The sequence below is a fragment of the Pleurodeles waltl genome, chromosome 11 (assembly GCF_031143425.1).
Source record: "Pleurodeles waltl isolate 20211129_DDA chromosome 11, aPleWal1.hap1.20221129, whole genome shotgun sequence".
NCBI lineage: Eukaryota > Metazoa > Chordata > Amphibia > Caudata > Salamandridae > Pleurodeles > Pleurodeles waltl.
In genome coordinates, this window is record NC_090450.1 from 679,438,815 (window position 1) to 679,510,903 (window position 72,089).

At 43.3% G+C, this 72,089-nt stretch overlaps 1 protein-coding gene across 1 annotated transcript; it reads left to right on the forward strand.

The window, feature by feature from the left end:
• The first annotated feature begins 14,096 nt into the window (after positions 1-14,096).
• Positions 14,097-40,636, forward strand: LOC138265961 (gastrokine-1-like). The gene is made up of 6 exons (XM_069214184.1): positions 14,097-14,218; positions 16,354-16,407; positions 21,870-21,959; positions 24,760-24,861; positions 27,383-27,509; positions 40,451-40,636. The coding sequence occupies exons 1-6, from the start codon at positions 14,207-14,209 to the stop codon at positions 40,525-40,527; spliced, it is 462 nt and encodes a 153-aa protein (XP_069070285.1). The 5' UTR covers positions 14,097-14,206; the 3' UTR covers positions 40,528-40,636.
• Positions 40,637-72,089: the final 31,453 nt, after the last annotated feature.

The window sequence follows — 72,089 nt, forward strand, 5'->3', positions numbered from 1 at the left end:
ATTTACGATAGTTATTTTGGATATTGCTATGCAGTTATTTAAACTATAAGAATAAACCCAATTTATTATATTTTTGTGTGTGTGTGTTATGATATATCACCTCACTGTCATGTACATACAATCTCAATTGAAGCCATTACCCCATAAATGGGCATTTAGTGAATATATTTACATGCAGAATCCATGCAGTGCAACCTTCTATTTATGTTAATAGATTCCTTGATTACCTCTCCATTAATGCTCCTGATCTATTATTTTGTCATCTAGTCTGTCTTAATTGTGATGGGTGACAAGTTCCAACTTATCCTAAACCGGAATAGTCATTAAAAATAAAGTTAAGGTTGTGCTAATATGTGGTTCATTAAAGTCATAACGTTATCGATAATACTCTGACTAGCTCACTCACCTCTTTGTTATTTTGTATTTCATATAAGAAACAAAAAGTGCCACTCCAATTATGTTTAGACCCGAATAAGAGAGATATGACTAGTTACTAAATGCTTGTTATATGTGGGAAAACCGCTTAGAGTCTTTATTACCAGAACAAGTACCTCTCTTGCTCACCTGTGTTTTGAAAATCAGTCGTTATCCAGGCCGCAAGTACGTGACTAGCTCACTCACCACTTAGTTAATTTGTATTTCATTAAAGAAGCAAAAAGTGCCAATCCAATTATGTTTAAACCTGAATAAGAGAAGTACGACTAGTTACTAAATGCTTATTATATGCAGGAAAACCACTAAGAATCTCTGTTACCAGAACAATTATCTCACTTGCTCACCTGTATCTTGAGGATCAGACGTTAACCGGCCCGCGAGTTCACAAACAAAGGCCACATCTGATCCCGCCGTATATATACGTGATCGTAGACAGTAAAATAGAAAAGGGATAAACCCATTGAAGTCTACGTCTTGATAGAAACACTAAACTCCAAGCATAGAAATAGAGAAAGAATTGAATCTTTCGAGATTCATCGCCATGTTGGAAATCCTTGTAAACAAATACTAGGCATTGCCAACTTATTGATGCTAAATCTAACATTTGATGTGGTGTTGTTGTAAGCCACTTAATTGATTCGAATATGTAAGTATTGAATAAAACTGACCTAATATCAGTTATTCCTATGTTATTATCATGTTTTGGCTACTATTTTATCATGAGAACTCAAAAATCATCGCCATCTTGGAAACCCTCGTAATGTGATACAAGGTATTTCCAACTTATTAATGCTACATTGAGCTTCTCATATAGTTTTTACTATGAATCACTTCATCGGTTTATAGTATGATACACATTCGATATTAAGCTAACCCAATGTTTTGGAAATCCTCGTAAACAAATACAAGGCATTTCCAACTTATTGATGCTAAATCTAACATTTGACGTGGTGTTGTTGTAAGCCACTTAATTGATTTGAATATGTAAGTATTGAATAAAACTGACCTAATAACAGTTATCCCTATGTTATTATCATGTTTTGCCTACTATTTTATCATGAGAACTCAAAAATCATCGCCATCTTGGAAAACCTCGTAATGTGATACGAGGTATTTCCAACTTATTAATGCTACATTGAGCTTATAATATAGTATTTACTATGAATCACTTCATTGGTTTATAGTATGATACACATTCGATATTAAGCTAACGGATGTATAATAATCATAATATTAATGGATATTTAGGTGTAGAATTCATGCACTATAGATGATTTGGAGAGAATTATAGTCACAGTGGAATATATAATTGATATATACCATTGTGTGTACAACAACAATGAATTAGCCTATTGTTTTCTAATTAAATTCATTAATAGTAAACAATGATAGTCTTTATGGAATATTAATTATTAGAGGTCTTTATGCTAAAAAACAATTTTTAATATTCAACTATATAGAGACACAAACCATTAGGTTAGCTTAATATTGAATGTGTATCATAATGTATAGTGTATCATAATGAAGAATATATATAGTTTACAATCATTGAAGGTTACATCCAGGGTATAATAGGGGAGGTACCTTGTATGTGCACCATCTGCAAAAACTGTGGTTTAATGCTTACATTCACTAAATACACTCAGTAGGTGAGCGTCTTATCTCCACGTTACCAGCCCAGTGTTATCTTACCCGTCTGGTGCTACTGACTTGATGATACTATTCCTTCCCCCTCCTACTCCTATTGCCTGCTGCTTCCTCCATTTTTGCTTGTTTTTTCTGCTTCCACTTCTGTTTCACTTATGTTGCATGCCTCTTATCTCTGCTTTTATCCTCCTGCATCAGTTTCCATTTTGTTGGCTTCATCCTCATATGACTCCTCGCCGTTTGTCATTGTTGTGCATAGTCACATATCCCCTCTCTGTTTCTCATGTGTCAGTTCTGCCTTTACATTTCCATTCCTGTCTCGGCTTCTGTTTCACTTACTATGCATGCAGTGTCTGTCTTTTTCCCTGTGGCTGTCTCTGCCTTTGCTTTTTTTATGCTTTGCCCCTCTTTTTCTCTCTTCTACTGGCCTTCCTTGCCCTAGTCTCTGCCTCTTTATGGTAGTGGTGTGGTCAGCCAGGATAAGAACAAACCGCATAGCTGCCAGGTTTCCAAGTTGTTTATGTGTGACATTTCCATGGTTTCCGTGTACTTATGAGCAATGTTCCCTCTAATTAATTCCACCTGTGTGCAGTAATAGACTGTTTATGGGCACACTTTTGTTTGCTGTGTGCACCGCAGCACTTTCAGGTAAGACATTATGGGGGTGATTCCAATTCTGGGGGGCGGCTACTGCCGCCCGCCAGGCGGAAACCGCCATTTGGCCGCCACGCGGCCAAAATTCCGCGGCCCCCATTCTGACATTCCCGCTGGGCCGGCGGGAATGAGGCCGCAACACAGGAGCCGGCTCCGAATGGAACCGGCGGTGTTGCGGCGGTGCGACGGGTGCGACTGCAGGTGCAGTGAAAAGCAGGCCGGGGCCCTGTTAGGGGGCCCCTGCACTGCCCATGCCAGTGGCATGGGCAGTGCAGGGGCCCCCAGGGGCCCCAGGACACCCGTTACCGCCAGCCTCTTCCTGGCGGTGAAAACCGCCAGAAACAGGCTGGCGGTACGGGGGTCAGAATCCCCAGGGCAGCGCTGCTTGCAGCGCTGCCCTGGCGGATTCTCCCAGCCGGGGCAAAAACGGCGGATGACCGCCAGCCCCGGCAATCCGACGGCGGTAGGGGATTGAAGCACCGCCAGCCTGTTGGCGGTGCTTCCGTCATTCGTGGCCCTGGCGGTCCAAGACCGCCAGGGTCAGAATGACCCCCTATGTGAGCATGCAATACACTACTCTATGTGATGATTGTGAGGGGCAGGTCAGACCCCTATTTTACATAAAATGGTACACCATTATGCACTTTGAAGCATATTTTCTAACTATTGCAGCTAAAAAGCAAACTACATTCAACCCTGTTATCAATAGGAGCTCATAAAATCATTCAAACTTCAATATTCCCAGAAGCACATTCCTCTGCAGCAGAACAATATTTACTTATAATGAGCCACATATTTATCAGAAGCTCTGAAGCACAGGATGGTAAATTAGAAATTATGGCCATCTGAAAAAAACAAGATTGCAGCATCAATATGCAGAAGAAATATCACCCATTATACATTTTGTGAAAGGAGATAAAACAGTCATGACAATAAAAATAGAGAAACAATAAAGAAACGTCCATCAGAAAACATGTAGCAGGAAAATATGGCAAGCGCTGATCCAGTGTGAATTTCTGTGTGTCTACTGTGCTCATCAGTTATTGTTTCCATGGAGATGCACATAGTTGTTTTGCGTGCCCTTCCTTTTATGTGCCACAGGAGGCCGGTCAAACAGTTTATGTACCACGAAATGCATGGCCTCAATTTACTTCAGCTACTGACTGAAAAGCTGTAAAATGTGCTATAAATTGTAGGTGTAGCTTGTATATGTTTGACTCATTGGTTACTAGTCAACAGAATATCTATTACTTACTGTGCCGTACAATTCTTATCCTCTTTTACATTCCCTGTTCTCACTTTCATCCCACCATGGCCCAATAATATATGTCTAATATATGTCCTTCCTCAGACTTACCCTCAATCTTTCATGCTTAGTCAATACTTGCTCACATTCTATCACCCACTTGCTCTCTCCCACTCATTCATTTGTTAGAAGATAACACGGTCCCTCTAGTACCCAGTTTCTCACTCACCTTGACACTCATGCTAAGACATTCTCTTAACTCCCTCAGTATTTATTTGTTGCTCACTAACTTTCCAAGTGTCCACTATCTCGCATAATCACTTTCACTTCCTTTTTCTCTGTCTTGTGCACTTATTCATACTCACATTCACCAGGTCGCTTAATCACTCTCATACTTTTACTCTCTGTATCTTACTGTCACCAAGCAGATATCAGAAAAGTTCATAAACGCGAAGAAGGAACTGGCACTGTCAAAACGCATGTTAATGTGATATTACAGTAATTATAACTTTACATGATATACAAGGAGTGTATTTTACTGTCTCCACTGCTTTAATGCCACCTTTCAGAACATGTTTCCAGAACACACGTTACTTATGAAATTTGCAATATTGTGTTCATATAGCAGTGTAAACTAGTACTAATAAAAGGCAGTTTAGACATGTTTGAACGTCCAAATAAATCACCGTTGCACATATAAAAGTGCTAAAGACCTCTGGCAGAACTGCGCGACTCTCATACATACTGAAAGTGAAACAAAGCTGGTGTAATTTTCCCCGACAATAATCACATTTGTGTCCTCCTTGAAGTGTCCCATGGTGTTCCATGTTGTGAAGGAATAACATGCATTTAAAACAACAATGGGTTGAATGGCTGGTTGATGAAACCGAAAGAGCTTGGGTCTGCAGACAATTCAAAAGGGATGCGAAAAGAACTGGTAGCCAGAACAAGACTAAAACCCTTAGCAGTGAGAAAAGCAGCACGTGGAATGCTTTATTTTCTTACTTCTGAGAAATCAGACTGCCTCTCCAGTTTGTGTTTCATTCTACTTTTCACACAGTGTGGAACATCTCTTCCTCTCTTCACTTGTTCAGTGATTTATGGCCCACAAAAAGCTTATGGAATGGACCTCCTGGGCACTGATAAATCTCCTTCTGCAGGGGTGAAGAGGCCAACTTAGAGGGAAAAAAACTTATGAGTGACATTTGACTACCTAAAGTGTGACATTTTGAGTGACACTTTTTTGTTAGTTAAATCAAATAACAAAGTCCATATAAAGAGCTAAATATCAGACATTATCACCTTTTGTGTCATGAGCAGCACTGTCGTGACTAAATGGTCCATTCTAACCACAAGAACCCCCAACAGAACCAGCGTGAACCTGCACAGACTCCTCCAGTTGCTCCATTCTCAATCTGGACCAGTTAGCCCTGCCCAGTGCGTTCAAACACCAGTTCAAACCACTCTAGCCCCATTATATATACCAGAACCACATGGTTGGCGATTAGCCATCGTTTTACCAGCCTTACCAGTATTTTAATGTCCCAGCTCGCAGAAAAACAAAGAAAATCACCTTAAAGCCCAAATCTTTTGTCTTATCAGTGCATACTTAAAACAAAAACTTGAGAAAAGGCTTTAAAAATGTGTTCTAGAGCTGCCGTGATTATTTGTGACTAGTTGAACAAAAGCAGAAAAGAAGTATTAAAACTAAATAACACTACCTTTTTTTAATATAAAGTAACATTTATCATGTTTCGCTTCTGCAAAAAGTTAATATCGTCTCCCTCCCCACCACCCCTCCATAATAAATCCAGAAGCATCTTTACTGCTCCTTCTACTTTACATAGTTGTGCTGTTTCAATGGCTTTAACAATCTGTGGAAAAGGATTAACCCTATGAATAGAAAACGTGATCAAGACATCAAAAGGCATGGAAATATCGTGCTCATATAATAGACCATTTGAGCTTGAGCAGATCAAGTTCACACACGTGCATTTGCTGTAGTCAGATGCCAGCAAAACTTAGGGGCATATTTATGATGCCCCTAGCGCCACCTTGTGCCACATTTCCGTCATTTGTTTTTTTACGCAAATGTGACATTAAGGTGGCAATTCTTACACTCCATATTTAAAAACAGGCGCCTCTTTGCAAACCCTTGTGCCACATTATGCCTAAGCCAGGCATAATGTATGCAAGGGGGGGGGGACGTTTCCCACGTAGGGAGGCCCAGAAAAATGGCGCAGTGAAATTTACTAGATTTCACTGCACCAATTTTAGCATCAACGCTCGCCAAGGCAGCCATTAAGGTGACGCTCCCTTTGAAAACAATGGGCTTCCCTGTGCTTTGCTGCATTGGCTCCATCCAACAAGGCGGCACATTAGCTCCATAAATTATTACACTAATGTGGACACGACCACAATGGTGCGCCGTATTGCAAATATGGGGCACACATGGTGTCATTAGGGTGCAATGGGATGCTCGAAAAGTGGTGCACATGAATGATGCACCACTTTTCCATAAATACACCCCTTACTCTTTAAGGTCGTATCGGTATTCTTTTAAAAGATTGTCAACCTTATCTCGGCCACTTAAACACACACAGAAAGCAAGATTATTAAAGTAGGGAATTATCATATTGTGTGCATCTAAGTGTGCAACCTTTGCAGGTATTAATCATCACATCACTGCAGCGTGAATGAGTCCTCCTCCACTTTCTCCAGCATCCGAATGGCTTCTAGACATGTAGCTTAGCAGCATAAAATTGGCAAAAGGTTTCTTTTCCATCCTAGAATGACCACTAGTAAATGTCAGTACAGTGATATTTGCTAACTGGGGGGTCCCCCCAAGACAAAAGTAGGGCAGAGCAGGGGTAATGTTTCGCTAAGGGAGGCCTTGTGATATGGTACAGCCTCTGAGACGCGGCCGGGTGTCAGCTTCAGTAAATCAATGCAGTCAGCTGAGCCTAGCCCGCACCGCGGTCATCTGTTGCAGACTGCTTTCTTAATGTCCATTTTTCGTCTCCCCTGCAGCAAGTGTGGACAACACTCGCTGAGTTTCTATTAATGCAGCTCCTCTACACGCGACGGTCACTCTGGCTTTTACCTAACAGCACACAGGTAGTGTCAAGGCGCCAATAATGTGCGACTATGCATTTTAGTGCGGTGATGCGGACCACTGCACTAAATGCGTCAGTCTAACCCCTGATGCGTGGTACTTGGCAGGGCTACACACAACCGAAACAGCATTCACATGAAATGACTGCACACAGAAACCAATACACATGTTGGAGTTAGTGCCTCACAAAACGAGAAGAACGTCCCTTCTCACAACCAGGGACCATTTACACTTCCTGTTCAACCTATTAGCAGAAGTTCTGTTTTTTATGACTGGCCCCTGTGTATCTTCCGTTCCCCATTCTCTTGCTGCCACCCTTGTGAGCGTCTCCACCGCCCCCTGCTGCACTTTCCTTCCTGCCCACGTGACCCGGGAGCTTTTACATGAGCACCAGTTAAATTACACAAGGTTGCATTCATTTTTTAGGGAAGGGGATATTAATATTCTATCTTTCATATACTTATTTCTGCGCTTATACCTAGACTTAACTGGTGATGCTGTGGAAAGACGTCCATGGGGAATTCATGAGCTAGCTTGTTTTCTGTGTAATTAACACAATTTTTTCTAGAAGTAACGACAGGTGTTTTAACCATGTCCCTTATGTGGTAGAGCTGAGTACAAAGCCGTTATAGCACTAAAAACATTCAATACATGCAAGCATGAAAATGTGCGCTAATCCATATAGCGCATTCTTTCCCTTTTGTACAAAACTGCAAATAGCCAGGAAGAGGCTCTAGGAGAGGATTGACAGAAGTATAATGGACCTTTTCCGACATTTTTAGAAGAAAGGGAGACCTGGTGTCCTCTCCAGAGTAGTTTATAAAGCAGGTGCGGGTAGATGACATGGCCATCAAGTTGATCTTAGAGCAGGACTGAGTCCTACACAGTAAGCAAGATTTCACAACTGGGCTTTGGAGTGGAAAGGTATTCCTACAACAGTTCCAGGTTTACAGATGAGAATGGTGAGCTCTTAAGAACCTAACAATTTCTGTTGCTCAGAGTGGTTTTATGTGCAGTGTTAAGGAGATGAAAGCAAACTCAGACATATAACTCACAGCAGTAATGTCTCTAGCGAGCAGAAAGAAAGTCAATGTCCCCAGAAAACACTGGTCAGAAGTGAAAAAAAAAAGTCAAGCACCAAACCTGACAGTGGTACGGCCCGAAGCAAACTAGATTTCCATGTTAAAAGAACTATCTCAACGTAGAGAGAGCAAAATTCATCAGTGCTCCAGTCACCACAATTCACTTGTCACAATCACTACCTGTGGTGCCAGTTACAGACTCTGCCGGTGTCACTCACATTACCTACATCCCCACTGAACTTCAGTACCACCGGCGCCAGTTACAACCAGTGCCAGCACCCCACTCCCTCACCATCAGTCCCAGCCAGAATCCCCAGGTACCTCGAGTAACAGTGACTCCAAGCCATCATTGCTACAAGTCCCCTATTCATCGTCTGTAGCACTGTTGCCGTTACTATCACCATCAGTATCTGTGCCCCAAGTTGCCATCAGCACCACAGTCCTAAGTTACTTTCTTACTGTCAGTGCTGGTGCCCCTGTCACCATCACCAGTGCCACAACTCACCAAGACTGCCAGTGCCACTGTCACCATCACTATCAGTACTAGTGAACCCAGTATCCTCAGTGCAATTGCCCCCTTCAATATCCTTACCAGTACCTCCAACAACCTGCAGTACCAGAATCTCCATTTGTGATCAGTACCGGTGTTATTATTATAAGAGTACCCAAACTTATAAGTACCAATGCCCCCAGTAACCCTCAATGCCGTGGCCCCTAGCCTTCATCAGTACCACAGGCCACAATTTCTCATCAGTACCACTATTCCCAGTCACCATTAATTCCAGTGTCCCCAGTCACAATGGCAACCAGTGTCACTACCTGTACCATTACCTCCAGTCGCCATTAACATCACTGCCTCAGTCGCCATGTACCACTGTCACCTGTCATCATCAGTATGACGGTCCCCAGACACCACTGCAACCAGTGTCACTATTAGAACCTATTCACTATCACTACCAGGGACACCAGTCGACATTAGTGTTTGTGCTCCAACAGCATCACAAGTAACACCAGTCACTGACAGTGCCATGTCACTATCATCAGTGCCTCTAGTCACCTCACTGCCAGTGTCCCTAATCATCTACAGTACCGCTGTCTAAGACACTATTAGTAGACCCTCCTCCCCCCCCCCACCAGTCACCATCGTGGTCAGTGCATCTAGACACATTCCATAACACTTCCTCCATAATCCTAATAAGTGCCCCCAGTTACAAACGTACCACTGTTCCCAGGACTAATCCTTGTTAGAATCCCGGTTGCCATCAACAGCACTACCTGGAGTCACTACCCCTACTAGGGTCCACACCCACCGACAGTACTGCTGTCCCATTCACCATCAGTTCCAGTGCCCTCTGGTGCCATCAGCTGCACTGCCTCCAATCACCTCAGATCCGGTGCCCCAGTCACATCACTCTCTGTGCCTCCCAGTTGCCATCATCTGCACTGCCTCCAGTCACCATCAGATCTGGTGCTCAAGTCACCATCACTCTCTGTGCCTCCCAGTCACCATCAGCTGCCCTGCCTCCAGTCTCCATCAGATCCGGTGCCCCATTCACCATCACTCTCTGTGCCTCCCAGTCACCATCAGCTGCCCTGCCTCCAGTCTCCATCAGATCCGGTGCCCCATTCACCATCACTCTCTGTGCCTCCCAGTCACCATCAGCTGCCCTGCCTCCAGTCGCCATCAGATCCGGTGCCCCATTCACCATCACTCTCTGTGCCTCCCAGTCACCATCAGCTGCCCTGCCTCCAGTCTCCATCAGATCCGGTGCCCCATTCACCATCACTCTCTGTGCCTCCCAGTCACCATCAGCTGCCCTGCCTCCAGTCTCCATCAGATCCGGTGCCCCATTCACCATCACTCTCTGTGCCTCCCAGTCACCATCAGCTGCCCTGCCTCCAGTCTCCATCAGATCCGGTGCCCCATTCACCATCACTCTCTGTGCCTCCCAGTCACCATCAGCTGCCCTGCCTCCAGTCGCCATCAGATCCGGTGCCCCATTCACCATCACTCTCTGTACTTCTCTGCCACCATCAGATCCAGTGCCCCAGTTACCACCACTCTCTGGGCCTCCCAATCACCATCAGCTGCACTGCCTCCAGTCTCATTCAGATCCGGTGCCCTCAGTCGCCATCGCTCTTTGAGCCTCCCATTCACCATCAGTTCCACTGCTTTTTAGTCACCGTGACTACCAGCACCCCAGTCACCATTGTTACCAATGCCTCAGAGTCTCCATTACAAGCCCTACTTCCAGTCACCATTAGCACAAGAGCCCCCCAGTACCAGGCCCATCATGATCACCCTCAGTACTAGAGCTTTCCATAGCCACCAGTAGCAGTATGCCCAGCTCAAATTAGTACCAGTGTTGATATTTTAACAACACGTGCTTTCACATTGCTACTAGATATTTCGAGATCTGTTTCGTTGTAAGAGGCCAAAATGCCTGAGAAATATTACAAGGTCGACTCATAATATACACACTCTGCAGGTGGCACAGTAGGAAAGGATTTACAGAGAGCTATCTCTCCAAACCAACAATGGTATATACCATATGTGCCAGACAAAAAGTATAGTGTTCTTTAATAGCAAACATTTTTGTAAGCTAATTTCTTTCCTATCCTTTTTCAGTCTAATGCACGTTTTTTAATACTGACTTGGCATCCAAATATAGGCTAAAGAAAACAATCGTCTTTGCGAAATCACACGATCTAGTTTCCTTTATTTTTAGAGGAAAACTTGTGTCTAACCTAGCTAGCATAGGCCCACAATGCAATGGGAGATGAACAGCTTGACAATGTAAATAGCTCCAAGGAAAAGGGAAACTTGGGAACGCTTGTAGAGTAAGAGCCTTTATACACATTGATACACACGCAGCCAGAGACAAATTCGCAGAACGGCAAATTTAAACACAGCAAACAGAGACCTAAACCTTCTCTCGCATCCCGCCCTTCCTTCGGCCAGCAATAAAATAGTGCTGTGACTTGGCCAGTGACCGCTGTGCCACAGCACCCTTTTTAGGTCAAAGCCTACAAGAGTGCAGCTGTCTGGTTTGTTAAAGACATCTTGAGGACATTCGGAAAGCTTTTCTGGGAATGCATTCCACCCATTGTTTACCATTGGGTTTGTAACTCATATTTGTTTGGTTTCTATTTGCTGGCTTTATTTGTTGTAGGCTACCCAGCTTGAGTTCGTCCACAGACCATACCCTGTTTACTAAATTTTCACCAGTATTTGATTTCTGTAAACAGGACTTTAAGTCTTGTTCTTGTCACATTTGCTGTGCATTCAAAGAAAGGGGTCACATTTCAGGCTCTGTCTTCCCATACCTTTCTTTCTCTGACTTCAGAGTAAGAGGATTTATGTGACAATCATGCTTGCTACTGGGAGTGTGCTGGAGTAAGGCTGTAGGAAGATATTTTTCTAGCACACAACAAGATTTAAACGTCTATAAACAAACTTGTAGATATTTAAGAATATATCAGAATTAGGCAAACACAAATGAAGCACATTTCTGGTAATTCAGAAATGAGATGGAAAGAAATATTTTAATATGATTAAAACAAATCAATACACTAGGTGATGACATTTTCACACATTATCGTTTATGCACTTTATACTTTTATCAGTAAAACTGTATATGTGTGCAAACGTACTTGTCATTTCAATTGAAGATGTGTTGTCTGTAATGGCAGTGTGCAACCACCCCGTGCATATTCCACTTTACTCCACTCCTCTTTGCACCATTTCACAACACTGCACTATACTCTGCACCACTCTGTTCTACGCCATTTCACTCCACTCTGCACCACTCTAATGCCAATGCACTCCATGTCAGTCTGTTCTAAATCACTGTGATCTACTACACCACTCCAATCTAGGCCACTCCACTCTACTGTGCACCACTCCACTCTTCGCCACTCTACTCTGCAACACTTTGCTCTATTCCAATGCACTGTATGCCACTACACTCTTTGCCAATGCAGTCTACTCTGTACCGCTCCACTCTACACCGGTGCAGTCTATGCCACTCTAATTTGCTCTACACAACTGCACTCTACACCACATTACTCTACAGTACGGCACTCTATGCTACTCCACTCAATGCCACTTCACTCCTGTTTGAAACAATCTAGTCTATGCCACTGCCCTGTGCCAACCTACTCCACTCTATGCAACTGTAATCTATGATGCACAACTCCATTCTACACCACTGTACTCTACACTATGCCACTGCACTCTATGCCACTCTACTCTAATCACTGCACCCTACACCACTTCACTCTATGCCAGTGCACTCTGCATTTCTTTACTCATAAACAGTGCACTCTATGCCAGTCTACTCTGCACCATTGCACTCTACTCCATTGCTCTCTAAACTAATCTACTCTACATAGCTCTACTCTGCACCACTGCACTCTGTGCCAATCTACTAAACACAACTGCACTTTACACCACTCTACTCTGCATCACTGCACTCTACTCTGTGCAACTCTAAGCGAATGCACTATATGCACTCCACTCTACACCACTTCACTCTACACCACTCTGCAGCAGTGCACTGCATGCTACTGCATTCTACACCACTGCAGTCTATGCCACTCTGTTCCATGCTGCTGCAGTCTACCCTGCACCACTCCACTCTACACCACTTCACTTTACTCTGAAACAATCCACCCTACTCTACTGCACTTTATACCACTATAAGCCACCCCAATCAATGTCACAGCACTCTATGCCACTCCACTCTACTCTGCACCACTCCACACTACTCTGCACTGCTGGATTCTATGCCAATGCAATCTATGCCAAGCTACTATACACCAATGCATTGTATGACATTCTACTCTGCAGTACTGCACTCTATGTCACTGCACTCTATGCCACTGCACTCTGCACCACTCTAAGCCAATGCACTATATGCCAATACATTCTATGCCACTCTACTAAGCATCACTCCATTCTATGCCACCACACTCTACACTACTTTAATCTACTGTTCACAACTGTACTCTATACCACTGCACTCTACATCGCTACAGTGTATGCCACTCTATTCTATACCACAGCATTCTACTCTGCACCACTCAATCCTATGCCACATCACTAATGCACTTTACACCACTCCACACTACTCCACTCTATGCCACTCTACTCTACTCTGCACCACTTCACTCTATGCCACTGCACTCTATGCCTCTACAGTCTATGCCAATGCCTTCTACTCTATACCACTCTACGCCACTGTGTTCTACTCTAAACGAGTGTTCTCTACACCAATGCACCCTAACCACTTTACTCAAAACCAATGTATTCTACGCCACTGCACTCAATGCCAGTCTACTCTGCACCACTGTAGTCTACGACACTTCACTCTGACCTTTGGCTATGTTATAGAGCAGTCGTTCTGCTGTGGAAAATGACTACAAAAACCAGTGACAAAGCCAATACCACAGGTAAGCAAGCCCTATCGACTTTGCCAATGCTTGTTGAGATTGGAGTCAGATGGCTGTCATTGTCAAGTGGTAAAAGAAGACTCAATGATTAAGTACGCTACTCCTGACATGTACAAGTTATTGCTAAGGCCTTTGATCCCAATCTAAAAGTTGAGTCAAATTTCCATAGAAGTGTAAGCCCGTTGTGGCATACGATGAAGGAGTCTTCCTCCCGGCTGGCATCAAAAAAGTGAATGGTGGTGCTTGCCAGTTTGCCCCGCCCAATCACAATTCCTGTTCTCACGTAGGAAAGGGAGGACATATTTTTCCTTGGCCATAAATTATGGACTTGCTATAATATCCCACTGAATCAGCAGTTAGCAAACACTGGAACTGATAAGCTGAATCAATACCACAATTTGACATGTCATGACAATATTTATGGCTATTTCGTCGTTAAAGGCCGATTATAATCTAACTTTATTGACAGTGCGGAGCTCTTTGTAAGTGACTTTCCGAGACATTCTCTGTGCGCAGCAGCAGGGTTTTCAAAGCAGTCCTTCTCTCGGCACACTTTTCATTCCGGAATCTAAAATGACGGCCCTTGTAAGTATTTCTTCATGTATTAATTTATCAAGTAAATGTTAATTAAATCTGGGAATGTGTATCAATAGTGAAACAGTGAACGATTTACAAATGCTGATGTAATTTAATGTCTTTACTGCTAAGGACGTGACCTCTGTGTCTTCTGCTCCACAGACTGTTTTTTCAGGGATGTTTTGATTGAACCTATGGTGCTGGATGGTTTGTGCGTTGTCACCGGGAGATGCCGGCTCAGCATTCGTCCTCACATTGCTTGTCAGTCTGGGGTCAGGGCTGCCACTAAAGACATCTCCCTAAATGTGCAGACCTGATTAACAGCACAGTGGTGATTTCGATTTCTTCTCCGTAAGGGTGGCTGGTGGTTGTCCGTCTTTTGTTATTATGCTAAATGTTGTCATTGATCTTCCTGTGATGTCATAAGGTTCCATCTCAGAATCCTTAGCGACATCATTAAGGACAGGGCCGGCTTTAGTGGAATGCGACCTGTGGGCGGTGGGTGGGGGACTGAACTGGGGGGGGCGCTATGTTTATCAATAACTTATGCTTTAAAAAGAGTGATGCAGAGTTCCCGGTGCATCCAGATTCCAGGCAGCAATAGAAATGTCACGATAATTCTTGTAATTAATGTTCCTGCTAGAGAGAGACATCGAGTTTTGTTGAGTGGCTGTTTTGACTCGCCTACTTTATCGATTATATACCTTACTTTACCTACTACACTTTATAGAGGGTTAATATACCTGCTGAAAGATCGGATCTGCATTTGATGTGGATAGCTGAGTGGATTAGTAAAGACAGCCTTTACTAGTGCTACAAAACACATGAAATGTGGGTGAGAGGGGGGCTATGGAGAGATGAGGGGATCTTGTGCCGGGTGGTAGTGAGGGAATCCGAGGAGGTCATGGGAGGGACGCTAAACATGATTTTTGCACCGAGTGCCACCAGCGCTAAACCGGCCCTGAGTAAGGATCTGATTAAGGTTTGGAGGTGGGTGGGGTGAGGACCTTTGGGGAGAGCACTAACCCTGGCATCCTGTGTGTCCCCCAGTGGTACAATAAACATCTCTCTTAGTTACCTGCCCACCTCTAGTCATCTTTAATAGTTGCTAGGGACACTTAGTTACATTCTTGTTCTCAGTAGAATTAGGAGAGCGTAGATGGTTTTCTGTTCCACAACTGATGGTGATGTTAGAGCTGAGCACAGTCTTGTCACACATAGAGATGGTAATTTGTTTATTGCTATATATCAGGAGGTGGAAAGTTAAATATGGAAGCACCCAATGTAAATATTACATCAGTCATGGTTAGTAAGAGTGAGTGCTGAAAGAGTCTCCTATGCTTCATAGAATATTGGTATGACTGGAGTAAAATCTTGAAGCTGTTTTGGCCCTCATTTTTAATTTGTGTAATTACTTTTTAGCACCACCTAACTAAGAGATACCCTTAATTTGCTTATCCTGGAGGAGGGTGTGGGCACCTTATGTCAAGAGCTTTAATTTTAGGTGAGACGGTGGACATATTTGAAGAATGGATAAAAAAGGAAATAAGTAAGAGAAGAAAGACGTGTTTATGTATTGAACATTGATATTGCAAGACTGGCACAGTTACATTTAGTAGCTAATTGGGCAGAATAGTTATGTGGACAGTAGTCACACTAATTAGGAGGTGTAGTTAAGTAATACAGTTGTTTACCTGTTCACTGTGGAAAGCCCAACTGTAATGTCCAATCGCAGCTTCCCACTACACCACCTGATGTGATCCTCGGTAAATCTCTTTAACACCCAGGCTTCAATTGACTAGTTTGCCAAAATTATGAGCATTTAAATATCGTTGGAATTTTGTTGTTAGATAGTACATGAAAAACAACAGCACATTGAAATAACTTTATATAACTTAAACAATTAGGGAACACGTTACCTAGCAAATTAATAAAGCAGTGGAAAGTCTTAATACAATAAAATGAAAATTATAAAACTACAGTTAAACAACATTTGTTTCTTAAATTGTGTTAACCATGTAACAAATACCCTTTGTTACCAAGTCTGCTTTCTTTAGTCACTTTCCTGGCTGTTAATGGGGAAGTTAACAGATCACCTTCGGTCGACATAAGTAAGTGTCTCATTTTTTTCTCTTCCCCCGTAGATAGTGGTTGCAGCCCTGCTGGGTGTCTGCCTGACCCAAGCCTTCGCAGTTCAGGTAAGAGGAACTTCAATGCAACTTTTATATACGGCATTACCCGTGTTAATTAAGTTGATTTCCCAAAGGGGGTGCTAATTAATCTAGTACTGGAGCATATGACAGGCTGCAAAACTTGAAATGTCCCAGCAAATCTGGCACCTGATCTCCCTATCACAGGGGTGGCTCTGAGTACTTGTACAGAAGGGGTTAACTTGTACATAGATTTCCTTGTCACTTCCTGGCAGGCTGATCCGTTTGAAAGCCTAATAAGGTTGGGGCCAAGTCAGTCACAGGCCAAGCTAATGCCTGACCTGTGACTGAGTCTTCCCAGAATGTGCCTGTAAAGAAGCAGGTTCAGGTCAATGGACAAATCAGCACATTTATTTAAGCTACATCTCAACACCTCAGACTCCATGCTTCTGCTTCTTTTCCAACTCCCCTCGTTGTCAAAACCCCAAAACAGTCACATATACGATCATACTAACGTTATTAGAACATATGGAACCTTAAGTGAACAAGGTCCCACTTCAAGAGCAAAGGGAGGACACCACAGTGCCCTTTTCATATCCTGTGCTGAGAAGCGGAACCAAGAAGCTGGGGAGAAGAGGTAGACGCGACATGTGGAGAAGCAGGGAGTTCACAGGTCCTAATGCACGTTCTTTTCAGGTAACTGTAAAGAAACCTGGAAAAACTCAAGGGCAGGGGTGTCCAAGGTAGGTTGGGAAGCCCTGTATTCAAGATAGATTTCCAGATTAGGCTGCTGACTATTCGAATCGGTGCACTTTAACGTCATTGTTTGTAGATTCATATTATGTGTGTTTTCTCACTAAAACCTGCCATAGATCTTGCCATTCTTGACGTACGTTAACCTCCTCCCATTCTACAATGCTTTGATCCGAGTATTTGCCTCCTCAACTTGATGTTTTGAGGCCTACCTCTGTCTCAGCTTTTTCTAGTTCTTTGAGGGAGTCAGTGTTTAAACAAATGGGCATAACTCTATGATCATGAAACTGCTACAACTGTGGTTCTGTTCTTGATAATGAAAGAAGGACTACCATTTGGATGCATTGGGATGGGGGGGGGGGGGTAAAAGGGCAAAGGATGCACATAGATCCTACACTAAAGGAGAATAACGAGGCCAATGAGGTTAATAATTTCAGGATATGTCTTCAGAAAATTGATTTGCATTTCAGCCCAAAAGTCAGCATGGCCATGGAAAGGCAACATTTTTACGTTCTGGTAAAAGAGACAAGTAAAAAAGTTACTTCAGGGAGCAAACCACGTTGAGGTGGAATCTGGGCATCAGTTGAAAGGGGCCATAAAAGCATATAAACATGCATTGCTGTCACAGCGGCAAATCATGAATAGTGGTTATTTTGAGACCTCTCACGGTCTTGTTGCAAAGATCTTCCTCAGCATCTCCACTCCCCAGAGTAACTGTTACTGGAGGCATCAATAACTTTCCTGATGGAGAGAGGGGAGGTGCTGGGCATTACGTGCGGTACCCTGGTTAGTCCCTTAAAAAATACGAATCACAGCGAGTAATACCACTCTTATTACTCTCCTTTAAACCGGACTCGCCATTAAGTTGGGATTTCTCACTGTTCAAAGATAATTTCTCATATGGTTTACTGTGCTGCCTGGTAAGCAAGCTCCCTGCTTAGGAAATAAAGTTCTCACTCTTTTAAATTGGTTGTGTCAGTTTGGTACCAGGATTTCATGGTCTTACATTGTACAACAAAGATATGGGGGGAATTAACAAAGAACTCATGCAACGCTGCACTTGGAGGCAGCCAGAATTGTTTCACTGCGCGCATGAAAGGGAGAGAGAAGGACAGCACAACCATGTCTTAGTAAATTTGGCACTGTTTTTGTCCCCGCTGCACTGGCACATTTTAGGCTGCCCTGCACCACACATACCTATTCAATATAGTGAAAGGGCGTGTTCATGATATTTATCATATAGGTTTTGTACTGGAAAGGTATCCTTCAATCACAAAATACTATGCAGGGGCAGACATGTTTCGAGAAGAGAAAACGTAGCTCAAACATTACACCTGCCTTGAGGAGGTAGGAATTTTTGGCCCGAGGCCATGTCTACCTTTAGGAGATAGGGCTTTGCATCAAACATTATGGGTGGTTGTATGTGAACACCCTTGCACCACCCTTGGGATGTACCCTTGATGCAAGGTAGGGCAACGTAATCCAAAGCAGCGCATAGCGCTTCTGTGTGTTGATTTATGAATACTTTCCAGCACCGGATAGAAAATAGTTTATCAAGACTTTGTGCACGTTTTATCACTTTTTCCGAATTTGCACCTGTGCAAAGCCTGACAAATCTGGCCAATAGTGTCCTCACTAACATTTTCAAAACTGTATTAGTATTTTGCAATGGTAAATCTTCTCCGATTTTAGCAATATTTTACTACAGTGCATGGATCTTATTTATTGATCTTTTGATTTTCAAGTGTCGTTTTGCTCCCTTTTCTCGCTTCCCTCATCGGTGGTCCCCCTAGTGAAATAAACATCGTCATTCCCGCTGGAGCTGCTCTATGTGTTTTGGTAATGCTCGACGAGCAGAGCACAAAGTTCCACTGGATTATGGGTACATTCACAGTATACTAGCACCCACAGTAAAGGGCACCTATAAAAGCATGCCAGGGTATTAGGAGACGAGACAGCAACCTTAAGAGGTGTTCAGTACTCCCCTTGCGAAGATGACTTCAGTTCCCTATAGCTGTCACCTTTACCTTTTCTCTTTGTGTTTACTGTGTGGATACAGAACGTGATATGCAGGGAGAGTGAGTGTTGTATGAGTGTGTGAGTGATGTTCTCAGAGAAGACTCAATGTATGGGGTGCTAGATGGTGGTCCTCTGCATTGGGGTTACGGCTATATCAGGTTCTCTGTCCTAAGGTGCAAATTGGAGTCCCCTTAGTATGTCTAGATTCCATAGTAGAAATCAGATTCAATCCAGATAACTTCTGTGCACCATGAGCAGGCAAACGCTGATCGAAGTGTCTTCAAAAGTAAGTTCTTGAGTACCAGCTTCAACAAGGGCACGCCATTGGTGGGATACCTGCTTGCTTCTTCTTCCAGACTCAAACTAAGCCTAGTAACTGGAGATAAAACCGAAGTAGCTACCCTTGCATGTTGGATGAAGAACTGGCCTGCCTGCTATGCAGAATAATTATTCTAACTGCTAGGAACACCATGATATAGCTGACTGAGGCATGTATGGAGCACCAACTCAGGGAGGGACCTGCCCTGGAACCACAATGTTCTGCCACCCAGCTGGATTACTAGACTAAATATGAAGCATGATTGTCACCTGCATTAGAAGAGTATCCTGGACATCCCATAGACACTGAAGGACTGCACCTGCTGGTGAGTCTGCATGCCCCCTATGCTGCCTCTCTGTCAATGCTACCTACAGTCCATTAGTGTGCACTTATGAACCTGTGATGGACAGAGAGTCTAATATGAAGAAGGCTGCCACACCTCTATGACATTGTGGAGTATCTGTGTCTCAATTCCTGAGTCCAGAGGAATAGTAGTGTTTCCACAATCTATCTAGGATGCAAATGATCCTTGTGGGAGTCATCCTGTCCAGTGTGTGCACCCAGGAAAGTTCCCCAGGCATGTGAGCCAGATACAGCCAAACACTTCCAAGATGCAAGTCCTTAAAGATGGCTTTTGGAGCCAAAAGGAAAATCCCATCTAATTTTGTGAGCCTCTTGACAATCAGTTGGAGACCATTTAACTGTTAAAACCCTGTTGCAGCCCACAAAGATACTGGATACTACATTAATAAGAAATGCCATCCAGAGTTTTAACCAGAAGTTGCCCTTTAAGTAGATTTTACATCCACAAATAACTTTAGGACTGTGGCTTGTTGGAATGTGGCACAGATGCCACAGAAATTGCTCAGACCCACCGAAGTATCCTCCTGTAACCCAGGATTGTGGATGAAACTAAGACAATAGCAAGAAGTATAATAGCCACTTTATTTCATTTCCACACCTACCTACCTCACAGAAGTATGTAATCATGGTACTTTGAAGTACAGGTAAGACTATTGTGCCTAGTCATATCGTCATAATGTTGCCTTGACGATATAACGGTAGCCAACATTCTGCAGCTATTTTTATAAGTTGATCAAAAAGTGATATTGTGGTAGTATACTAAAACGTTTTGTGTTTTCAATATTCAGGTCCCTTAAGTGTGTGATAGTCTCTAGGTTCCATCACCACATTTAGTCTATGCCCAACCAAAGAAACAAGAAATACTCTTCTATAAGTTGCAAAATGATTTTCTTCAGATTAACTGTCAGTAGCCTGTGCCTCACTAGTCATTGGATTACTTTTATTTACTTTCAATAAATGTCAAATGTCAGTCCCATTCTCATTTCATGAGGAAGGCATTTACAACAGTGATCCTGCAACTACAAATCTAAATTTGATAGTTGTTCTCTGTATTGATATCAGTGTATCAGAGATCATCTTTAATATCATAGACAGTGTCCTGATTTGGAGAAAGTAGGGATGTGGATAGGGGAAGGCTTTTAAATTATTATTAGAAAGATAAAAGTAAGAGTGACTTGAAGCGCTTCACTATGACAAAGCCGCAAATATGCCTTAGGATGTTATCTTGCATGAAGAAATGATCATGTAAGTCTATCAAAATAAGCAGTTTTAGGGTTATTTCTAAAGAACCGGTGCTCATTGTCCATCTGAATGTCTACTGAGAAGGTGTTCCATGTTCAGTGATCAAGGATTATGAATAAGCTGGCATTTTTGGAAGTCCAATATTTAGTGAAGATGTATTGTAGTGTGTGGATCTTTTGAGTGTGCAGTGTCGTATTTTGATGTTTTGGTATTTAGGGCCTCTTTCTTTTATGGTGTAATTGGGTAATATTTGGCATTGAATCCTAACACTCTGGTTTGGGAGTTGGAGCCCCAGTATGTTTTCCCAATTACTAGATTTGGCTTGAGAAATCTAGAGAATGTGTAGATGAGGTGGATGCATTGGCTGAGTAAAAGGAGGGAGCAGGCATGGTCAAGATGGGATTTGTTGACCATAGACACTGATATCCTTTGGTCTGTTAGGGGTGCGAAACAGTGGTAGAAGGAGGCATAAAATGCAGAGGGGATTTAGTTATAGGCTGTGGTAATTATTGATCACATTTTGGCATAATGTCAAGTGTGAACCCTGGACCTCTGCCTTACTTTCTTAGAGTAGATTACAATTCTAGTAGGAGTGGTGGAGGTACCACCATGAGGAGATGAATGGAAGATTTGCAATCAAGGGACATTTATTATCTGTATAAAGTCTACATCGCTTCATGTGCCACAGAGAAAAGGTGAGTCCTTATCAGCCACTGTCTTCAGCCCTTTGATTAATTTATAATTCAGTCCTATCTCCCTTGTCATCACTCATTTTAAACATTGGTTTGCTTTGATGCATGTGGCATTCCTGCAGACAGTGGACATTGATGCAGTTCAGAAAGTGGCCTACTTGAAGACCGAAGAAGGCTTGAACTCCAGGGTTACTGTTCTGGACTACAACTTGGTAAGCAGTTTACATGAACTATTTGTGTGCACATTTCTTGTCTTTGGTTCAACTACTTTCTAGGCCAGCAGTTGATTGCAGACTGGTTTTTCAAGTGGTTAGAATTGCTAACTTTGAATGAAGAGTATAAAGGCCAACATTTTGTAATAATTTGCATTGGACCACTTGAACTACATGTCTTTGAAGGATGCTTGGAACTTACGTAGTATAGGTGGGGTGCATATGTCCTTCTCTCCCGCTGTCCCAGACCCACTTTAGTAAAGACTTCCTGTTTTACATGTGATTTAAAACCTGCATCTCTGAGGTATTCTTTGTGACATCTGATTTAGGAACACTGTCCCCGACTAACATATGATTCGATTTTAGGCGTGTTCTGTACACTGATAGTCGATTCTGTTTTTTTTTTTATCTGTAAGCAATTTTGTGTATTACATTTCCAAAAAAAGCAAAACACCAATATAATTCCAGACAGATGCATCAGTCAAAAAGAAAGCATATCACAAACATTTGCATTTGTAAAAATACTACAATAATTCAAAACCATTTGGACTGTATACTACTTGATTATAATGGAATATTGAAAATGTCAAACAAAATTTAGAAGTTAACCGTATCAAAATATCCTCATTTGCTGATCATTCTTCATAAAGTCTCTTTATATCATCACCAAAATGGATGGTTCAATAAAATGGCTTTTAAGTAGAAAGTGCAAGGCAGACAAGGAAGTTTAGTCCATTTATGCTTGGTCCTAAAGAAAATAAAGACAGCTCAGCACCTGCTTATCACAGTTACCTAAATGGTACTGAAGAGGAATATGCATTTGAAGCACTCCAGGTTTAGAAAGAACACTTTGAGCATCAGGACCATATTTGTTTAAAAAAATAATCTAGAAATATTTCTTGAACTCCAGTAGCAGATTCTCAGAATATATCTCATTCACTAAATGTATTATACCCATATTCATGTTAATTGATCACGAGCAGACCTAAAGAAGCACCAAACTGATCGAGTCTGTGCTTTATATAAACCCACATTGAGTAGCTCAGTGCTTTGCAGATTTATTGTATGAGCCTCCGGTGATTTATTTTCCAAAATGATAGTGTGTCCTATGGTGGACATGCTTCCACTTAATAGCTCTGCCAATGAGTACTCCAAGATGAAGAAGTAATTTAGTCAGAAATGGTGGCAGATTAAGTGCCCGATCTAGTGAAACTGATTCAGCACCGAAAAGAAAACCCTGCTTCAATACCAAAGAGAAAATCCACTTGAAAAGCTCCAAAACTGGCCCTAAGATATTGCTGACGGCTCAGTGAAGAGCTGCACAGAGAAACATTTCAGGTGTTCCCTTTTTACTGTCTTGAGAGTATTTTTTTTCTTTAGTTTATCAAATACAGAAGAGGTCCACAGCATAAAGCTAAAATAATATTGGAGAGTGGGATGGAGGGACGGGATAGATACCGACAACCATCCCAGTTCTACCTTCCAACTTGAGAAACCATGGTTTCTATTACTAGCTTTAATTGTATTCATTTTCTCAAGTTTGGAAAGGTGGGTGTCTGCTCTTTTAGGTATTTGGGCCTTTGATCTGCCTGTGATATATAGATCTATGCGACACGCTAACCCCCTGTGCTACCTTACTGAGTCTGGAACTAGTTACACACAGGTTACAAGTTTATCTGAGCAGCAGGCACATGAATCCACTAGCAGCCCTACGGCGCCAGGAACAAAGCCCGTGATTTATCGGTGCGATTTCCTCTGAAGCATCTTTCTGAGGGAGACACGAGCTGGTTACAGAAAACATGTCCATACTGGACATTGTTATCCCCTCTCTTACCGTGCTGCCATTAGAAAGCGCAGCCCACAGTTCATCAAGTTGCTAATCCATTTATCCATCTGTGCACTCACCAACTCATTCATCTGTACACCCCCAATTCTCCAACTTCCATCCATGGACTCACTTGCCCATTCACTCATCTGTTCTTCCATTTACGCTCTCATTCATCCATTTATCCAGAGTTGGACAGATTCTCCTGTCCATTTACATAACCTCATAACCACACGCGCACACACACATTCATATTCGTCAATCATGGAGGAAGCGCTTGCACTTTGTCAACGTCTGTTACTTTCATTAAACGGGTCTCCCTTCTACAGCTAATGTAGAATACACATTGAATTCATACTGTGAAAATAAACGCAACAAAATCAGATTAAAATGTCTCACATGAACATTTTATGTATTTTAATGTAAGTCGCTGTAGATGCTTCTGCAGTGCTTCAAAGTGACTAGAAGATGCATTTGTTTTAAGTAGTTATATCCCATTTAGACTAACAGGTACAATAAACATACGGGTTAGGAAGGAATTACAGTCTTACGTGTATTACACATTTTACGATAACAGATACGTTGGTTGCTGAATTTATAGAAGACATTAGACTCTGGTCCTGCCTGTATGGCCCTAGGTATGTTCAGCAATTAAAAAGTGCAAGTCTGCAAATTCACTTTATATATAATTATTTTAAACGTACAAAGGATCCGAGAACGCTGACTGTTCAACACTAAAGCAGTATCATGTCGTGTAGGAAACTTTCCACTAACTTATTGAACTAGTAAAGAAATACATCCAAAAGACACAAACAAATGGCGAAAAAATATAGGGTCTAGACATGCAAAGCAGACAAGATTGAAATCAGGAGAAAGGTGAAAATATAAAAGTAATTTTTTATTTACATATCTGGACTAGGGGATATTTCAACAAACAAAAGTCAATCAGTGATCTGCATCTATTTTATTTCATAGGGAGTTGTTGCGACACGGCTGCTGTCCAATCAGATCTGCGTTGTGATGATGATGAATAGGGAAGTAATTCCCACCTTGGAGCAGCTCACACAAGAAACCCAGGTAAGGTCCTTCGAGGATCGAATACACTTCATTTGGATCAGGGCCTGACTCGGAACCAAAAGCAGCCATAACAAAAAAAAAATATATATATATATATATATATATATATATATATATATATATATATATATATATATATATATATATATATAATAGCCCCAGTACAGTAAGCATGTAAGCATAGCGGGGCAGTAAGACCCTCTCAATGGTGCCTTGGGAGATTCTCCATCCTAAGAAATTAGTGGAAAAATTCAATCTGTGTGGAAATAAATAAAGTGTTCCAACAAATTTCTTCTAAACTCTGTACAGAAGAGCATGACAAGAAGGATTGGATCCTATTAACACTTAATTTAAGGTATAAATAGGATACTGAGGAAGCAGCACAGACCAGTCTTTGTAAACCAGTAACACTAGCAGAACTAACTGAGGTCATGTGATCAATCCTGCTCAATAAAGCTGTAAGAGATGATGCTTTTCCAAATTAGCTCCACTAATAGTTCTAGGATTTGTTACATCTGGTTTGCTGTTAATGATCCAAAATGTATTTAACTATTCAGTTATTCCAGAATTTTGACTTTGGAGCAAACATAGAGATAAAAAAAGGATGAGGACCATCAGTCCCTCTTCCTGCAGACAGATTTCTCTTCTCAATGGCATTTAGCTAACCTTATTAAAATATTGATACCAAATTTGGTGTCTACTGAGCATCTTGGCACTGTGGAAGGAAGAACTACTTTTGATCGTACAAATGTAACGATGACTCAGTTTGACACTGCTGTTCCATATATGAGTTAATTAAGAGCCATATTTATTCACTCTAAAAAGGAGTTAATGTCTCTAGGAGTTTCATGTGGTAAATATTGGAAAAGTATGAATTTATGCCCAATTGTAAATGCACCATTAAAAGGATTTATTCCAGATCAGATGCAGAGCTGTGTTTGAATTAGTCACTATCCAAGGTTTTTATATAGAACAGGTGTCTCCATCGAGTAGCTTGTGAGCTAGTAACCTGCGAGTAGCTCATATGTGTGCAGCCCGGTCTAATAATATAGAAGCCTTTGCTTGGCCGAATCATTATATGTAGACTAAAATTAAAATGCATTTATTCACGACGAAAGTTTGTGTATTTTCAGAAATCATAACCTGAGATTTGGAGAAAAATGGTTGAATTTTCAAAACGTATTGAAAGCTATTTTTTGGGTTGGAGAGATTTATTACTCATTTTACCTTGGTGCCAGAGAGATTGCAGCAATGGTTTTTATGTATTACCATGTAGAGTCATGTCAAATTGTCAAAGCCTTTTTTACATTACTGCTGTAAACCCTGATTACTGAACTGATTCAATCACTTCTGACAATCTCGGATGGGGTGGTCACGATTACATCACTAATATTAGGAGCTTTGGATGATTTCATTGAACCTAAGTAGCTCTTATGCACAAAAGGTCGGAAACCCCTGCAATAAAATGTGGGACAAGACAGGAATGTCCTTTATCTTGGTTCCTCTTTGCTCTACATATAGAACCTTTCATTGGATTGATTAACAATTAGACTCTAAAGCCCCTTTATCTATTACAAAACAACTGAAATACCTGCTGATGAAGATAACATGGTGGTGGTTACAAGTACCCCATATTCCACACTCCCCACATTTAATGCTTTTGCATAAGATTTTTGCACCACCTCAGGCTACAAGCATCACTTCAACAACAACCAGATTATACTCCCTGATAGTTAATTTAGGAATCTTCCTGTCAAGTCAGTTGTTCAGCATTTGGGGATTAAGATTTTTGCACATCATGATAGCCCATGGGTTTCTAAATTGGAAGCCCTATTAAGTAAAACTCAGTTGTTTCTAAGGAAGTGACAGAATCTACCTCTGTACTTAATATCATGTCTATTTTATTAAGGTTGCTACGCTTTTCGAGCATAGACCTGCTTTGTTCACTTGCCATTCTTCCGAAAGCTGAAGAGCTGTATTACATTCAATGTTTTAAAACACCAGAGATCCTAGTCATCCCTCCTGAAAAGGTCCCAACAAGGGCCACAGACAGTCCCAGTGCATCTGCATATTGTGATGCAATTCAGCCGATATCCCTTAAACATACTGATGAATGACCTAATCAATTTACTTATTGTTATCGATTTCAGTCTTTTGCAGGTCACACGGTACCTTATGCATCCATTCTTGGTGTAAAAGCTACATGTTTTATCCATTTCTACTTGAATTTCTGCCCACCTTTGAGTGCTACAGGGGCCTGTGGTTTCATAGCACACAAATAACGGGGTAATGTTTAACCAAAATCAGTGGGGCACATTTTGTCAATCTTAAAAGGCTGAGGCAGCTCTGTAAGGACACCGACCTGTAACCTGCACCTCATAGATGATCTCCCCTGCAGATGCATTTACTCACCAGTCTTGATTGCAGGACCCCTACTTGTCTCATGAATGTGGAAAATGGGGGTGGAAGGCTCTTGCTTCATTAACTTGGATTACATGCTATAATTGTCATTTACTTTTAGAATCCTCTCAGGCCACAGCTGTCCTACTCTCTTATGAATACACCGATGAAAAATTCTGCATTGTTTGGGAGACAAGTGGAGCAGTTATGTGCCGGAGTACCTAGCTTCTATGCAGAAGAAACAGAAAGTGAGTGGATTTAGCTATTAAATTCCGTAGCAGAAAAGAAACAGGCTATATGTACGCATGCACACACAGCCCTTTGTCAGGATTGTTCACTGATTATCATAGCAGAACAATTAGTGAATTAATCTACAATTGTTTATTGGGGCTTTGTGCTCAGCCAACATTTGATTAGAAATTCTTATTTGAAATGACTTATTTTTGTTTACACTAATCTATGGAACCCTATCATACGAGCATATTTTCTAACAATACTGTATACAAAGAGAGCAGAAATGTCTGCCCTGCTCTAGTAAAAAAAAAGTATGGTAATTATATCTCACTTTACTTTAAAAACAAATACGTCAAATTCACTGAAAATATGTTAAAATTTAGTTATAGTTAGGTAAGGTAATACAATTTTAGACTCCGTTTAAAACCTCCTAGAACCTCACGGACAAAAAACAAAGTTTGGGGTAACATAACAGTTTCGTTAGTTGTTGTAATAACATAAAAAATCATAATTAAATAAAAACACTGAAAGTTTCCATCTATAGTTTACTGAGCTAACAAAAATGGTCCTTTAAAATAGCTCAGTTGCAGCAGAATTGCACCTTTTATTGGAATTATGCAGCTAATCAGAGTCAAGTGAAGTTTATTCCATCTTTAAATAAGGCTTTAGCGTCTTGTAAAACCCTTTTAAGTTAACATTTACTGTCAGTAGCAGCGCCAAATATTTCACCCAGAGACTGACAAGTTCAATCACAAGTGACCTATTCCATTGCATTAAATGACTATTAGATTTAATGAAATGGTACTTTGATAAAGATCCAAACTCCCTTGCTAGTCACAAGACCTCTTCTATGTGGTTTTACTCAATTGCGCAAATCTAGCCTCTTTAATCTCAGTTTTTGATAAGCACATTTTCTTAAAACAAGTAAGGATTCACAAATTCCATGGCGTAAACTATATATGTAGATCCGGTGAGTGTGATATTTAAATGATTACCTTTGTTGAAGGTGGGTAGAGGCATCATGACCCATTCATGACCCATTCAAGGTTTCTCCTTACATGAGTCATCACCCCCTCCACATTCAATATCGGTGATAAAGAGCATATTGTGGTATGCACAATTCCATATATATTTAATAATGCTAGAAGTCACCTATTACTAGTCTGTTAACTTTTTAAAGGTAAGTAACGGTCCAGTTGAAGGGTGCCGAAAGATGTTACCCATACTGCATGAAAAGGGGGAGCTACACAGATTTTTGTTATTATTGTTGTAGGAGTATCTCTTTGAAAGCCACAAATAACAGGAATGGATTATGACTCCACATTGGGTTGCTTCTTCATAGCAAACTTCTCCATAGCGTGTTCAGGAGCAATTGATGACCAGAACAGAGAAGGTTTTTTTCATTTGTAGTTGGGATTCTGCCACAAACAGCAATAGAGAGTGGTTTTATGTTCAAGTGTTATGTTCAATATTACTAATATAAGAATATTAAATGGCACCTATGATGAGGGGTATGAAGTGCCTTAGAGATGCACTTGAAAATAATTTTTAAAAAATTACATTTTGGTGAATTCAATAACCAAGTCCAGAAAGTGTCCTTGCTTTGTCTAAACAATGTTTTAAGGATCTGTTCCAAGCCGAAAATTAATGTGAGGTATTCATTTTTTAAACATTTTCTCGCCCTGCCCTGCTGTCTTTAACGCATATGCAGCATGTACAAGACAGTTAGACATATTTATGCATACATGCACTGTTATGTGTCACATGCCCTGAGGTCCTGCTCCACCTAGTGCTGAGCAGACAGCAGAAGATTCTCTCCAAAGCAAGATTTCTCATTATTTCAGTTTCAGTTTGAAAACCTTTATTGGATGTTAAGGAAAATCATAAACGTGTATTTACAAAGTACATCATACATAAAACAATACAATAATGTTTCAGGGAGCATGATAATATACATACACAATGTACAGATCTGTGGAATATATTGCAATAGATAACAGCTACACAAAAGACAACAGAACCGGCCAACAATCAACAATTCTAGTATCAAAATCCAGTAGGAGTCTGCTAAGAACAGATTAAAAAACACTATGCAGGAAAATGGCATGATTAAACTGACATAGAACATTAATACACAAGAATGAAAGCCAGTTAATCTTCCATGGATTTACGTGCTTTAACTGTCACCTTGAAAAGGGACCTAACTCTAAAGCACATTTCAGCATTATCAAGAAGTTGTAAACAAAGCAACAAAATTGCATACTGCCTGAACGCCAAGTGCCTTATAAGTGGTTTTAAAAACAAATCAAAATACATCCTAAAAAGCTTGCAAAATACATGCTATGTTATGTTATATAGATTTGTATGGCACTGCTTGTCACCAATGAGGTTATCCAGGAGCCGGATAAGGTGCGGAAGCCCGGCAGTGCTCCTTGTTGAACAGCCAGGTCTTCAGCTTCTTATGGAATTTGAGGAGGAGAGTTGCGGTCCTAATGTGTAGAGAGAGGGCACTCTGGTTATGTCTAGGATGAGTCTGGCGGCGGTGTTCTGGATGAATTGGAGTGTTTGCCTGAGTTGTTTGGAGATGCTGACACAGTACTCAAGTCTGCTCCTGATGAGGGCTTGGGTGACCGTGCATCTTGTTTGTGTGGGGAGCCATTTGAAGATTTTGCAAAACATTCTGAGGATGTGGCAGCAGGATACGATCACGGAGTTGACCTGTTTATTAATGGATAGCTTGTCATCCAGGATGATGCTGGGGTTTCTTAGCTTGGCCTGTGGAGATAGGCGTAGGACCTAGGTCCGGTGAAGAGTCCCATGGGGCGTTCTTATTAATAAAGATCAGGATTTCTCTTTAGTCCGTGTTGAGTTTGAGGTAATTCTGTTGCACACAGTTGGCCAAGTCAGAGATGGAGGCAGTGAAGTTATTCCTTGTGGTGTTGTTGGTGTCGGTGAAGGAGAGGATGAGCTTGTGTTGTTGGCGTAGGAGGCGATATTAATGTTGTGAGTCCTAATGATGCGGGTGAGAATATTCATGTGAACATTAAACAGGGTAGGACTGAGTGAGGAGCCCTGGGGGACTCCACAAGGAGCTTCTTGGGTTCAGAGGTTAAGGTGGAGAGTCTGACTCATTGTGTTCTTTTGGGGAGGAAGGAGGCAATCCAACTTAGGGCTGGTCCTTGGATTCCAGATTCCTGGTCTAGTGACGCGGGTGCCATGGGAGACGTGTTGAATACTGCTACAGCGGTTTCTCCTCTCTCCATGATTGATCAAATGTCATCTGTTGCACCCAGGAGGGTCGTATCTGTGCTCTTCAAAATGGACAGAGAGCTGCTTGTTGATTTCCTTCTCCAGGGCTTTGGCCAGGAGCAAGATGTGCCTGTAGTTGCTGAGATCGTTTGGGTTAGCAGAGGGTTTCTTCAGCAGGACAGTGACATAAAATGTACTAAGTACTGGGGAGATGCATCATCACAGGGCCAAACCCGCCGGCTGCTACTGAACATGTCAGGCCAAAGTGGAAAGCTTTCCCACTAAGTTAAAGGGAGATATAAATATATAATAGAATGATGCATTAGAGTAGCCCTATAAACCAGAACCAGCATACACCAGCCCGGTGTGAAGCAGCTGCAACACACTTAGCTTCATAAACAGAGCAAAGGCAGCATAATAGTGTAGCTTTGAGGCTGCAGAAGGTTAAGTGTTGCTCCTTTAGATTTGGACATTCGCAGGCTAGCGTTCTTACCTTAGTGCGCCAAGTACCCGAAGAGTAAAAATAAATACCTAGGTATGAGAAACTGTTAACCCATGTCAAGATGTTACTATCAATGAGTAAATTCAAAATGTTAGTTTTGCCTGGACCACAAGCCATAATATGGGATTTGCTGAAGTTGTTGACTAGCTCCAGTTCACCCATAAAAGATACAAAGGACCTTACAAGTTTGCAAACGGCATTCACTGTACGAGCCATAAGAACCACCTCATCCACATATCATAATGCTGCAATGTTGGCCTTCCCCACTGCCAGAACATCAACAGAAGCATTGACTAGTTATTGATATAAAGAGTAAACAGTAACAGGGCCAGAATACAATTCTGGCGTACCCCAGAGAAGGATTAAAAGAGTCAGTCAGTTTGCCTGCTGTGCCATAACATACTGGCTGATAAGTTAACATGAAGGGTATGTTGAAAACTTACCAAAGAGACTTCAATCTGCATATCCAATAGTAGCCACACCTTGGTTTGATTAACACAATCAAATGCAGTCGACAATTCCATAAAGGTGAGGAATAGTGGGTAGCGCCTAGTAATGTTATACTTGCCCAAAATAAGATGCAAATTCAGCCACTGCTCCACTGTACCCAACCCCACCCTGAAACCATACCGACAGGGGTTAATGATTTTATTTTCTTTAAACCAGAGTTTAAGATGAGAAAACACAACCCTACCTGCAATCTTCTCAGTGCTGTCAATAAGTTAAATAAGTCTATAGCACCTTTGACCGTTTAGGTCGCCCTTGTTAAAAATCAGAACAATCACGTTGGTGTGGAGAGGTCCCCAGACCTCAGACTTACACTTAATGAGATCATACCATCAGGTCCGGGGACCTTGCCCCCTGAACTTAACTTAATAGCCAAGGTAATTTTGGCTAAAGTAAATGACAAACATACAGCACCCTCCAACCCACTCAGCAACAACTGAGTTAACCTCTCATGCTCCTTTACTAGTGAAAATGGAAAATCCATTCACTATCAATGATACTGCATTGCAGCATGCTTTCCAGGGACACCCCTCTGACGAATTCTTTTAACTAAAATACAGAATATTTTACTGTTCTTGGGGAGTGCAGCTGCCTCCATCTCTTCCCAATCTGCCATTAGAAGGTAATTTTTTTCTCCTTTTACATGTTTTTATAGACTTTCCCTGCATTTATAACCTCAGCCTGAATCCTAGGGTTGGCCGCCAAAACCCTCCTAAGGTTACGGTTTGCTGTGGAGCATTCGCTATTAAACCTTGTAGGCTGAGCATGAACAACCTTCGCTGGCTTCATTAGGCTTTATTTAATACATCAACAAAGATTCCGATAAGGAGCCAACATATCATCCCATCTTACAACTTCTGATAAACAGGCAAGAAAGATCCCTAGGTTTTTAGTAATAAGAGCAACAAGAAAAGGCTCAGTTACAGAAAGGAACAAACACAGCTTTTGGCCACTGTTTGAAGAAGATGCCAGTGTGAGCTGCCTAGTGGAGGGAACCACTTTTATTATTGGGAAGCTTACACTTACCGCAAGGGCATTATGGTCACCCCAGTCAGTTACTCACGTATAGCCCTCGTTGAAAGACAAGGGCAAATTGCGTGTAGAAAAAATATAGTCAATAGTAGAAGGATGACCCTGCCCTCTAAAGGTTGGCACCAGGGGATCATCTTTTGTCAAAAATCTGGATGATGTTAATATGATCTATCACTGCTATGTAGGATGCTAGCTCAGAACCTCTACAGCCCAAGTGTACCGCAAGGTCAATTGCAGTGTGTCACAATCCCCCCAAGTTCGCAGTACTGAACGTTAGTGCAGCGTTAAATTCACCACTTAAAATACAGACTGAGTTGTGCTTCCTTCCCATACCTCGGGACCTTAAGTTCCTCCATAAAAGAAAAAAAATAGAAATATGATCACAGACTACATTAGTATAATCATTATTATAAAAATTAATCAAATAAACTAAAATAAACTCCTCAATTCCTTAATTAACACAGTCTGAAAAGCAAAGCAAGTGGTATCCAGTTCAGCTACCGAGTTATTAAGCGACAGATTAATCCAATCTGAAAGGCCATCCTTAACTCGACCATGAGAAAGCATGCAACACCGTCACACAATACAGGGCACGTGGCTCAAGTCTCTTAGAAAAGAATAATATCAAAACGACTAATAGTCATCAACTGGTCTGGATAATTAATCTTGGAACTTATCCCTGCAGTGTTCCAATTGATCAATGAAAAAGAGGAGGGCACCAAAGAACAGGGCGCCCAAGTGCTGAGTTGCTTCTTGGGCCGAAGTGCTTTACTGGTAAGGATAAAGTAACAGGAACAGACTTTGCTATGTGCTCTAGAGGAGAAGTAGGAAGTCAGTCAATTTGGGGACAACTTGCAAGAAATGCATATCGATCAGCTAAACAGACACTTCAGATGAGTGTATAGAGTCGGTGTACTCATTGGTGGCAACAAGCTGATCAGGTTTTGGGTAAAGGTTACAACTGTCACCTTGCAATCCGAAAGGTCCTGTGGGTACTTGGATGTACAAAGAATTGGCGTGGCCAAAACTAAACTGAGGTTAATAGAAATAACCTGAGAAGGCCAAAAGAATCTGGTTTTCATTATGTGCCTTGCCAAAAGAATAGGGCAAAAAACTGCGGGCCATCTCAGGGTGCCGAGATGTTGATGACACAATCCCCTTCACAGTTTTTAGGGGATACACCAATATAACCTGCCCTATGTGCCATAATGATCAACGAAGCAGCAGAAAATGGGAAAGAATTGTTCCGAACAAAGCCGTTCAACACTTTGTTGGTAAAGCTGTTTAACAATCTCAGACCGACCCTACAAGTTTAGGGACCCTTATAAGTACTGCCATGTAGGGACAGGCAGCAAGGGGAAGGTTGATGGTGGCAGCTTCTATGCCCAAGCTTGGTGCTCTTCCTAGGTGCTGTTGCTAAGCTTCATCTCCCTGTCCTATACAGGCAAAAGATGGTTGAGACTTGTGCCGTAGAACCTTATTACCAGGTGTCTTCATCCAGGTACCATTTGGAGTATCAAAAAGTGGGCCTGCGGAGGGGGTGAAGGAGGAGGAGGGGAACTCTAATGAGCATGCATCTGATGATAAGGCAATAGCAACAACTTCAGAAATGCCTTCTAAATCCAAAGACTGTGCTGCATTAGAGCTGGATACAGGTTTCTTGGAGACAGTCTCACTATGAGACTGAGGGAGAAACTCAAGCTAGCTTTCGATATTCTTGAGTCAATCCACAATCGAAGACAGATCTGCTTGAAAATTAGTTAAAAACATTTTACACAATCATCTACTAAAGTTTTGGTAATAGTTTTGATGGAGTTAGTCTCCAGACAAAGTCTCCCTAGGCTTAATTGACTTGATTCCTCTCTGCAAGAGTCCTCTGCTCCCTTCTTTTTTCTTTTGACACCCCCAGAGCTGGCCATAATGGTGACATTCAACAAAGTTGGCAGGGATCAGGCACTCCAATGGAATGTACAGGAGTTGCCATGGCAGAGGGGCTGTTAACCGGATCAATGGCAGGAGCAACACCAGGACCCAATTGTATGTGGAGATGGTTGGTGACTGCAGGTGCACGAGTAGTATGAGGAAGTTAGGTGTGTTTGAGGCATCGCCTATGGCTGAGGATTTTATCTGACACCGGCCTATCCTATCTACATGAAATGGTCTACGCTATTGTCATCCAAATGTTCACACAGGTTCTCCTTGTTCCCACTCCTCTCGTGTATTTTTTTTAATGTATTAACTCCTTCAAATAGTGCTAATACCCTAATATGAAATTGGAACGCTCTTCAAAGAACAATAGTCAGGATCACACCCACTGGAATTATGTGATTAGGCGGCTGCAGCGTTTTCCACATTATTTTTAATTTACCATTTTACCATTTACCTTCTGCTGCAGGATTTTCACATTTCATCATTAAAAATGTGGTTATAGCTCAAAGGGATCAAATATTATTAAAGGAAACACTGATCTCATAGTATAGTAATTCGCTTCACACTAAATAGTAACTAGTCAACTTACATTTGTTAACTAACCACCTGCGGGTACTGCCATGTCTTTGCCACTTCTTCTACACAACAAGCAGTAGACATTCCAAGTATTTCATGATTTCTGAAAGTGTTTCCATATCTGTATTGAAAGTGGTGTTGGGTAAATTCATTTGAATTTTGGCCAGGTCGGCCAGACAATATCTATCTAGAAGAGCAATCTCTCTATTGTACCATAATCTAGATTGTTTGAGGGGGAATAGAATTGTACACTTGATCAGATTGCTATTGGTATGTGCAAGGGCTGCTCAATGTATGTATGATAGGTACCACGTGGGGCCTCAGAGGTGTGATGCAACTGTTGCTGGGACCACACAATGTGGCATGTCCCCAAGTAATTGTCAGTTACTGTTGTAAACTGGAGGGGAGGGAACGGTGTTGTGGGTTTGTGCCGTCTCTCGTCGGCGTCACACAGTATAATTGTACCATTCTATAACTGAGTGTTCAGAGAAGGGCAGTTGGTGGGAGGACCACGGGATGTAAGCTGTGTCCTCTATACTCTGTACCTTGGATAATAAAGTACTAGAACCGTGAGAGTATTTACTACAACAAGTTGGTGACGAGCCCCATGGCACAGAAACGAACCCACGGCTGTGATCGGGTGCTTTCCTGCAGTCTTGTGTACGAGCCGGACTGAGTTGCCGTCGGAGAAATCAAATGAAGATCCGATGAAAGTAGATGGGATCGAAAGCCAGAACCGACTAAAGGGTTAGTGGCGCACAAGTTTTCATTGAGTTTTTTTCTGCTAACTCTTATACGAAAAACCTCCCTATTTTCAGCGTGAGGAAGCGTTTGGGACTTTCTTAATTAACTGAGATCGGCATGTGGCATCCTGAGGTGCAAGCTTTATTTGCTACTTAGCTTGTGCACTTAGCAATGCAAAGGATTTCACACAAAGCGTTCTGGGGGGCGCCTTGACAACTACTTAGACGTTGCTGAGTAAAGCTACGTTTAATTGGCCTGCGCTGCAGCTACATTTGGATGTATAATGATGGCTTAGTTTTTTCAGATATTCCCGTAGCGCACTGGCACAGACGGATCAGACCCTGACATATTGCCGAGTAATTGCCTGCTGGTCATTGACTTTTATAGATGAAATACCACGTTGTACTATATTTTTTTGGGAACAGACGCTATGAGCATTAAAGCAGACTCCGTCACATTGATGGGTATTTGCCTGACGTGCTCTTCAATCCTTACCCTGTGACTATTACACGGTTGTTTAAAAAAAAAATATATTAATAGTGGGAGTTGGTCACTGTTATAGCCCTTTATCACCATGAGCTACCCTAGTTTTAACATCAGTCCACCACAGTCATTCTGGACAGCGGGTTCTGAACCTCCTTTGAAGTGGAGGGAAGGGAGAGACTTTTTTTAACAAACTATATCGAAGCTATTGATGAACCTGGAAAAATGCCATCTGTACAAAAAAGAAGGATTCTACTACATTCATTGGGACCCATGGATTTAAAAAAAAATTCTCATGTGTCTAAGACTCCCTTAAGAGGAGGCAGGTGTTTTCACTGCTGCACTTAATGACTTGGATAAACATTTCCATCCCAAAGTATGTATAGGTATTAGTAGGTATAAACTGAAGTTGAAACTATTGATGAATATGTGGTGGAATTAAAAAAATAAGCCAGTGATTGGAGTTTGGTAACTTACAGGAAGACTTAATAAGGGATCAGATTGTTAAGCATACTAACAATCCTGCCTTTGTGGATTAATGGGTATTCACCTTTAGACACCAGTCTCGCCATTCTACGGAAGGCAGAAATATCTGAAGAAAGAGTGGTAGCAATGAAAGTAAACAATAAGGAAGCCAAATCAGTGGACAGAATTCTTAAAGGTTATAGTAGTAAGGATAATGGGGTCAAGCCACAGAGAAATGGCTAAAATATGTGAAAAGACTAGATGTTATAGATGCAATAGTAAGGAACATCTTGCTTACAGTAAGGCATGCCCCGCTAATAACCAGAAATGTAAGAACTGTGGTATCAATGGTCACTCCGCAAACATTTGTAAAAAGAGGAAAACTATCATATGTGTATACAAGGAAGGGAAAGACATGATGGAACAAAGTGATTTGGAACATGATTCTGAAGAGGAGAGATCAGGTGTTGTCAAAAATATAAAAGAAAAATTGATTTTAAATATACATAATGATGCATGCAACGGGAAACCAGAATGCAGAATTACCATTGGAGGGGTGGATATAAATATGTTTGCGGATTCTGGGTCTCCGTACACCATTACTAATGAGAATATTTGGAAAAAGGAATTTGTGGAAAAAAATCAGAGAAGATTTGATTCCGTCTGATTTTGATCCTGAAGTTTATGGTGGAGAAAAAATAGAAATATTGGGAGTCAGGTGGCTAATTTTCAAATTTAAGCAGAGAGTGTCACGTGGTAAGTTGTATGTGTCTAAAAGTGGTCACCAGTCTTAGGTTGGCGTGATCAGAAGAGCCTGTATATTGTGTTAGACCTGAATGGCAAAAAACAAATACTGATTATGGACCAGAACACTTTGTTGGGGGACAAACTATGTGAAAACTTTCTGGGTGTATTCAAGCACGGATTAGACAACCTGGTGGGTTTTGAACACAAAATGAATTTAAAGGAGGATGCATGTCTCAAAATCCACAATGTAAGAAATGTGCCTATAGCAATAAGAGACAAGGTCTCTAAAGAACTAGAGAAATTGATAAAGTCACTGGTAATTGAACCTGTTGAGGCATTGGAGTGGATTTCTCCAATGGTGGTGGCATGACACAGTAATGGCAAGCTAAGATTGTGCATCGACCTCCGACATCTTCACAATACTATTATTGTTGAAAAATTCCCATTACCTAAGATCAATGAGATGGTGACTTTTCTTAAAGATGCAAAATGGTTTTCTAACTGCGATATATCTTCTGCATATCAACAGATCTCGTTAACACCAGACTGCTGAAAATATACAGCATTTATTACCACTGAGGGTTGTTTCAAGTTTCCGTGCATGCCTTTCATCTTAACATCCGCAGCTGTGTTTTTCCAGCAGTTAATGTTCAGTCTATTTGGCAAGGAGTTGAATGTAAAGTTTTTCCAAGATGATATTCTGATCTTTGTGAAAAAAGACAGGAGTATGATGCGAAATTGGATATGGTATTATCCACCCTTGAATCGAAGGGGTTGAAAGTGGAATACACAAAATGCAAATCTGCACAGAAAAATGTAACTTATCTTGGTCATGTGATTGATGTGGGGGGATGTATTGTGGGCTCGGCTGTCTCTCGTGGGCCGTGTCTCGCAGGCCGTTCTTTAATTGTACAATTCTATAATTGAGTGTTCGGAGAAGGGCAGTTGATGGCAGGACAATGGTACTAAAAACCTGAACCGTGTGAGTACTTACTGCAACAAGTTGTTAACTGATGCATTCAGCCTATTCTGGGAAATACGTTCTGAACTTTCCCTTAATGGAGGAATGTTATTGAGGGGGGAGAGAATAGTTTCACCTCATGGTCTCATTGATAACATTTTAGCACTATGCCACGAAGGTCATTTTAGAATTAGTCGTACCAAAACTGCTATTAAAAAGTTGTTTGGGTGGCCAGGGGTAGATTCAGAAACAGAACGTACAGTTAGAGAATGTATGGAATGTTTGAGAGCGGACAAGTCTCTCCAGACTTGCAGGCCTCTTATGAGTAGAAATGTTGGACTAAAGTATCTGTGGGATTGCATAGCAATAAATGTAATGGGTCCAGTAGGACCTCTATAGAAGTACATCATAGTGATCATAGATTTGTTTTCTAGGTGGCCTGTGGTCAAAGTTGTACAGAATGCAGCTCCAATTCTGTGTTGACTTTCATGGATGATGTTTTCAGTTCTGAGGGCATTCCGTCTATTGTAATAAGTGATAATGGAGTACAATTTAGATCACATGCATTTATTCAATATTGTAAGAAAGTAGGGTGTAGACTTAAAAACATTTCACTGTATAATCTTAGTGGGAACGGAATGGTTGAAAGGTTCAACAGTGTTCTTAAGGAGGTGGTCCAATCTGCTAGTATAAATAACAAAGACTGGAAAGTACAGGCACTGAAGGCAGTATGGGCTTATAAAGTCACCAAGAACGAAGCAACAAGGTTGTCTCTTTTCTCAATCATGAGGGGGAGAAACGTAAGAACCAAGTTCTATCCAAACTGGTTAACTGGCAAGTACATGGAAATATGGTCTATTGAGGATGTTAGAAATACAAAGTCTGAGGGGCATTTGAAAAGTAAACATTACTACTATTCTAAGAATTGTACTAAACCGGTGTCTGTTCAGGTGGGGGACTGGGTCCGTATAAAGAAACCTGGTTTCATAATGAAAGGTGACAGCAAATTCTATGAAGCAGAAGAAGTGGTGGAAGTCTTACACAATGCAGTCCGGTTATGCAATGGAAATATATGGAATCTTAATCATGTTGCTCTGAGTGATATTAAAGGATGGAGTGACATTAGACAAAATAAATCATTTGAATGGTTGGATGAGGATGAAATGTCAGACATGACCATCACTGAGAGCTCAGAGAATCAGATTTTGGAGGAAGATACACCACAGCAAAGGGGGCTTCCCAATGATTCATTAAGGAGTGGCGAGGCAGTTCAGCAGCAGGTAGAAGCACCAGTTGGTATACATTTGAAAGAGCAGGGTGGGATAAGGAAGCCGCCTACATGATTAAAGAATTATATACATGAGCTTAGCCAATAGGTTTTGCATGTTAAAATTCTTTTAGTGTTCTCATATTTTAGTTTTGTTTTAAATATGATCATTGTTTTTTTTTGTTAGTTTTCATACTTGGATGTATTGTTAATTATAAGGAGGGGGAAGGCTTGTATTGTTATTTAAAAGGAGGGGAATGTGTTGTGGGCTTATGCCGTCTCTCGTGGGCGTCACGTAGTACCTTTCTATAATTGTACAGTTCTATAATTGAGTGTTTGGAAAAGGGCAGTTGATGGGAGGACATTGTGATGTAAGCTGTGACCTCAATGCTCTGTAGCTTGGATAATAATGTACTAGAAACGTGAACTGTGTGAGTACTTACTACAACAAAAGGGTTTTTATTTATATTCAGTATTTTATTCTGTTTTTCAGGAGCCACATTTGTTGCATGTGAAACCATCATAACTATCATGGGTGTCACCATTTGCACGTCTATCACAGTTTGTTAGTTTCACTGGAGCCCTGACCACAGATCCAGGAGGGTCCAGTGATGAAGACAAAATGCACCTTTTTTGACCTTCAATGATTTCCCTCTAATAAACTTAAGAGCTAACCAGTTCAATTCACTCACAGCTATTTTATATTTTATGTTGTGATTTTCTTTTCACAAAAATGAATGCCTGGTGTTTATGAACGTGTTAGACAAATCACAAAACTAGTACACGAGGTAGCAATAGAAATAAGCACCATTTTCGGAGGGTAAATAAGGATCCCTTGTGCCAATTTAGTTAGCTTTTGGTCTACTCAGGTCGCCATAATTTTTCTTATGCATTTATTTCTAACTAGATAATTTTGTGTAATTCAATATATGCCCTTTGACCTCAAAACACGGCCAGATTTACATGACTTCTGCATTAAGTGATGATCATGGGCTGTAAATGTTCAGGACATTTATTTTTAAAAACATTTACAGTAAAGTAATTGTGTACTCCGTACCTGCAAGGATAACCATTCTCCTACTCACCCCCATATTTTCACAAATGAAGGATGTAGAATTATCCCACTGCTATGGTTGTAACTCTCTAGCGGCCATCATTGGAATATACAATTGCTTCTGCTATAAAGTTCCATTTTATTCATGAATGAGGCTCTAAGGAGGCCTGTGCTTAGTTTGTTGCAGTGGTTGCAGGTGGTGGGCACCAGTGATCAATTTTATGGACTCAAACGTATTTTTCATCAGTAGATTTTAACACAAAGCAAGAATGGAAAACATAACCTGCAACACTGAGATAAAGAGATGGGAAGTCTAGGAAGGTGCAAGAAAGAAGCATGAGATGGCTTCAAGCCCCGCAAACCTTTGTATTTGGCAATCTTGACACTCAGCAGAGCTTATGGCGAGTTCCTAAGAAAAACTTTGGGACCGTGTACTTATTTTTTTACAAATTAATTAGAGGAGGAGGGAAGACATCCACAAGATTCCAGTGTGTGTTCGCAGGTAGGTGGCATATATTGAATGATAGGAAATGAAGAAATACTGGCTTATATCAGAATGCTACCATTCGAATAGAGCATACAACACTTAAACCCAAACACAGCCCTTTGAATTCCCTGTACATATGAGCTTATGCGTTGGTGCAAGCCTTGAATAGGTCTTTATACAAAGTGGGGATCTGGTTTACAGAGAACCAATAGATTCCTTGACAGGTGAAGGGTGGAGTATCTGTGGAAGTCAATCACGAGTCAGACTCACCATCCAAAAACTTCCAGTGAATAGATTAATATATCACTTTTATATAGACCGACATTACCAATCATAATCATCATATTTTAGAAATCTGCAAATTCATAATTCTGGATGGTTTATACACCCCTATTTAGCTATATGTATGCATTTTTTCATGGTCAGAACCTGACCCTTTCATGCACTTTGAGAATGAGTTACAAAAGCAAAGATATCCTGATGGCACTCGTCCTTACCCTTATCCCCCTGATCCATGAGCCATGTTGTTAGTCTCACATGGAGAGTGCAAGGATTTTTCACCACTCTATGAGATTCATGTGTGAAGATTTGCTGCTTGAAGGAACAGTCTTGCTCTGATAGCTTTTGGTGCCCTAGGAAGCTCTTTTGTCTGCCATGGAACTAACCCTCCACTCTCTGTCTCCCACTTACCTTGCATGAATCCCAGATCTCTGCTGTTGCCACCTCATCTCCCTACACTTTGAGGAGCCAGGTCCTCTCCTATAGTTCAGAACACTACTGGAGTACTCACAAGAGGAGACAACATGGGATCCATGAAGATGTGAAGTAGCAATCACAGTACACATGGGAATGGTTAGCTGAAGCTTGCAACTAGAAAATAGTTGTCCAGCACCTCAGGTATAGCTGTATTCAACTTCAAAAGGTTACTGACCATCAAACACACAACTGAAGCAAGACATGTTTGAAGTTTAAGGAGATATTCAGCATCACTACTGCCTCGTTGTATCAGGAAATGAATGTCAACAACATAATTTTAAAAAGTAAAGTCAAAATAACGTATTAAAGCAACTAAAGAGGTTAAATAAACATTATAGAACAAATACGCATTGCTGTTAATTTTGAATAGAAAAGGTGCTTTAATTCACACACAACTAAATACTAAAGATAAAATTACAGATGTACACAATGAAAACAATACATCTTTATCACCACCTGTATTAGGGCCCTGTGTCTGAAGGTCTCTTCATGTTAAATAATGTAGAGCTCCTACCGACGGTGTTTAACAAAGAGTTTGTAATGGGAAGGTCTTCTTATTAAAGTTATCACAGAGTTCTCAATGTAAAAAGCTTTCCTCCTACATTTCTCAGAGTGCTGCGTGTGGAGAAAGCCCTTCCTGGTTCATTTATCAAAGAGTTCACAATGAAAAGCCTGAATATTGAGTAGAGTGGCAGAGCAGTTGAAGACTGTGTCCAGGAAGTGCTGCGGGCTCATGAATGAGCAGTACACAAAAATAACCAGAGGCAGCTCCTCCATTTAGGTGGAGGAGCTTTGCCCCCGCCAGTTGCAAACCTTTTCCCAAAACACAATAATAAACTGGGTTTATTATAATTTTTTGGGAAAAGGCGCGGGCCTCAGGGGTGACCAGCAAGAGCGCATGTGTGTTTGGCAGGCCGTCTCAGGCCGGCCAAACACACATGCGCAGTAGGCTCTCTCCAGCCCAGCAACACAGTTGCCGGGCTGGAGAGAGGCTGCACAGGCTCCAAGTCTGCCTGTGCCTGTGCCTGGCTTTAGCATGAACATAAACATGGGCATTTGATGTCTGTCTAATAAGTTCCGTCAGACATTTTTGGTAGACTACGAGTACATATTGATATGAGTATAAAGTCTCCTTCTATAGGCACCATGCATTTAGTGTGTCCAGAAAAAGGGACCTAAATACTAAACACCTTTCTGTTGAATTTGTCAGTGAGTTGACAATGTAAAACACCTTTGTATTGTATTTGTCGCATAGTTCAAAATGTAAAGTACATTCTTATGGTGTTGGAAGTGAAATAGTAAAGGAAAATCGAATCCTATTTTATTTGACACGGGGCTCATAATGTAAAGCCCATTGCTATTGCCTTTGTCACAGAGTTCACAATATAAAACCCCTTTATAGTCACCATGCATTTTCTCTGTCTAGACCTAAAATGTGACAATGCACAAAAAGCACTTCCTATTTATTGCATTTGTGAAAAGGCTCACAATGCAATGACCCTTTTTAAGGTGTTTGTCAAGGAGTTCAAGATGAAAACCCTTTCTTTTATATTTGTCACGGAGTACACAATGTGAAACCCCCTCCTTTGAGACACCCAGTTCAGAAAGTCCCATGGCAGCCAGAAATTACTAGTCTCAACTGCACTAATGGGTCTATCACCTCTGGTGTCCTGTAGCCTCATGTTTCAGACCCTCAAACGGAGCACCAAGTGCACCTTTTGACACTTGCCTCTTAGGGTACCTAGTAGAGCATTCCAGGGCTGACTCAGGGAAGTGCTGTGGCTAGAATCTCAGAATACAACAATACACAACATTAACAATCAATAATAGCAAAGGTAAGCCAGTGGCTTTTTCTTTAAAACTGAAAGGGTTTTAATGTACAGACAAGTAAATACCATATTACAAATGACACTATTTCAAGATTTCGGGTGCTACTACAAATTGAATCCCCTCATATATGGGCCTTGTGGATTTACCAGGGTGCCTATATATATATATATATCCAAACAAGCAATCTCCAAGTGAAGGGTGCCCCATCCCTGCAGGGCGGCTTTGAAAAGAGTTTGGAGAATCCCATAATTCATGTCACACAAAAAAATTATCAAAGCCCAACGATGAAGTACTGGCATTTATTGAAATCCATTAAACCATTTTCTTGGCGGTCTTTCCTTTCCTGACGCGTTTTGGCTTGGGCAGCCTTGTTCACAGGTGAGCAAAATCAAAATGCAAATTGTTGTGTGCCTTAAATCATTGTGAACACGTGCCCGGAAGGGTAATCCTACTATTACCACAATGCACTGGTAATGTCAATGCATGGTAACACTCTGTAATGTCTATTTAAATCTTGCTTAATAGCGTCTTGGCATCATAGTTACATAATAAAATATTTAAACGAGTGCATGTTTCTTCACAGTAAAACAGTCAGGAATATATTTCAAAATTTGGGCTTAATTACTATATTGCCAAGCTCGCTCGACCTCACTGCTGCCACGAAAAAATCCATATCTCTCTTTAAACACAAGTAGGTCAGAGTTGACAAGAGGAGTGGATCTCCCCCAGTCTCCCTTTCTCACCTCCATGCTGTAAATTGCAGGATAATCCTATTGTGTTACACGGAGGCACGCGGGATATGCTCCCCTGATTAAATCCAAACAAGCAATCTCCAAGTTTAGTGAGCCCCCATCCCTGCAGGGTGGCTTTGAAATGGGTTTGAAGCATCCCATAATTCATGTCACACAAAAGAAAAATGGTCAAATCCCAACTCGATGAAGTACTGGCATTTATTGTAATCCATTACACCATTTTCTTGGCAGTCTTTCCTTTCCTCACATGTTTAGGTTTGGGCAGCCTTGTTCACAGGTGAGCAAAATCAAAATGCAAATTGTTGTGTGCCTTAAATGATTGTGAACACGTGACCAGAAGGGTCAATCTAAACAAGCAGTCTCCAAGTGAAGGGAGCCCCAATTCCTGCAGGGCGGCTTCAAAATGCGTTGGGAGCATCCCATAATTCATGTCACACAAAAGAAAAATTGTCAAACCCAACTTGATGAAGTCCAGAGAGGACCCTTTTTATTATTTGGTAGGAAATACATTCAGCAGTTTTAGAGAAATTAAAAAATATCTAAATTTGTATATATAGGGCCCAAAGGCTCTGCAAACCCTCCCAATTTAGTGCTGAGATCTGATTGCATGCCAACATTCAGCCGAATCCCTGAAAAAAATGATGAACAAAAACATATGGGGCCAGGGTAGAGTCACCCTGACACCTTACCTCTGGTGCTGGGGTCCCAGAGGGACCACCTCATGGCTTAAAAAGTATTTTTTTTAAAACTTTCAATGCAAATCCACTGAAATATGTATTTTTTTAAAGTGCAGACTCCCATGCTTGTTTTGTAAGCAGCTACTGGGTGGGTCAGGCCCTGAGGGCAATTAAGTTTTGAATGGGAGGGCCACCCGACCCACACCCCCTGCAGCTTTGGAGACCGACACTTACCATGTGCTTTTTAGAAAATGGATGCAGCCTTCCACAGCCCTGGGGACTGCCACCTCCCCGGGGTACAATTACTAATCCAATGTATGTCCCCTGCAGCCCCGGGGACTGCCACCTCCACAGGACAGAAATAGAAATCAAATGCCACCTCCCTGGGGCAAAAATTAAAATTTAATGTGGGGGGGCATTCAGCCCCTTCGCAGTGCCTGGGACTGCCACCTCCCAGGGGCTACTTTAAAAACAGATAGGGGGTCTCCTTAAGGGCCCCAGGGACCACCATCTTCCTGGTGCAGCCAGGGAAACAGAGGAAATATTGCTCCCAGAGAAGGTGGGGAGCAGCTGGGACTGTGGGGGTATTCAGGCTCCCACTGCGGTCCCCAACATTGTGACTGGGTGCCCTAAGGGCACAAATTCACATGGCCAGACCCCAGAGAATGGAATCCCCAGGGCCGAGATGGCCCCCCCTCCCTCCCAAAATGTTTTAATATCTTTGCTGGGGCCCAGGGAATAGGGTTCCCAGGAGCAGCCTGGGCAGGGGGCCCATGCAGGCCCCACTCCTCAAAAAAAAAGTATGTTTAGGCCGGGCCCCGGGGGCTGGGGTCCCCGGCACAGAGATCAGCCAGAGAAGGCCACTTGGCCCCTCTCTACAAAAAAATGAAAATCTTTAGGGGATATGGGGTTCCCGGGGTCAAGATTGGCCTGGGGAGGGGGGCATGTGGACCCCCACCCCCCAAAAAATTAAACATTTAGGCTGCGCCCCAGGGGGTGGGACCCCAGGAGCTGAGATAGGACTGTGGAAGGGATACACACAGACCTGCTTCCAGCCTCTAGCCATGCGCAGCTTGGGGTTGGGTTGTTGTGCACGGCTGAAGTTTGTGTGCAGCACAGAGTTGGATGATTATAGGGGATGGCCGCAGGCTCAGCGGCCAACCACTGCAGCGCATGGCCGAAGACTGCGTGCCGCGTGGGTTTGGGTGGTTATAGGGGTTGGATGCAGGGTTGGGCCGTGCACGGTGGTGGTTGGATTAACGTATAGTAATGAAAATTACTTTACGTTAAAAAAACATAGAAATTCACTGAAAAAAACCCAAAGGTTACTAGGACATTATAGTTAGGAGATATAATTTAAAATATCATAGAAATTCACTTGAAAAAGGCAAAGCTTACAGGAACGTTATAGTTAGGCTTACATTTTAAATGTACAAAACCATAAAAATCACATGTTACAGTTAGAGTTTTTTTCAAGTGACTATAACTCTTGCCCTAAGGTAACTATAACTCGTGTCCTCGCCATGCACTGCTAATTACCCTACAAATTACAGCACTCATGACATCTTTGATAACATCATTGAGATTGTCACTATAACATCTGCAGTAAAATTATTGTTCAGATAACTGAATGGTGAATGCGTGAGTTATAGTTACTTGAAACAACTGTAACTGGGGGCTGCATTAACATTGTCCCTATTTTAAGTAGCACAACTGCTCCGTACGTGAACTGATACAAATGTTTTCAATCTAATACTTATTTAGTGTAGGAGGCTGGACTGGCTTGTAGTGAGTACCAAGGGGTACTTACACCTTGCACCAGGCCCAGGTATCCCTTATTAGTGTAGAGGGGTGTCTAGCAGCTTAGGCTGATAGAAAAGGTAGCTTAGCAGAGCAGCTTAGGCTGAACTAGGAGACCAGTGAAGCTCCTACAGTACCACTAGTGTCATATGCACAATATCAAAAGAAAACACAATACACAGATATACTAAAAATAAAGGTACTTTATTTTTATGACAATATGCCAAAGTATCTCAGTGAGTACCCTCAGTATGAGGATAGCAAATATACACATGATATATGTACACAATACCAAAATATGCAGTAATAGCAATAGAAAACAGTGCAAACAATGTATAGTCACAATAGAATGCAATGGGAGCACATAGGGATAGGGGCAACACAAACCATATACTCTAGAAGTGGAATGCGAACCACGAATGGACCCCAAACCTATGTGAGCTCGTAGAGGGTCGCTGGGACTGTAAGAAAACAGTGAGGGTTAGCAAAATAGCCCACCCCAAGACCCTGAAAAGTGGGTGCAAAGTGCACCTAAGTTCCCCAAAGAGCACAGAAGTCGTGATAGGGGAATTCTGCCAGAAACAACAACACCAGCAATGCAACAATGATGGATTTCCTGACGAGAGTACCTGTGGAATAAGGGGACCAAGTCCAAGAGTCACGATCAAGTCAGGAGTGGGCAGATGCCCAGGAAATGCCAGCTGTGGGTGCAAAGAAGCTGCCACTGGATGGTAGAAGCTGTGGATTCTGCAAGAACGACAAGGGCTAGAAACTTCCCCTTTGGAGGATGGATGTCCCACGTCATGAAGAGTTGTGCAGAAGTGTTTCCGTGCAGAAAGACCACCAACAAGCCTTGCTAGCTGCAAAGGTTACAGTTAGGGTTTTTGGAGGCTTCTGTGGCCCAGGAGGGACCAGGATGTCACCAATTGCGTGAGGGGACAGAGGGGGCATCCAGCAAGACAAAGAGCCCACTTAGAAGCAAGCAGCACCCGCAGAAGTGCTGGAACAGGCACTACAAAGTGGAGTGAACCGGAGCTCACCTGAAGTTGCACAAGAGGGTCCCACGAAGCCGGAGGACAACTCAGGAGGTCGTGCAATGCAGGTTAGAGTGCCAGGGACCCAGGCTTGGCTGTGCACAAAGGAAATCCTCGAAGAGTGCACAGGAGCCGGAGTAGCTGCAAAACACGCGGTTCCCAGCAATGCAGTCTAGCGTGGGGAGGCAAGGACTTACCTCCACCAAACATGGACTGAAGAGTCACTGGACTGTGGGAGTCACTTGAACAGAGTTGCTGAGTTCAAGGGACCTCGCTCGTTGTGCTGAGAGGAGACCCAGTGGACCGGTGAAGCAGTTCTTTGGTGCCTGCGGTTGCAGGGGGAAGATTCCGTCGACCCACGGGAGATTTCTTCAGAGCTTCTAGTGCAGAGAGGAGGCAGACTACCCCCACAGCATGCACCACCAGGAAAACAGTCGAGAAGGCGGCAGGATCAGCGTTACAAGGTCGCAGTAGTCGTCTTTGCTACTTTGTTGCAGTTTTGCAGGCTTCCAGCGCGGTCAGCAGTCGATTCCTTGGCAGAAGGTGAAGAGAGAGAAGCAGAGGAACTCTGATGAGCTCTTGCATTCGTTATCTAAGGGATTCCCCAAAGCAGAGACCCTAAATAGCCAGAAAAGGAGGTTTGGCTACCTAGGAGAGAGGATAGGCTAGCAACACCTGAAGGAGCCTATCAGAAGGAGTCTCTGACGTCACCTGCTGGCCCTGGCCACTCAGAGCAGTCCAGTGTGCCAGCAGCACCTCTGTTTCCAAGATGGCAGAGGTCTGGAGCACACTGGAGGAGCTCTGGGCACCTCCCAGGGGAGGTGCAGGTCAGGGGAGAGGTCACTCCCCTTTCCTTTGTCCAGTTTCGCGCCAGAGCAGGGCTGAGGGATCCCTGAACTGGTGTAGACTGGCTTATGCAGAGATGGGCACCATCTGTGCCCATCAAAGCATTTCCAGAGGCTGGGGAGGCTACTCCTCCCCAGCCCTGACACCTTATTCCAAAGGGAGAGGGTGTAACACCCTCTCTCTGAGGAAGTTCTTTGTTCTGCCTTCCTGGGTCAAGCCTGGCTGGACCCCAGGAGGGCAGAACCTGTCTGAGGGGTTGGCAGCAGCAGCAGCTGCAGTGAAACCCCGGGAAAGGCAGATTGGCAGTACCCGGGTCTGTGCTAGAGACCCGGGGAATCATGGGATTGTCTCCCCAATACCAGGGTGGCATTGGTGGGGCAATTCCCTGATCTTAGACATGTTACATGGCCATATTCAGAGTTACCATTGTGAAGCTATACATAGGTAGTGACCTATGTATAGTGCACGCGTGTAATGGTGTACCCGCACTCACAAAGTCTGGGGAATTGGCCCTGAACAATGTGGGGGCACCTTGGCTAGTGCCAGGGTGCCCACACACTAAGTAACTTAGCACCCAACCTTTACCAGGTAAAGGTTAGACATATAGGTGACTTATAAGTTACTTAAGTGCAGTGTAAAATGGCTGTGAAATAACGTGGACGTTATTTCACTCAGGCTGCAGTGGCAGGCCTGTGTAAGAATTGTCAGAGCTCCCTATGGGTGGCAAAAGAAATGCTGCAGCCCATAGGGATCTCCTGGAACCCCAATACCCTGGGTACCTCAGTACCATATACTAGGGAATTATAAGGGTGTTCCAGTATGCCAATGTAAATTGGTTAAATTGGTCACTAGCCTGTTAGTGACAATTTGGAAAGAGAGCCTAACCACTGAGGTTCTGATTAGCAGAGCCTCAGTGAGACAGTTAGTCATAACACAGGTAACACATACAGGGCACACTTATGAGCACTGGGGCCCTGGCTGGCAGGGTCCCAGTGACACATACAACTAAAACAACATATATACAGTGAAATATGGGGGTAACATGCCAGGCAAGATGGCACTTTCCTACATTTAGAATATGAACAACATATTGGCAAAACTGTAAGTTCTCTCTTAGTACTACATCTTTAAGCTCTGTTACTAGTGAGCACATAAGCTCTTGCAGACAGGTGCATTGTCAAGCTGGGCCTAAAAACAAATACATTTAAAAAAAACAGGATTTGTCAGCAGTTGTTAAACAAAACTCTTGTCTACTATAGTACTCTGTGGGTATTCATGTTAGAAAATATTTGTCTGCAGCCTTTATCACAGTGTAATAACAATCCACCTTTAAATGCCTTTTGGTTTTAACCTCTTAAATGCGGGCGTCGGCCACTGGCCGACGCCCACACACCCTCCCTGGTGCGGGTCACGACCAGTGGCCGACACCAGGAAGGGCATTAATAAATCCTCGGGTGCGTCGCACCCGAGGATTTATTTTTTATTTTTCCCCCCCCCGGGAGACACGGAAGCTACCGTGTCTCCCCCCGCCCCCACCCGCCCCTTTGTGACGTCAGCGCGCCGCGAGGCTCGCTGACGTTGCAAAGGTGTTTTCCCCATGAAAGCAGGAAGCAGCCTTGCGGCCGCTTCCTGCTTTCATGGGGAAAACGGCCTTTTTCACGTTCGGGAAGGCCTCGTAAGAAAGGGGAGACTCTCCCCTTTCTTACGCGGCCTTCCTGAAAGTGTTTCCTGGCCCCCGGTCGCAGCTGTGCTGCGATCGGGGGCCAGGAAACACTTTCAGGTTTCCTGGCTCCCCCGATCGCAGCACAGCTGCGATCGGGGGGGTCAGGAAACATTTTGAAAAGGCCTCGTAAGAAAGGGGAGACTCTCCCCTTTCTTACGAGGCCTTCTGAAACTGTTTCTGGCCCCCGATCGCAGCTGTGCTGCGATCGGGGGCCAGAAACAGTTTCAGAAGGCCTCGTAAGAAAGGGGAGAGTCTCCCCTTTCTTATGAGGCCTTCTGAAACGGTTTCCTGGCCCCCGATCGCAGCTCAGCTGCGATCGGGGGCCAGGAAACCCCACTAGACACCAGGGATTTCACTTTTAGGGGGCAGCCCCCCCCCGGAAAACGGGCCGCCCCCCCCCCGGATAATTTTCCTAAAAAAATAAAAAGGTAGGTGCCCCCTGGGGAGGGGGGGGGCGCGATCTCGCCCCCCCCCGGGGATTTTTAAAAAAAAATAAATAAATAAATAAATAAATAAAAAAATGAAATGACAGGGGGTCGCCCGTGGGCAGGGTGACCCCCTGTGGGGGCATTTTTTTTTTTAGATGTTGTAGGGTTTCCCTGGGGGCCATTTTGGCCCCCAAGGAAACCATACAACAACTAAAAAAAAATATATGTATATATCTATATATATATATCTATGTAGATAGATATATCTAGGTACATGGATATATCTATAGATATATCTATGTAGATATATATTTATATATATATATATAGGTAGATCTGTATCAAAGAGATTTATAAAGCGCGCTACTCACCTGTGAGGGTCTCAAGGCGCTGGGGGGGGGGACGGGGGGGAGGGAAAGGGGCTAGGAGGTTCACTGTTCAAAAAGCCAGGTTTTGAGGCCCTTCCTGAAAAGAAGTAGGTTTTGGGTCTTGCGAATGTGGGTTGTGAGTGCGTTCCATGTTTTGGGTGCAATGTAGGAGAAGGATCTGCCCCCGGTGGTGGTGTGTTTGATGCGGGGGTCAGAGGCGAGAGAGAGGTCAGCTGAACGGACGTTTCGTGTGGGGGTGTGGAAGGTGACTCTCGTTGAGGTAGGCAGGGCCTGTGTTGTGGAGTGATTTGTGTGTGAGGATGAGGATCTTGAAGGTGATCCTTTTGTCAATGGGGAGCCAGTGGAGGGATTTGAGGTGTGGAGAGATGTGTTCGTGTCGGTGGAGGTCGAGGATGAGTCGTGCTGCTGAGTTCTGGATGCGTGTAGTTTGCACTTGAGTTTTAGAGTGGTGCCGGCGTAGAGGGCGTTTCTGTAATCAAGCCTGCTGCTGATGAGTGCGTGAGTGACAGTTTTTCTGGTCTCTGTGGGGATCCATTTTAATGTTTTTCAGTATACGGAGTTTGTTGAAGCATGAGGAGGTAAGAGCGTTGATTTGTTGGGTCATAGAGAGGGAGGAGTCTAGGATGATGCTGAGGTTGCGTGCGTAGTTGGCGGGGGTGGGTGCAGGGCCTAGCGTGGTGGGCCACCATGGGGGGTCCCAGGTTTTTTTAGTGAGGGCCAAAGAGGATTATTTCGGTTTTGCTTGAGTTGAGTTTCAGGTGGTTGGCTGTCATATATACATCACTTTTGTCAATATGTGTGTGGTTTCCCTGGGGGGAAAAGGGTCCGACTTGTCTAGTGGCAGTTTTAGTGCCATAAAGAAGCGCAGAAGGTTTATATGCCTACTGCAAAGAGCACATCTGTATTTTATGTAAATAGCTGAGTACATTAGTAAAGTCTATGGAGAGATGAAGGGCACTTTTGCTGGGTGGTAATGAGGGAATCCGAGGAGGAGGGAGTGGGAGCACCAATAATGATTGTTGGACTGGGCGCAGGAGGTGCTAAAGACTGTGACGAATGGTATGTGACAAGGTGTTTTTTGAGTGTCTTGAAAGTACGTGCTGATTGAGGGAAGAAGCGCAGGTAAGGTGGCCTCTACTGTTGCACGTATCTCACACACACCATCGATTTTGTGACTGTCTACGTAGGCTAGTGTTTTAGAGCAACAGTTTAGCCAATAGCAGAGATGGCATCTTGATGGATGACTGCTGCCTGCACTCGGGTTATAGAGGACCGCTCTGACATAGGATCAGAGACTGAGACATCAGATACTGAGGCAGCATCTGAGGGATAGGACAATGGCGCAGACTCTGGGAGTGATTTTTCAGTCAGAGGAGTCCCATTCGAAAACTCCTCTTCCAGTACATTATGAGGGAGGTGATGAGGACAGTCCTGCTGTCCCTTCGCAAGCTGTTCGTGCAACTGGGTAATAGTGGGTTAGGCCAACCCAGAGAGCAGGTGAATGCGGCGGCAAGCAGAGAGAGAGTGCTCTCTTGGGAGCTCACCAATTTAGTTCAGCCCCAAATTCCACCACCCAAATCATATTGTGGAGACATCAAAATTGTCTATGGCAAAACAAACTGGTTTTGTAAGGCAGGCACCTGTGTTTTTGGTCCTGGATTCGGCGGCCATATAGAGAAACACACTAAACCCAAACATTTCTGGAAACTAGACATTCGGGGAAGTCCACAGAGGTGTGACTTGTGTGGATTCCCCAAAGTTTTCTTACCCAGAATACCCTGCAAAGCTGAAATGTTGAGAAAAAACTCTATTTTTCTCGCATTTCTGTCACACAAACTACAGGAATATGCTGGGATCCACAACATTCCTACCACCCAGTGACTCCTCACCTGTCCTGATAAAAACACTACCCCACTTGAGTGCCTACACCTAGTGCCTGTGTCAGGAATGGATCACCCCAGGGTCAACAGCTGCCTCACGTAAGGACCAACATTGACCGTTGTGTGATCTATTCCTGTCGCAGGCACCAGGCCTAACCACACAAGTGAGGTATCATATTTATCGGGAGACTTGGGGGAACGCTGGGTGGAAGGAAATTTGTGGCTCCCCTCAGATTCCAGAACTTTCTGTCACCGAAATGTGTGGAAAACGTGGTATTTTAGCCACATTTTGAGGTTTGCAAAGGATTCTGGGTAACAGAACCTGGTCCGAGCTCCACAAGTCACCTCATCTTGGATTCCCCTGGGTTTCTAGTTTACAAAAATGTGCTGGTTTGCTAGGTTTCCCCAGGTGCCGGCTGAGCTAGAGGCCAAAATCCACAGGTAGGCACTGTTTTCTATGAAAAAATGTGATGTGTCCACGTTCTGTTTTGGGGCATTTCCTGTCGCGGGCGCTAGGCCTACCCACACAAGTGAGGTATCATTTTTATCGGGAGACTTAGGGGAACGCCGGGTGGAAGGAAATTTGTGGCTCCTCTCAGATTCCAGAACTTTCTGTCACCGAAATGTGAGGAAAACTTGTTTTTTTAGCCACTTTTTGAGGTTTGCAAAGGATTGTGGGTAACAGAACCTGGTCCGAGCCCCGCGAGTCACCCCTCCTTGTATTGCCCTAGGTCTCTAGTTTTCAGAAATGCACAGGTTTGGTAGGTTTCCCTAGGTGCCGGCTGAGCTAGAGGCCAAAATCTACAGGTAGGCACTTCTCAAAAAACACCTCTGTTTTCTTCCAAAAATTTTGATGTGTCCACGTTGCGCTTTGGGGCGTTTCCTGTCGCGGGCGCTAGGCCTACCCACACAAGTGAGGTATCATTTTTATCGGGAGACTTGGGGGAACGCCGGGTGGAAGGAAATTTGTGGCTCCTCTCAGATTCCAGAACTTTCTGTCACCGAAATCTGAGGAAAACTTGTTTTTTTAGCCACTTTTTGAGGTTTGCAAAGGATTCTGGGTAACAGAACCTGGTCCGAGCCCCGCGAGTCACCCCTCCTTGTATTGCCCTAGGTCTCTAGTTTTCAGAAATGCACAGGTTTGGTAGGTTTCCCTAGGTGCCGGCTGAGCTAGAGGCCAAAATCTACAGGTAGGCACTTCTCAAAAAACACCTCTGTTTTCTTCCAAAAATTTTGATGTGTCCACGTTGCGCTTTGGGGCGTTTCCTGTCGCGGGCGCTAGGCCTACCCACACAAGTGAGGTATCATTTTTATCGGGAGACTTGGGGGAACGCCGGGTGGAAGGAAATTTGTGGCTCCTCTCAGATTCCAGAACTTTCTGTCACCGAAATCTGAGGAAAACTTGTTTTTTTAGCCACTTTTTGAGGTTTGCAAAGGATTCTGGGTAACAGAACCTGGTCCGAGCCCCGCGAGTCACCCCTCCTTGGATTGCCCTAGGTCTCTAGTTTTCAGAAATGCACATGTTTGGTAGGTTTCCCTAGGTGCCGGCTGAGCTAGAGGCCAAAATCTACAGGTAGGCACTTCTCAAAAAACACCTCTGTTTTCTTCAAAAAATTTTGATGTGTCCACGTTGCGCTTTGGGGCGTTTCCTGTCGCGGGCGCTAGGCCTACCCACACAAGTGAGGTATCATTTTTATCGGGAGACTTGGGGGAACGCCGGGTGGAAGGAAATTTGTGGCTCCTCTCAGATTCCAGAACTTTCTGTCACCGAAATGTGAGGAAAACTTGTTTTTTTAGCCACTTTTTGAGGTTTGCAAAGGATTCTGGGTAACAGAACCTGGTCCGAGCCCCGCAAGTCACCCCTCCTTGGATTCCCCTAGGTCTCTAGTTTTCAGAAATGCACAGGTTTGGTAGGTTTCCCTATGTGCCGGCTGAGCTAGAGGCCAAAATCTACAGGTAGGCACTTTGGAAAAAACAGCTGTGTTTTCTATAAAAAAAATAGGATGTGTCCATGTTGTGTTTTGGGGCATTTCCTGTCGCGGGCACTAGGCCTACCCACACAAGTGAGGTATCATTTTTATCGGGAGACTTGGGGGAACACAGAATAGCAAAACAAGTGTTATTGCCCCTTATCTTTCTCTACATTTTTTCCTTCCAAATATAAGAGAGTGTGTAAAAAAGACGTCTATTTGAGAAATGCCCTGCAATTCACATGCTAGTATGGGCACCTCGGAATTCAGCGATGTGCAAATAACCACTGCTCCTCAAAACCTTATCTTGATCCCATTTTGGAAATGCAAAGGTTTTCTTGATACCTCTTTTTCACTCTTCATATTTCAGCAAATGAATTGCTGTATACCCAGTATAGAATGAAAACCAACTGCAGGGTGCAGCTTATTTATTGGCTCTGGGTACCTAGGGTTCTTGATGAACCTACAAGCCCTTTATATCCCCGCAACCAGAAGAGTCCAGCAGACAAAACGGTATATTGCTTTCAGAAATCTGACATCGCAGGAAAAAGTTACAGAGTAAAACATAAAGAAAAATGGCTGTTGTTTTCAGCTCAATTTCAATATTTTTTTATTTCAGCTGTTATTTTCTGTAGGAAAACCTTGTAGGATCTACACAAATGACCCCTTGCTGAATTCAGAATTTTGTCTAGTTTTCAGAAATGTTTAGCATTCCGGGATCCAGCATTGGTTTCACACCCATTCCTGTCACTAACTGGAAGGAGGCTGAAAGCACCAAATATAGTAGAAATGGGGTATGTCCCAGTAAAATGCCAAATTTGTGTTGAAAAATTCGGTTTTCTGATTCAAGTCTGCCCGTTCCTGAAAGGTGGGAAGATAGTGATTTCAGCACCAGAAACCCTTGGTTGATGGCATTTTCAGGGAAAAAACCACAAGCCTTCTTCGGCAGCCCTTTTTTCCCATTTTTTTGGAAAAAACAAAATCTTCACTGTATTTTGGCTATTTTCTTGGTCTCCTCCAGGGGAAACCACCAACTCTGGGTACCATTAGAATCCCTAGGATGTTGGAAAAAAAGGACGCAAATTTGGCGTGGTTAGCTTATGTGGACAAAAAGTTATGAAGCCCTAAGCGCGAACTACCCCAAATAGCCAAAAAAGGGCTCAGCACTGGGGGGGGGAAAGGCCCAGCAGCTAAGGGGTTAAGAAAAGTTTTGCAATAAACATTTCAGGCCTAATGCCTTTGTCAGTAAGTAATGAACAGATCAGCCGTATGACCTCTGACATAACTTTTCCTAATTACCCCTCAGGCCTACAGCCTTGATCATTGACTTGTCATCATAACCAACTCAGGCCCACCATACTTAACATAATCTGTGCTCAATAAGGACTCTTTTCAGGAGAAGCACACAATTCTGCACAATCACATTCAGTAGGGAGGAAAAGCAACAGTAGGTGGCAGCAAAGCCCATCTCGCAGTTGTGCTTCTAAAATCTTTTTTTCTGTTGATCACAAAAGGTGCAGCAGCAATTGGTGTAATGAATCAAAATTAAACATTCCCAGAGTGACTGACAGACCAGGCCAGTAGGCAGTTAACTGATGTCCTAGTACGTCTGCCCCAGCAACAGTAAATGTGTCCCAACAAGAATAAAATGACCCAACGTAGGGGGAGATTAACAAACATTTTGCACTGGGTTAGCATCACAAAAGTGATGCTAACCAGCGCAAAATGTTTTTTTCCTAATTTAGTTTCAAGTGCAAAACTTGTTTGGCGCTGGAAAGTACCCTAAAAGTAACACAAAGCAACGTGAAGCACTGCTTTTCATTACTTAGCTGCAAGGGGGCCTTACATGGGCATTCCCGTGCAACCATCCATGCCTTTTGACAAAACCCTATCTACAAATAATAGTAGACAGGGTTTTGTGCCAAAAGTTAATTATTATTGCACTGTGCAGCACTTTTAAAGTGTGTCTCAGCTTAGAATTTTGTACTGGAACAAAACCCATGCTATAATCATGCACACACCTTCGGTCTATGGGAGAAAGGTGTGCGTGTGGGGCGCACAGCAGCTAAAATCAGCGCCAGTACTAGGGAGAAGGGAGGAGAGAGCCATATTTTTGTTAATATGGCTCTCTCCTACTCCCTCCAGCATTCTTGGCTGCTGCACTACGTGACAATTTTGTAGATCCGGGCCATGGAGTATTATTTTAAGGGCATTCCATGCATGTTGCTTTTGTTCATTGTTTTTTAGTTGCCCAAGTCTGGACTCTCCTAAGGAAGGTTGTGATAGACCTGCACTTATCTTACCTTTTCATACTTGACCGGAAACTGTTTCCCTTTGCTGCTGCACCTCCCCTGGAACATTGCATATGTCATTCTCTATTGACACAACACAGGCGATGGGGTTAGTCGGCAGGTGGATAAGATTTCATTTTCATTTTGTAGCTTTTATCAGCTGCTCTGCCCGCTCTGGTGCAGTGTTGGCTATAACCAGCACACTACCTCAGACCTGTAACAAACAGAGCTGCATCGTGTGTCACACGATATCATCTCTCCTCACACAGTCACCCAGTAGAGTCAATACCACTGTGAGCACAAGGAGTGCTAAGAAAAAAACAGGAACTTGTTTGTGTTTACGATTCTAAAGGAGTCAGGATCGGTTACTGTAATAATAATTTGTTGTCAAAATGTCTTTCTCTTTTGTAGTAGGTTTTAGGCTACGTCTTTAATTACATGGTCCGTGCTGCTTACAAAGGGTTCATAGTAACACCTCTTTGTCCACACTCTTTTTCATGTCACTCAAAACCATCGTGCGGGCAGAGGAGCGGGTAAACCAGATTCCTTCTCTACCATTACTGTTCATGTTTCTTTCCCTCCTTTATTTCTGTGCAAAAGTGCAAAACATTCAAAGTCTGACCTTTTGGTATGTGCTTTTACTCTGAGACAACTTGCTTTTCAGACCATGGCCCATTTGCAGATAGAGTGAACTGTCCTTCTTTGAACCGTGGTGGGCCCCTTTATTTGGTTTGTAAGATAGAACAACAATAGCACAGACAGAAGGTAGTCCACTGAAACAAATCTTTTATGTAACCTTAGTGCGCATGCCAGGGGCACCTTAGCTTGTGCAATGATTACTGGGGACAAGGGACATCCCTGGCACATGCCTAGTTTAATACTGAACAGGCCTGATAGATGTTCCAGTTCACACCCGAGCGTGTGGTTTATTGCATAAAAGGCCAATACACTTGAGGAATCCTGGGCCTATGCCAATTTTCGTAAGGGCCTCAATCAGGTAGTCCCACCCCAAGGTGCTGAATGCCTTCTCAATGTCCAGCGTTGCCACCCAGGGGTTTGTACCCCTTGACCGCACCCAGTCCATCAACATGGACAAGTGACGCTAGTTTAAGAACGTCTTCCTTCCGGGTATGCACCCATTTTGGTAAGGATGCACTACCTGCTGAGCAATTGGGTTTAGATGATTGGCCAAGATATTGTCAAGGATCTTATAATCTAAGTTCAGCGAGGAGAGAGGGCAGTATGAACTTAGCAATAAGGGATCTCTGTCTGGTTTTGGTAATACCACCAGTACTGCCTCCTGACGAGGGGAGAAGGATACCTGCTGAGTATGCTGAGCTGTAGACCTTGAGCAAGTGAGGGATAAGTGGGTATTACAAGCAGAATAAAGTTTGGGAGGCCATCCTTCCAAGCCTGAGGGTTTGCCCTGTGCCATTTGTGTGATTGCCTTGGATAGTTCAACTTCCGATAGGGGTGCCTTTAGGTCCGTCCACTGGGAAGCCTGTAGTTTCAGGAGATGTATATTATCCAGGAATGTCCCTCCCAGAACTTGGTCAGCAGGTCTCAGAACCTTGCACAGCCTAGCATAATGGGTGTGGAAGGCATCATTAATATCATCTTGGGAGTCGAGCAAGAGGCCCTTCTCACCTTGAATGGCCGTTATGGGACTCCTAGGGGAGTCTGACCCAAGGAGCCGGGCCAGTAGCCTGCCCACCTTATAGCTCTCTGTATTGTTTTTCACTAAGTAGTGTGCGGCAATGATCTGATGAGGTATGCCCCAGGTTCTCAGCTCTAGCAACCCTCACAAGCACCCCCACAATGCAATAACTGAGGTCTATTCTAATATGTACATTTTGAAAGCCATGTTGTAGTGTTTAGGCTGCGCCAGGCGTTCAGCTCCTGGTTCTGTGAGGCCCACCGTTATAAAGAGTTGTGTGAGTGCAGTAGATTGTGCCCCTGAATCAGGCGGGCAGAATCTGTCTACCTTCCTGTCTAGTATGCAATGAAAGTGTCTGCCCTGATAGCAAGGGGCTGGGCATCTTTTAATAGTGTTGGGGTAAGGGTGCGTAGGAAGGGGGCCTGATTGGTGTTGGGCACATATGTTGATATCGGGGACACAGGTAGCCCATTGAGGAGCCCCTCCAATATCGTGTACCTCCCATCCAGGTTGGTGTCAGTGTGTTTCACTTCCAGGGGCACCCCTAAAGCCACCCAAATAAAGCAGCCCTGGGATATTGGGACTACGTTGTCCCCACCAGTGTGCTTTGCTACTTCTTATGCATCCCTTTCAGCATCTGAGCAGTGAGGTGGGCCTCCTGAAGGAGTGCAACATGTATCTTGCGTCTGCTCAAATATTGGTGTATGTGATATTGCTTAACATACCAGGCCAATCCTCCAACATTCAAAGTCATTGGAAGGCCTGCACTTGTAGCAGGGCCTCTTGGTGTCCTCTCCACAGCCACACCCAGACCCACAGCCCCCCATCCCATGGAACCACATGCCATCTAGTAACATTCAACGTAAGAAGAAAATAATTAAGAAAGTAGCATATTTAGGTCTTAAACTCCAACACCCAACCCAGGTCAATATACCAATGGACGTACAGCCAATAGCACTTCATTTCAACAAGTAACCAAGTTATATATCAGTCAATTCTGTGTCACTGTGTGAGGAGGCGTAGCAGCAGTATAACAAAGCGGTCAACCAGTTATGTGGGTATCTGTGACCATCAGCCACCACGAGCAAGAGTGTGGTGTGTCCCCCCATTGCTCTATTATACATTACAAAATACTCACAGAATGCCCAATAGTAACAGCCAGTTCTATCAGTACAATAGGTTCATATTAAGCCTTCGGTCGATTGTGAGGTGCCAGTGGGACCCACCCTGAGCAATCTGTCCACCAGTGCCAAAGCTGTGTCAGACGCCTCATCATCTGGTTTCCCGCTTTCTCAGTTAGCAAGCGAGGTGGTTGCCACATGCTATTCTATCTGTGCAATTGCCTTGGCCTGGCCTCTTGCAGCTTGTTCTTTTGATGGCCCATCTTTCGCTGTCTGTTACAGGATTTCCGACAGCACTGGACCTTCCATTTGTTGGGCGGGTCTGACTTCTCAGGGGAGAGGTAGCAATTCCCTTACATTCCAACCATGCCAAGGGCTTCTCCGATGTCATACAAATTTTGTACTGTCTCCTTGTTTTATCCTGAGTGTGGCAGGGAATTTCAGGGCATATTTGTTGTTGTGCTCCCAAAGGCATAAATGACGATCTACGGCATTGCACTCCATCTTATAGTCTGGAAAAATGTTGACTTGGAAATTTTCAACCATCCATGGGCCTTTTGCACAACTGAGCTGTAGGATGTGAGCTCTGTCCCTGTAGTTGAAGAAGCAAGAAACCACAGATCGTGGATGGGCTCCTGGAGGGGGAGATCTACCCGTGACCCTCTGGGCCATTCCACAGAGAAAAAGGTCAAGTGCTTGCCCTGCAAGATCATGTTTGCAAACCACTCCTTGAGGTAGAGTTCCATATTGGGGCCCTCAGAGTATTCCAGAAGTCCCACGATCTGTACATTATTGCACAAGGATCCACCCTCCTGATATTCAGCACTCTAATGCAGGTAGTCCACCTCATCTTGCAGGGGCTTGATACACACATTCGAGTCTGCATCGATCAGCCTGAGGGTGACCCGCATTGATTCTGAGTTCTTTATATGCTTTTTAATTTTTTGGGGTAATATTTCCTCAGCAGACCTGTGTCTAGCCTTAGCACATCTATTTTAGGTTCCAGAGAGGTCCTGATGTTGAGCACTGCTGTCAGGATTTCATCAAACCTGCAGGAATGGTATGCCAGTGTATGCACTAAGGATGTATCACTGGCGTATAGTGTTTCACCTTCCATTCCATTGCCTCTATGATCAAGTGCCACCACCTCAGCCCTGTCTTGTTTAGGTCAGACCATGAGGGTGGGTTGCTCTGCTAAACCCCTGTCTAGCCTGGATATAACAGGAGCTCTCCCCCTTGCTATTGTGGTGTTCGCATACGTAATGGGGTGCAATATTTAAGAAGTCTCTTTGGTTGTGAGGGAGGGGAGGGAGATGATTCACCTCCCTAACCTCCTCTCCCCCGTTCTGAGCTCTTGCAGGGGTATATCTGCCCAGACCACAGTACCCCCAGGCAGCTGGTGGGAGAGTGTACTTCTGAATGAAGTTGGGGGAGGCAGCATGAGGATTGTTTCTTGGGCACCACACCGATGAGCCCTCTCCTCTGAGAGCCAAGTCAGTGGGGTGTAAACTATGGAGCATGGGGCTTAAATTGACGCCAGTCTTGGCAGTTGTAGGCTCCACGACAGAAACTGAGGTGCAGGCTTGGCCCCCGGGGTCATGGGTCTGATTCAAGCCACCTTAATCAAGATCTCAGGTGAGGGGGGCGATAAGGACTTCTACGTGGCCTAGGAGCTGCTGGCATGTGACTGGCTGAACGGCCCCAATGAGCAAAGGACCTACAGATGTGCCTCCCTATCTGCAAATGTCTCAAGGATGCTCCCCGGTAGTATGGTCTCTGATGGAAAACAACAGCTCCCCTCATCCCTTGTTGTAGTGGTGCAGACCGCATCCACGTGTGCTCCTGAAATAGGAGCAACTCTCGGCTGAGTCCAGTGAGGCACAGAATGCATGTGGAGCACTCCAAGCACTATGGTGCTCAAGTGCGCTGTAGGCCAAAGAGAAAGCCTCACACAGTGGGGGCTGTCAGGTGCTCTGCATAGGCATGAGGGCCATCGCTGTTTGTGCCACACAACATCTTTAGCAGGCCGAGGGTCAACAGTGCGCCACGGCCCCAGCAATGTATGAATCTCACTTTCAGGCTGCCAGCCAGATCACTGCGTTCGCTCAGCCCAGGCAGGAAGGAGATAAGCTACCGTGTCGTGCCACCTAAACCTTTTAACAGGTGTGCCAGCGAAAACAGCAATAGTGCACCATATTACAATTAATGCACTTTCTGCGGGGAAGTCGCAAATCTGCGTCTGTCCTTGTGGCACCACATTCAGTGAAATACAGAGCGACAGTTTACAAAGTGCTCCATCTTTCACAATGCAGGTGGCATCATTTTAAAGGGAGGAGAGAGATCCACTAGCAGGCAGGTGCAATGAGAGTGGACGGAGGTTTTTGGGAGGTACATGGTACCCCTTTTCCCTGCTCCACAGGGCTAGTTTGAGAAGACACGCTGACAGTGTGCCACCATTTGCTATGCACTGTCAGTGCTCTCCTTAGGGCCTGTCTGGTTCTGTGCTCACGTCCATAATAGGATGCAGGTGCAGAAGCAAAGTGATTTTCTCATTTGAATGGGATCATGCCTCCATGCAAATGAGGGAACTCTCTCTAGTGATAGCACTGGTGGTACATCTGCGCCATCGCTATCAGTATTACAGAAGGGGCTGCACAAGCATCTTTGACCCCTTCTATAATAACATAGGGCCACATGTAGGTACGTTCCGATTTGCGACTTGCAAATTGCGAGTCAGAGCGACTCGCAATTTGCGAGTCGCAAATCGGAATGTAGGATGCTGTCCCTGACACCATCTGCGACTCGCAAGGGGGTCGAAATGGCCCACCTCATTAATATTAATGAAGTGGGTCGCAATTTGCGACCCTGTTGCGAGTTGCGGCATTCACAGGGATGGTGGCCTGCTGCAGACAGCAGACCACCATGTCTGTGACTGCTTTTTTAATAAAGCAGTTTTTTTTTTTTTGTAGGAAACGAGATGCATTACAAAAACAAAAAATGAAACGTTTTTGTTTCATTTTTTCAGAGCAGGCAGTGGTCCATAGGACCACTGCCTGCTCTGAAAAAATGTTTGCAGTTCCATTCACAACGGGGAAGGGGTCCCGTAGGGACCCCTTCCCTTTTGTGAATGGGTTACCATCCATTTCAAATGGGTGCAAACTGCGATTGCTTTGCAACCGCGATCACAAAGCAATCCTGCATTGCACTGCGACTCACAATTAGGAAGGGGACACCCCTTCCTAATTGCGAGTCGCAAGCCTGTTTTGCGATTCGGTAACCAGGTTACTGAATCGCAAAACGGGTTTTGTGCATTGCAAAGTGCATTTTGCACGTCGCAAACAGCGAAAATCGGGCAAAATGCTTCCTACATCTGGCCCATAGTGTCCTGGGGCCACAAAAACCAGGCACAAAGGGATGTTGTGCCCCAAGGGCACTATGTGTAATATGGCCCATGTATTCAAAATACGATCATTTGTTGCCAAATGTATCTCTTACAGTTGAAGTACAATGTCAGAGTGCTGCCAACCCCAAAAACAGGGGGAAGGTGTTCTGTGGCAGGAGTGCCAAAATTCAAAGCAGTATGTTATTGAGCTGAACTGTGGAACAAACTACATTTCTTTGCAGGAAAGTTTAATATTTAGTTCACAGACATAACTGACAGGACAGAGACAAACATTGCATTGGTCAGCAAATATCAGAATACTACCTTATTTCCCAATGTGGCTATTACTGTTTTTTTGGGGAGGATACAGATTCTGGACTTTGGATCTCACTACGAGGGCCATAATGGAAAGGCTGTTAATTCTGCACACATCGAGTTAACAATACGGGGTGTTCTTTTAATTCTGGGGGTACCGAAATAAGGGTGTTACAGGTTAAACCTTGAGAATCCACTGAGGTTTGTGCAATAACTGGGAGAATCTGTAATGCTGGATCTGATTCACTGATAATGCCTCAATCCAACACCCTCCACACCCCTGTTACTGCCCCTCACACCCCCTTCAGTGTCACATTAAGGTTGGATGATTTCAGCAGCCATAACCGACAGACAAACATAACAGGCTGCTAATAACTTTGCGGGACACAGCATTGTAAATAGAGTTGGTAACCCAGATCCGGGTACCACCAAAAATTAAAGGTTTGATGGAAATTCCGAGTAGATGGCCGTGGGCCAATAGGTTAAGCATGTTCCCTAGCTGTGTGTGGGCAGGGCACCAATGTATAGCCACACTCTTACATTTCACAAGTGTCACCAAATAAGAGCATAACATCAAAACCTAGTAATCGTTCTCCTAGCGTTCCCATAGATGTGGGCTTCTCCGTTTTTGGATACATGGAAAGAACTCAGGCAAAGGAGCACTGCTCGAACGCATATCAGGCTTGAGGAAAAGTTGTTTGAAATGTTGATGCACCAGGTATAATAATGGGGCATGAAATGTGCTGAGTAGGTGAGTTGTGTGGTCTTATTCTGTTGCAACTTGTGTGTTTGTCTCTGGACAATAAAAAGAGGCACATTAGGTACGCACAGATGTTGTTTCTTGTTTTATTGTTCTATAGAAAGCACAAACAGGCTGAGAGCAGCAGAAACAGCCGAATGCATCGCAGACCTGCCAGTTAGCGCTAGGGACTATGAGTGGAAGTAATGAAGATGAGAAGCAGGAAGTGGGTCCTTCTACGCCCCCGGAAGTTGAACTCTGCTTAAAATACGGCGCCGCCACAGATGGAAATACCAAGGAGTCCCAGAAGTCCAGCTCGTACGCATCCTTGTGCTTCAACAAAGAACTCCGCTTCTGGTAAGGGAGCAAGGAAAGAAAGGAAAAAGGCTTAACTTTTCTTTTCACAACTCCCACAGAGTCCCTCTCAAAAACACCTATGGGCATCGGAGATAATGCGCCACTTTTCTTGTGCCCCCCCTTAGCGACTCCTAACGACACCATGGTTGTGCTGTATTTACAATACGAATCACCATGGCGGTTGTTAGCACATTAACGCCAACATTTTTTACGCTATTGTGGCACTTTGCTACATTAGCGTCAAAAATACTGATGCAAGTGGAGCAAAGAACAGGGAGCCCCATTGAATATAATGGGTGTGGCATTTTAACAAAAATGGAGCAGTCAAATATTGTAAATTTCACTAGCGGTATTTTTTTGGGTTTCCCTGTGCCGGAATACCCCCTTGCATACATTATGCCTGATGCAGGCATAATGTGGTGCAAGGGGTTGCAAGGTGGCGCACAGCATGTGTTGCACCACTTTGTAAATATGGCGAGGCAGAAAAGCCACCTTGGTGCCGCCTAAGGTGGCTTGTAAGTATGCTCCTCAGCCTCCCAAAGTCACGTTTTATATAAAAAAACACAAGTGTAGTTAGTGATTGTGTGCAACTTATTTTTTTCTTTTTTAAACACCATTAAGACGTATGCCAAATACTAAGGCCCTCATTATGTCAATGGCAGTGATGACCGTCTACCGCCGCGGCGACGGCCGCCAAAACACCATCACCACGGCTACCTTCCGACCGCCATATTATGATCGTAGCCTGAATTCCACCAGAAGGCTAGTGGAATTCTGGCTACAGTCATGGCGGCGGATCCATGATTCGGCCTGGCAGTGTTCTGCTGGTGGATGCTGCTGCTGGCAGCAGCGCCACGTCCCGTCTCCTGCCAGAGGACCCCCTGCAAGCAAGTAAGTCGGGTGCTCCGACAGGGGAGGGGAGTGTTGTGTGTGTGGGTGGGTGTATATGTCTGTGTGCTGCATGCGGGTGTATGGCGTGTGGAATGCGTGTGTGCACGAATGGGTGTGATTGTGCATGTATGTTGTGTTGTGTGAATGTGTGTGTGCTTGTATGTATGTCAGTGTGTGTGGATGTATGTGTGATTGTATGTATGCATGTGTGGGTGAATGTGGGTATGAGTGTGTGCATGCGTGTGTATGTTGGTACATGAATGTGCGTGTATGTCGTGGGAGGGTTGGGGAGGCGGAGGGTTTGGGAGGACTCTGGGGAGTGGTAGGGGGGTGGTGGAGACCGTTATCAGTGTCAGAGAAGGAATTCCCTGGCACAAATAGTGCCTACTGCCATAGTTTTTGTGGCGGTATGGAAACCACGAAAACCATGGCGGCAGGCAGGGTCAAAATTCCGCAGGTGGGACAGTGACGGCTGCCTGGCTGGAGACTGAAGTCTCCAGCCCGGTGGCTGTTACCGTCCTGGCGGACGGAGTGGTACATTTTTGGTTTTGCTTGAGCCAAACTGCCAATGTCATATTTTGGGGAAAGGTACCACCAGCCTGTTGGCAGTACCTTTCTCCAAAATAACGCCGTCTGTCAGGGTTCCATTGAGGGCCTAAATCTGTGATTGTTTTGCAAAAAAAAAAATAAAAATGTTTCCACACCACAGCAGGTGCTTCGGTGAGCAAGCTTAAAAGACATTAGTGTAGGACCCAACGGCTAAGCATTACCACGGTCCAGACCAGATTTCTAATTTTCTAAATAATAGTCAGATTTGCACAAATTTTACAGGAGTAGCCTACATTTTTAAAATACATATTACCAACAGAATGTGAATCTTCTTACAAAAGTATAGATAGGCTATTTATCTAAAGCATGACAATATAAAATTATTGGTTTTATCGCTAGAACAATTTTCTAACACAGAGTAAATTTACCCTATTTTGAGTTCTCACTTATAGTGCTTTTGTGAAGATCTTGTAAGAAGAATGCTAAATCACATGACCAACAATTGGAAATAAGTAGGCTCAGATATGTGTGTGTGTAGACGTGAAAATGGCAAGAAAATTAGGACTCAGTCCCACAGTGGGGCTTAGATCTTTGTTGTTTTCCTGATTTCCCAACTCACACAGATAATCCATGCCATTCCAGATCAGAAAACAGCATGGCATGCTGCTTTTGTGATTGCCTGCTTAGCAGCAAATCAAGTGGACAGAGCATAGTGCACAAATTGTATTGATCAAACTACAGCCAGTCAGAATTTCAGAACAATACAGTTTCTCTGTCTGTTTAATTTGTCATCAAGTTAACATCAATTTGTTCCTGTTTTCAGACCATTATAATTGGTTCATGGACAGGCAAAGAGAATAACAAGCCACCCAGCAACACATTTTCCATTATTGGGTAGTGAGGCATAGGTATTATTGGTTCATGGGCGGGCAATGAGAATAACAAGCCACCCTGCAACATATTTTCCAATATTGGGTAGAAAGGCATAGGTATTATTGGTCCACTGCAGGTTAATTTATTCAGACACCTTGTGGGTGCTGCTGGCAGTATAGATTTCAAGTACAAAAAGAACCTGAAACCCATATTGGCATGGAAAAACTCATATCGACATATTACACCCGTCTAATCATATATACGTACTAATAAGTAATGTTATTGTTGTAATATAATTAATAGTAGCATGTTATATTTAAATATTTGTTCATTTACTTTTTAGAGGCATGCTATATATTTAATTGTAGAATGTCCCTACTCCCCATTTCCCCCTGAGTGTTAGTACATTCCAGGAGTTGACAGAAGCTCGGGTTAGAATGTTGAGAAGGCTGGCACTGGCAGTGGGAAGATGGAGCAGTGGAGATGGAAATAAAGGTTACTACTCGGATGCTTTTATATGACCACTCCAGTGTATTTCCCATTTTACTAGGGGGTTCTTCCAATATTTTATTTATAGTATGTATTACCTTATTTAAGCCCTGGGCTTTAATTGGGACGAAAAACTAGGGGGACTCGCTAAGTGGCGTGGCTGATGTAATTGAGAGTGTGGTTTAAAAACAAATTAACAAAAAATCTGTGCTTCGTGTAGTGTGCTGACCAACTGATATTTTAGTCCTCCTTTCTGTCGTTGCATCCAGATATATAATACAACAAGTAACATTACACATACGCCGAGCCAGGACTATTGGCTTTGTCAGCTGTTGTGAGCTGCGTCTAAGATAATTAATCGAAAACAATGGCTTTGTTGCATTAACTATTGAAAATACTTCAATTCTGAAATGATGAGACTGTGAAAGAACTAGAAGAGTCTCTTTGAAGTTGCATCAAAGACTGTGAAGGGCGGTACTGCTGAGGAATTAAGATTCTTTTTTCACCCTGAGCTTGAGGGTAAAAATGGAGAACCCAATAGGGACCCGTCTCAGCACCTGAATTTTAGAACTGCCAGCGCTGGGCACCGGCAGGCCCCAGCCCACGTAAAGCCCTGTTTGATCCCTTTTACAAGTGCTCTCAACATAAGAAAATGAAAGCAGAAGATTGTGGGGCCTAAAATTTCATTTCACGTCAATCACCAAGTTAGCCCCTATACTTAAGTCTGCAAAGGTGATGATAACAAGAAGGGGGAAAGGAAGGAAGGTGGAAAGGAAGTGGGTAAAGGGAAGGCAATTCAGAAAATCTTGCCACTATATCAGTCGCCATAGACTCTTGTCTTGTCCTATCGATATCACTTGTAGAAACGAGGTACATAATTTAGAGGGGGTACTTTGGAATAAATCCTCCCAACCTACTGCTCACAGTTTACGCCATGCACATATTTTACCCTATCACGCAAAATAGTCTCTCCCTGTCTCCAATCCCGCTTCCCCCTAGCAATCCTATTTTTAATATCAGTGCAGCCCTTTCTCAATCTGCAGACCATATTTTTGTCACCTCTTAAATGTTGTGAGTACTCGTCGCGTATTGTCTCTGCTGTTACTACTGTTCGTCATGTGCGGCTTAGACTCTTTGTACTTACGCCGGGCAGGGTAGACCATGTAGGTGGGCACATTCCTGCACAGGGTTTCAATGTGTGGCCCGAAACGGCCCAGGTTGTCAAGTGGTTCCGGGGCACCCGAGTACTGCAGCTGGAACTCTGGGTAGCTGTTTTTTGGTTTCATCTGAGACGGAAGTAAAAAAAAAAATAATCATAAAAACGTGAGCTTTCATTACCATTTGTGTACCCCTGGCGCTCTCTGATTTAGTTCAAGCTCATCCATTCAGGGGGAATGTAACTCAGAATTTCATATGTTCTGCAAGGCTCACGTAAATCAGTGCACCACAAAGTCTTAAATTCTGGTAATTAGCATTATCATAACAGGCGTTGTTAACTTTTGTGGTCTGTTTGCAAACTCCTTAAAATCACAATCGTAGACTAGTGTACGCAGATTATTACATCCATCAATATATTATTGTCAACACTATAACAATTTTTATTGTGACATTTCCATTACTGCAGTGCAATATTATTTTTTAAACATGCATTGCACACGATACACCACTCGATACACCCCCTCTAAAGCTCTGCGCATTACGTAAGTGCAGCTTAACGCAAAACTACAAGGCAATGCAACCCTTTTTGAGCCTTACCAAAAGTGTTGATGCCGATGCATAAAATAACGTATACAATTTTTTTAGATTTACATTTTTTCCTATTCGTTGTCATGGATTTTCTTACAAACGTTTTTTTCTAGCTCCTGCTCCTTATTCTGATAAACCTACTATGAAGGTTGAACCAACTTCACAGTAGGGTTTTGGAAAATATGGATTTTGAGCAATATTTTTCTTCTCATGGAAACAAATTAGAATATTAGGGTGCGTTCCCATATCTACCACACAATTTACGCACACTTCCTTTAATGGTAAATCTAGAAGTGCTGTAAGAGTTAGAAATGCAACACAAATGGTCACCGCATGTACATAGAGCCCTCTCTTCAAAACCCCATTAGAAAATATATTTCCCAAACCCGTAGCCATGGTTCGACTGTGTCTAAATCCGAAAACCTGGCAACTGTTGGGCAGACGTAAGTGTGTTCTCTGCGTATCTCCATTTTGTGATGCACCATCTGAGTTACTGTGCAGAGATCCTTGTCTCAACGGGTTATGTAAATGCGGCCTACCTTCTGCATTGAAGTGATCTACATGTTATCAGCACTGTACTCTGTGCACGCAAAACTTAAACAGTAAGAGCATACTGCATCAGGTATACAATACACCTATGGCAACATGAGTAAGTTATACCTTGCGGGTATTGGCGATCCTCTGGAATTCCTGCAAACTAGGGAATGTAGCCTTGTTCATCGGTGAAACATAGCAGGCCCGACGGGCGACAACCTGGGTAGCAATGAAGCCCTGCGCGAAGATGATAAAAAATATACCTGATCAGTAAATAGGGAACATTATGCACTAACATCACTCTATGATCACCCAACTACTTCCAGGGTGGAGTAGAATTACGTTAACGTCCGAGGCCAATCTGTAGTCAAAAATATTAAAATCACGCAGGAGCTAGGCAAGTGTGGACTTGTCTATATGAGGACATTTGGAGATTTCATGGATGGTTTGTGCCTATTGTATCAGTCTATCAATCTACAGCTCCAATGCAGGGCAACGAGTCTGCCTCAAACACTGCGGATAAGCTAGTCGGGCTTAAGTGATGGGGATGGGGGATCTGAATTATATCAAGGTAGAATTCAACTAGAAGGAACGTTGCCAAGATGAAGTTCCAGTCTGGGTGTAAGACTTCACACATCCACCCTGAACCCACACAGACTGCAAATTTACCAACAGTGTCGTGGACCACCATAATTTGGAATACTTGTTGTGCACCCACTGTAACCCTGGCGAGCACTCTTCCAGCAGTATCTGATAGATAGTAAAGGGTTCTGATAGACGACAACTCGAACAATTTACATTCAGGGGGAAGTTTTTGTGTACCAACAAGATATTTAGCAAACGGTTCTCTGTAACGTCGTTTGCAAACTTTGGGGAAAACAAGCCTCACTCCCTTTTTGAAAGTGAGTCAGACTAATGAATTCTAGAGCAAAACATCCTTACTTCAGAATGCATACCAGAAGTGAATAAGAGGGCACAGATAAGGGTCAACAGAGGCTTCAAACTTGATTAATTTCCATCCAATGACATAAGAACAGCTCCTAAATGATTTCCAGCTTTCTCTCACATTCCTATTAGAAGAATTTTGGGAGCCATCATCATCACCATCAATTTTATGCGCTTACCACTCTTTTTGGAGCAAGGAATTCTCATGTCCTCCCATAGAGCAAGTGGGCCTTAACTTAGTCAGCACAAAGTGATGGTTTGAATGCTTTAAATATTCACAGCTACTTGTTATCACTGAGGGCTACATTCAGGTCCATTGTCCTTTCAGATCGCCTGTGTAGTTAGAGACTGTCCAACCATAGTCAAATCAGTCTTTCTCCGCATCACAGGGAACAGTTCAGACCTGACTGCTAGGCAAAGGAACAGGAGCAAGCTCAGACCAGTTTTGGCAATGCTGTGCCTCATCAGTTAGGGGTGGCCTGAGTTTTTTGGGCAAGTTAAATTAGACCCACATATGAAAATACCCTTCCCACTCAGTGAATCACACATAGGCAGCACACAAGTGACAACTATGTAGGGCAAAGGGGACTTGATTGCTACATTTGCATGCTGACCAG

Excerpts from the sequence above, each read along its gene's own strand:
- LOC138265961 (XM_069214184.1), top strand. Across the intron at positions 16,408-21,869 it reads CCCAAGCCTTCGCAGTTCAG|ACAGTGGACATTGATGCAGT; the intron begins GTAAGAGGAACT and ends GCATTCCTGCAG. Across the intron at positions 24,862-27,382 it reads AGCTCACACAAGAAACCCAG|AATCCTCTCAGGCCACAGCT; the intron begins GTAAGGTCCTTC and ends ATTTACTTTTAG.